At 47.7% G+C, this 60,948-nt stretch overlaps 2 protein-coding genes across 2 annotated transcripts; both read left to right on the top strand.

The window, feature by feature from the left end:
• The first annotated feature begins 722 nt into the window (after positions 1-722).
• RDH8 (retinol dehydrogenase 8) lies at positions 723-7,217 on the top strand. Its single transcript, XM_055343199.1, has 6 exons — positions 723-825; positions 3,737-3,898; positions 4,487-4,666; positions 5,803-5,896; positions 6,218-6,401; positions 6,508-7,217. Exons 1-6 carry the CDS (start codon positions 723-725, stop codon positions 6,721-6,723), a joined length of 939 nt encoding a protein of 312 aa, XP_055199174.1. The 3' UTR covers positions 6,724-7,217.
• A 9,100-nt stretch (positions 7,218-16,317) lies between these two features.
• LOC129522600 (complement C3-like) lies at positions 16,318-43,682 on the top strand. Its single transcript, XM_055344954.1, has 41 exons — positions 16,318-16,446; positions 16,603-16,810; positions 17,272-17,446; positions 17,632-17,702; positions 17,799-17,887; positions 17,970-18,052; positions 18,290-18,377; positions 19,127-19,229; positions 19,332-19,452; positions 19,695-19,810; positions 20,483-20,623; positions 20,705-20,914; positions 21,143-21,352; positions 21,855-22,016; positions 22,282-22,411; positions 23,344-23,424; positions 25,230-25,427; positions 25,586-25,697; positions 25,987-26,081; positions 26,186-26,325; positions 26,715-26,921; positions 27,631-27,682; positions 27,860-27,946; positions 28,125-28,328; positions 29,611-29,686; positions 29,909-30,077; positions 32,947-33,039; positions 33,201-33,354; positions 34,458-34,627; positions 34,796-34,954; positions 36,349-36,408; positions 37,712-37,802; positions 39,059-39,104; positions 40,160-40,247; positions 40,568-40,654; positions 40,870-40,975; positions 41,330-41,419; positions 41,773-41,859; positions 41,946-42,035; positions 42,144-42,279; positions 42,700-43,682. Exons 1-41 carry the CDS (start codon positions 16,376-16,378, stop codon positions 42,830-42,832), a joined length of 4,989 nt encoding a protein of 1,662 aa, XP_055200929.1. The 5' UTR covers positions 16,318-16,375; the 3' UTR covers positions 42,833-43,682.
• The last annotated feature ends 17,266 nt before the right edge of the window (positions 43,683-60,948 follow it).

The following is a 60,948-nucleotide window of genomic DNA, read 5'->3' as shown; positions in this document are numbered from 1 at the left end:
GGCGTATCCTGGGCCCTGAACTGCCCCACCATGGGGAAGAGAGAGAACCCGGCAGTGTCTCCCTCCCAGCCTCTAGCTTCATGGACAAAGAGTCTCTGTGTCTCTGGAGAGGAGGGGTGGGGCCCCATCTGGCCTGAGGGTGAAATGGGGGCTGTGGGGTGTGGAGAAGAGAGGGAATCTCCCCAAGCTGCCCCCCCTCCCTCCTCAGGGACCTCAGAGGCTAAGACTTCTCCTGCTAAAAGATTCTCATAAAGATAGTGCCCTGCCCTGCCTTGCTGAGAACTTCTTGTTGTCTGCTCCCATCTTCTGACATATCTATGCCCGTTCTCTTCTTTGAAAGGATCCTTCTAGGACCACACTCTCGGCCACTTTCTCTCATTCTCTCCCTCCCATCAGAGACTCTTTGCCCAGAATAGACAGGAAGAGAATGCCCCTGCTAATTCCCCCAGCCCTGAATGATTTACAATCACAATAAAAAAGATCCTAGTTGTGAGTGTAGCAGAGGGAAATTTTTAACAGATAAAGGAAAGAGGCTATTTTGAGGTTAAAGGATTCCCCCCAGCTGCCTGCCCAGGGTCAGTTCAGATTTGGTGTCTCCCGAGGTCCCTTCCCCTTGCAGGGGATCAGCTGGAGGGTGTCCAGGAGGGGGCGGGTAAGGCAAGGATGGGTGCCAGGGAGTCAGGTGCTGGCCAGCAGAGGTCACCCTCCGGGGAGGGATCAACATGGCTGACGCACCCCGGACTGTACTGATTTCAGGCTGCTCCTCGGGAATTGGCCTGGAGCTCGCGGTGCAGCTGGCTCATGACCCCAGGCAGCGCTACCGAGGTTAGAAGCCCAGGGTGGGGCCGGGAGGGGCAAGGGTGGGCATGGCTTCTGAGGACCTTCATCCCTCCTGGCACCATTTCCACTAGCTTATCCCCCTCAGCTGTATTTGTGGGTTTGAGGAGGCCACACGGAGGCCCCCTTCCCCCCTCTACTCATGAATCATCCCCTCATCCAACAAATATTTCCTAGTGCACCTACTGGGTGCTAGGCACTGTTCTAGGTGCTGGAAACACAGCTGTGAACAAAACAGACAGAAAGCTCTGCCCTCAGCAGTGGTGTAGCGAGGGAAGACAGACCATAAACAGGTTTTTAAAATTGTATATCTAGTGCTAAAAAGTGCTAAGAAACAAAATAAAGTAAGGGTGAGGTATGGTAGGAAGTAGGGGAAGTGTGTGTGTGATATTTTTAAAAGGACTGGTGGGGAGGGCTTCCCAAAGGTTGCACTTAGGCATTCCCTAGGACTATCCTCCCCCGCCCCTCCCCAGATTACTCCTCCAAGATAAGCCTCTTAAGTGACTCTGACCTTGGGGGCTTAAGGGGGAAGCCTCTAAATCTAAGGATTTAGCCTCCTGAAACTGGAGCAAATTGCCCTAGTCTGCACTCCACACATGGGAACCCCTGACCCAGAGCAGCTGGAGCTGAAGTAGGCAAAGGGCCGCTATTTAAGAGGAGGTTGCAGGGAGCAAGGGAATTGCCCCAGTTGGCAGAGCTGCTTCTCCCAACCCTCTGCCCTCTGGCTTAGAGACACATACAGCTTTAGATGTGACAGACTGAGTGCCAGTGTGCAGGGAAGCAGTCGTGCTGTGTGTGTCCCTGTGGACAGACAGACGAGTGCATAAAACTGCTGAAGGATGTTTATTGAGTGCTTACTACATGCCAGGTTCCGATCTAAGTGTTGTGCATCTTGTAAGTCATTTAATTCCCATATCACTCCTATGAGGTGGCCACTGACGTTAGCCCCATCTTAGAAATGAGGGAACTGAGGCAAAGAGTGCCAAAGATCCTTGCCCAACGTCACCTCACTGGAAAGTGGCAGAGTCTGGATTTGAACCCAGGCAACACAGTGCCTGGGGCCGCACTTGTCACTCTATGTGGATGCATGCGGTCCCATTCATCCGTGCAACACCCATGAATCACAAAGGCCCACAGACAATATGAAAATGTCCACCAGGGTTGTGCATGTACGATTGTGGGCACACGCGTGAAGGATACAAACATGTATACAGGGGTTTGAGCTCAGCCCTCCAACAAATCCAGGTTCAATTCTCAGTTCTAACACTTCCTAGGGCTGGGACAAGCAAGGAACTTCATCTCGGTGTGTTAATATCTATGACAGGGATAATCACTTTACTTATTCTGGCTACTATTGCTAAAGAACAAATCATTCCAAAATTTCTGGTGTAATAGAACAATGATAATCATCTATCTCTCATGGCTTATAAGTCATAAATTTGGAAAGGCACGGCTTGGCAGTTCTGGGTCAGGACTAAAGGCTACAGCTAGAGCAGTGGGGGCTAATTACAGGCCTGGACCGACATGTCTCCTCCTTCTAGTGATGTCAGGTCTTCTCCACGTGGTCCCTCTCTCTGGCTAGCTTGGGCTTCCTCCCATCATGACAGCCTCAGGATAACTGGGCTGCTACCAGGCAGCTGAGAATTTTAAGAATCAGCATTACAGGGGTGCTCTGGTGGCTCAGTCAGTTGAACATCCAACTCTTGATTTCAGGTCACATCATGGTCTCAGGGCTGTGAGATCGAGCCCCACATCGGGCTCCACACTCAGTGTGGAATCTGCTTGGGATTCTCTCTCTCTCTCTCTCTCTCTCTCTCTCTCTCTCTCTTTCTCTTTCTCTTTCTCTTTCTCTTTCTCTTTCTCTTTCACTCTCTTTCAAATAAATAAGTCTTGGGATCCCTGGGTGGCGCAGCGGTTTGGCGCCTGCCTTTGGCCCGGGGCGCGATCCTGGAGACCCGGGATCGAGTCCCATGTCGGGCTCCTGGTGCATGGAGCCTGCTTCTCCCTCTGCTGTGTCTCTGCCTCTCTCTCTCTCTCTGTGTGACTATCATTAAAATAAATAATAATTAAAAAAAATTTTAAAAAAAATAAATAAGTCTTTAAAAAAAATAGAGTGAATATTACAGCAAACAAGGCAGAAACTGCAATACCTTTTCTGACCTAATCCCAGATGCACACAATGTTACTTTGACCATATCCTATTGATTCCCAGCTAGACAGAAGATTCAAGGAGAGGGAAATGAGATTTTATGTCTTAAGGGGGAACAGCAAAGTTCTCAAAGAGCATCTGTGACGAAAGATGTTGTGGCCATCTTTGGAAAATAAGTCAGTTGCCTAATCATAGGGTTCTTGTGTGGATTAGAGACAGTGCTTATTAAAGTGGTTAGCATAAAAGTGGTTAGCATAAAAGTGTTTGGCACATTGTAGATATTCAATAAATTGACATTTCTGTGGATGATGTAAATGTGGCTGGTTGTATTTGCATGTACACACAATGCACATACATTGACTCTAAGTGTATATACATTTCTTTTCTCAAGGCAGTATGTTCTTTATTTATGTTATTGTCTTACTTACTAGACTATAAATTCTGTGAAGGCAGGGACTTTGCCTATCTTATTTCACGCAATAGTCTCAGCACCTCAGATACGGCATAGTGTACACTAAGTAGATGCTCAGTAAGTGTTGGCTGGAGGGATGGAGCAACAGGAGGATGGATGAAAGTACATGTAAGTGTATGTACACAATATGCATTTTTGTTTGTGTAGTGAACATAAGTATATAAATGTGTAGGTCTCCATCCCTCTGTGACTGCTCATGCAAGATCACGGAAATATGTAAATGAATGCACAGGGAAAAGGAACCCAGTGCTTGCTCCAACTCTGCTTTCTGTCCCCAGTGGTGGCCACCATGAGGGATCTGGGAAAGAAGGGGACCCTGGAGACAGCTGCTGGGGAAGCTCTGGGACAGACCCTTACTGTGGCCCAGCTGGACGTGTGCAGTGAAGAGTCAGTGGCGCAGTGTCTCAGCTGCATCCAGGGAGGGGAAGTGGATGTGCTGGGTGAGACTGAACAGTCCCTGGGATCACCCCCCCTTCCCTCACCTAAGCACAGATCCTGGTTACAGTGAATTTTCTCCAGTCTGAACACCAGCCTTCTGGCTTCACCAGCAACCTCTAGCCCTAGACAGAAGGGGTAGACAAGCTGGCCAAAAGCTCAGGGTACCAGTTTATTTAGGATACAAGAAATAGATTGAGTCCTGGGGGGTAGGGTGGATTTTACTGAATAGGACACCTAGCATTTGGGGAAGACCATATGTATGGGGAAAGTTACTTTGATGAGTCATTTAGGGAAGGGAGCATGATGAAGAAGCAACACATGATCCCCCAAAGGCCTTCTAAGGAGGGTTGGTGTGGCTTTTTTGATGCAAATTGGGGTCAGAGCTGAATTGCTCTTGCATTAAGGGAAGTCAGCTCCCAGCAGCCCTTCTCCCAACCCAGGGTTCAGGTCCCCATAACAAATACTAAACTATATGTGAAGATCATCAAGGCTCAGCATTTGTCCACTCAAGATAATTCAGAGAATGTCCCTAGAAGAGTGACACCAAAAGGGTTGGAGAACCTCAAAGTAACCTTTAGTCCTTTCCTTAGTGAATAATGCTGGAGTAGGCCTGGTGGGGCCCCTGGAGGGGCTCAGCCTAGCTGCCATGCAGAACGTCTTGGATACCAACTTTTTCGGGGCTGTCCGTCTGGTCAGAGCTGTCCTTCCTGGCATGAAGAGAAGGAGGAAGGGCCACATTGTGGTGATCAGCAGTGTCATGGGGCTGCAGGGTAAGCCCTGGGGATGTCTCCCTGGGAATCCTCTTAGTATCTGACGCTCCCCAGGCTGGAAGAATGGCAAATAGGTTTTCGCTCATATTCCAAAAGAGCCTGTGTTGAGAAGGATTCTGAAAATCTGTAGGAAACATCTCTGGATTAGATTGCCACGCTCCAAGAATAGGCACTAGTGATATGAATGCTGCCAATGGCCATCCACACCCAGCATCCACCCTACTTCCAGACACTTCTAAAAAATCTTTCCCAATAATCTCCCCCAAACCAAAGGAACCATCAGAACTCCCCCCCCTTTTTTTTAAGTAGGCTTCACAGGCATGGAGCCCAACATGGGGCTCGAACTCACAATCCTGAGATCAAGACTTGAGCTGAGATCAAGAGTAAGACGCTTAACCAACTAAGCCATCCAGGCACCTAGAACTCCTTTCCTGTGACATATTCTCACCAAATACTTCCAACCAAGCCCCGGAGACCTCTAGCTTTGGGGCTCTGGGGTTCTGCAGAATAAGAGAGCAGTGATTGTTTAGTGATGTCTGCTATTGGCCTACTATGGAGGTCACCTATTTGCCATCCATGCTCCTGGGTCTTTCCTCCTTGAACCCCTCTACATTCCCTCCCTCCTCCCCATGAAAATTCCCTGGGATCTGACCCCTGCTCAGCAGCCACCTGAAGAATCCACCTTATTTGTTACCCTGTCATGGGGAATCTGTGGCTACCACTCAGTCCCATCCCTCTGGCCCCTCTTCCAGCTGTACCTCCTGACCTCAGGAGCCACATTCACTCTCAGTCAGGACAAATAAGAATCACTAAATAAGACTTGCCCTCAGGGACCCTGGCAATCCCATGCTCAAGTGGCCAAGAGTTTTAAAGGATGGAGGGAAGTAGGGTTTTCCAGGGCTAAGGCAAATGGAGCATGTGGCACCCCAAAATCACCTCATCCTGAGCATATGGGCTCATCCTTCAGCATAGGCTTCCATCACACATACATATACTCATCATGTTGACCTTAGATATCCCTCATTCGGGTCTTCAAACCCTTTCTGCTCTGTCTTCTGAAGACCCCATATCCCTCTAGACCCACAAGCCCATCGCCCAGACCCCAAAGGGCCCCCAACCTCCTCCAATCCTCTCAGGTGTCGTGTTCAACGAAATCTATGCAGCCTCCAAGTTTGCCCTGGAGGGATTCTTCGAAAGTCTGGCTGTCCAGCTGCTGCAGTTCAACATCTTGTGAGGCGGGCATTTGGGTCTTCAAAGGGAAATGGGAGACAGTGATGGGAAAGATGAGGGAAGGGGAGGCAGTGAGGGGAAGTGGGCTGGGAAGGCAGGGATGGTGGGAAAACAAGGCAGTGGTGAGAAAGTGGAATCAAGAATGAGGGAAATGGAGTTATTAGAAGAGGGTGGAACAGTATGGGGGGGGCAGTGGAGGGGCTGAGGGAACCAGGAAGGATGAAGTAATGATGAGAAAAATGGGGGGACAGAAGGGGGAGAGGGACACTAGTGGGGACTGGGTTGGGGTACCAGACCCCCTACCCCTATCCGTGTCCCCAGCATCACCCTGGTGGAACCTGGCCCGGTGGCCACTGACTTTGAGGGGAAGCTCCTGGAACAGGTTTCCACAACCGAGTTCCCAGACACTGACCCTGACACCCTGCACTACTTCCGGGATATCTACCTCCCTGCCTCCAGGGAGCTTTTCCGCTCTGTGGGACAGAGCCCACAGGATGTGGCCCAGGTGAGTAGGGAACCCAGAGCCCCAAAATATGGCTCAAGTATGTGAGGGTGCCCCACCCTGGAAACCCCCCTCCCTGAATCCAAGAGCTCAGAGCTCCACCCCATAGGTCATTGTCAAGGTCATCGGCTCAGCCAGACCACCCCTGCGCCGACAGACCAACGCCCGCTACACTCCGCTGGCTGCACTCAAGGCTGTGGACCCTTCAGGCAGCCTGTACGTGCGCACCACCCACTGCCTGCTCTTCCGCTGGACACGCCTCCTCAACCTTGGCCTTCGATGCCTGGCCTGTGGCTGCCTCCGCTTCCGAATATGGCCCCGGTGAGCAGAGAGCCTCACCCAACCGTCCCCACCTCTGAACACCCAGGCCTTTTTAGTTTACACCCATCTCCAAGGCCAGGACAGATCCTTCTCTCCTTCCTTCCTTTCTTCCTCCCTTCCTCCCCTCTCTCGGCAGACTCTGCCTGCCCCACTCTGTGCCTAGGCATTGCTGAGATCCCAGAAATCCCTCAGCCTCCACACACACACCCCTCCCTGGTCAGGGCTGAGGAGTCCTGAGCAAGGAGCTGGTGTTGTGTCTGGGAAGGCAATGGAGGCTTCCTGGAGGAGGGAACATTGTTGCTGGACCTTGAAAGATAAGAAAGACTGCCTCATTCAACCTCTGGAATTTATTATCCTGGGCCTGGGAATACAAGGATGATCTAAAACCCCCTCCACATAGAACTGAGTTGACTAGGTCAACTTTTCTGGTCACATATTCCATCAGCAAAATGTTTGTGCACTCACCAGCAGTGCATGTATGTTTTTTCATAAAACATATATTTGTAACCATTAGCAATCACCACATTAAATATTTAATAAAGCTCAATTTCTTATGTCTAAATAAAAAAATTAAAAATCAATAAGGTTTACTTCACATACATTAGAATGGCTACTATAAATAAACCAAGCAAAAAAAAACAAAAAAAAAAACAAACAAACAAAAAAAAACAAGCAAACAAAAACTCCAGAAAATAACAAGTATTGACAAGGATATAGAGAAATTGGAGCCCATAGGTATTGCTGGTGAGAATGTAAAATGTATAGTATAGTAGTTCCTCAAAAAAATGAAACAGATTTATCATGCGATTCAGCAATTTCCTTTCAGGGTATTAACCAAAAGAATTGAAAGCAGGGTCTCAAAGAGATATCTGCACACCCATGTACATAGCAGCATTATTCACAATGGCCAAAAGGCGGAAGCAACCCCATCCACATGTCCAACAACAGAAGACATATCCACATGATGGAATATTATTCAGCCTTAAAAAGGAAGTCGATTCCAACATCTGCTACAACATGAATAAACCTTGAGGATATTTATGCTCAGTGAAATAAGGCAGATAGAAAAAGGGCAAATATTGTCTGATTCCACTTGGATGAAGTCCCTAAAGGAGTCAAATCCATAGAGACAGGAAGTAGATGGTGGGAGCCAGGAGGGGTGGGGAGTCAATATTTAGTGGGCACAGAGTTGGAATTTTGCAAGATAAAAGAGTTCTGTGGATGGATGGTGGTCATCCAACAATGTGAATGGACTTGATATTAATGAACTATGCAGTCAAAAATAGTGAAAATGGCAAATTTTGTGTTATGTATTTCTTATCCCAATTTTAAAAATTTAAAAAAGCAATAGGGGTCCTACTGATGCTCCCAAGAGAGTGCTCCCAAGTTTCTTGGCCCTCATGAAGAGTTTGGAAGCAAGTGGAGTCTAGGTGTAAATGTTGACTCTGCCTCTTGTTCACCAGGTGACCCTGGGCAGGTGACTTCCTGGTGTCATCATCTGGAAAACAGAGCTAACAATACAACATTGAAATGACAGGGAAAGCACCCTGCACTGTTTTCCATTTCACTTGGAGTTTTTGCTGTGGTTCATGTCTAGCCACCACCTTGGAATGCCAGGCTCCCAGCGAAGGTGTTTTAATTAACATTTGCTCTTGCAGCCTTACTAGATAAATAGAGGCCCTCAGAACCTGCCCAGTTCATAAACGGGGGAACCGAGCTGTCCAGAGCAGAGCGGAGGGGCAGGAATCAAGCCTAAGTCTGTCCACCTCAGTCTATGCTAGTCCTCATGAATCTCCAGTAACTTCTAGGAAAAGAGAAGCTGATTCCAGGGCCCATGAAAGAGATCTCTTTGAGTCAGTGAAGAGATAATGGGGCTACTTAATATTTTTAGTAAAATGAACCCCTCCTGTGCTCTCCCGGACATTAGATTCTTTTTTTTTTTTTTTTTCCGACATTAGATTCTTGAAGCAATGTTGAAATACCTGCAAAAGAATGTAGATCCTGACGATGGTTGCACAGCCTTATGACTATACCAAAACCACTGAATCGTGTGCTTTAAAAGGACAAATTTTATGGTATATGAATTATATCTCAACTTAAATTTTAAATACGTTTTTAAAAAGAATATACGAAGCACACGTTTGTAAGAGGTCTTTGGTTTGCCTCAGGAGGTTCACCCAAGGATTGTATCAGTCAGTTTCCTCCACATTTGGTTTTTTGGTTATGTTTGGGTTCTGCCAATAGGAAGCATCAGCGGGAGGTGAGAAGATGGATGGAGAAAAGCCAAAGTATTTGTCCCCTAAGTTCCCTCTATGGGGATCACTGCCAGCAGCATCTCTCCTTCTGAGGCCCCAGCTCAGTTTCTGAGAGTAACTCCCTCCCTTTGCCCCTTTCAGCTAAAATGGTGAGGAGATCCCACAATTGCCAGCAAGATGGCACTCCACTGTCCTCCACAGGGCTACACATCTTCTGTCTTCACCTTTGTAATCATCCCTGTCTTCACTGATCCCCAAAATACCCACTCTGAAGGAACTATCTCTTTCCACCCAGCACTCTGACTGAGGTAATGTATGAAAGAGCAGGGGAGCAAAGTGCATACCCACTAATCCACCATCAGACTTCACCATTAGAACATTATTGAGAGAGAGAGAAAAAAAAAAAGAACATTATTGAGATTTGCTGCCTGCCTTACCCCAAAGGCCTCCACTATCCTGAATTCTATGTCCAACATTCCCTTGTTTTTCAAGAAACTCCCTTAAATTATTTTAAAAGACAAATTTGGGGCACCTGGGTGTCTCAGTCAGTTAAGGGTCTACTTTTGGTTCAGGTCATGATGTCAGGATCTGGGATCAAGTCCCTTGGGGCATCATCAGGCTCCCTGCTCAGCAAGGGAATCTGCTTCTCCCTCTCCCTCTCCCCCCAGCTCATGCAAGCTCTCTCTCTCTCTCTCCCCTCTGTCAAATAAATAAATAAAATCTTTTTTTTTTTTTAATACAGAGAGCATACAATCAGGGGAAGCTGCAGAGGGAGGGGGAGAAGCAGGCTCCCTACTGAACAAGGAGCCCAACGTACGGTTTGATCCCAGGACACACATCCCAAAGACAGACCAACTGAGCCACCCAGGCACCACAAATAAATAAAATCTTAAGAAATAAAAATAAAAAAGACAAATTTATCTTCTTGCCAAGAAGGAAAAGCCATCATAGTCACCATATGTGAAGCCAAACTCAATAATTATTTACAGGTGAAGCATACAGTTTTCCAAACCCCATACTCATAGACTCTTGGAGTGAGAAAATACCAGAACTTCTCTGTCAGATTCCCTTGCAGCTAGGGAGTGGGCATGTGACCCCGATTTTACTCAGCAGATGCACAGGATTTAAATTTGAGAAACCACCACCCAAAGGAGGAGGGATCAGGAAAGGAAGGTATCAGAAGGGACAGGGGCATTGAGATTGCCCAGGGTGGCCATTGAAGGTCAGAGCTGCCAGCTGGTTTCAGGAGAAGGACTTAAACTGCGGTCTTAGCTGCTGCCTTTCACCCCTACTTTGTCCTTTTCCATCTTCAAAGCCTGGTAATTTCATTAGTCCTCAATATCCACCAGAAAAATTCCTTTGTGGCTTAAACCACCCTGAGTGAGTTTCTGTTGCATATAAGGAAGAATCACACCATTCCAGATGGCAACATAAAAACAAACGCAGTGGTGGAGGGGGGACCGTTATTATATTCCAGCTGGATGCTATCGCCGACCAACAGAAACTGGCCAATGTTCAGAAGGTGTTGAAGACACACCCTCTACCTTCCCCATCTTAGCAAAGATAAGTCTGTTCTAGTTGCTCATTCCAAAAATCTTGGAGTCGTCCCTACTTCCTCTCTCTCATACCTCATCGCTAATTAGATCCTTTTCACTTGACCTGCAAAATATATGCAGAACCAACCATTTTGCCACACCTTCTGGGCCCCCACCCTGGTCCAACTGCCATCGTTTCTCACCTGGAGTGTTGCACCAGCCCCCTCCCTCTTCCCCCCTCCCACATTTGCCTCCCCCTACAATCCATTCTCCATGTAACAGCCCAGAAGATCCTTTCAAAACAGCTTTTCAATAGATAAAATGCTCAGTGTTTTTAAAAATCAATATATATGCGTATATGTATGTATAAAAGGATCTTAAAAACAATTCTCCCAACCTCCTCTTTCCCTCAATTCCTGACCCCTCCTCCAACTCGAATTATCTAACCAGATTTTCTAATTTTTTTTAAAGATTTTATTTATTTATTCATGAGAGACACACACAGAGAGAGAGAGAGAACCAGAGACACAGGCAGAGGGAGAAGCAGGCTCCATGCAGGGAACCCGATGTGGGACTCGATCCTCGGTCTTGAGGATCACACCCTGGACTGAAGGCGGCGCTAAACCGCTGGGTCACCCAGGCTGCCCTCTTTCTAATTATACTAGAAAAAAAAAAAAAAAAAAAAAAACCAACCCTGATAATTGGATAAGCAAACTGTAGTATATACATATAAAGGAATATTATTCAACCTTAAAAATGAAGAAAATTCTGGCACATGCTGCAACATGGGTGAACCTTGAAGGCATTATGCCAAGTGATGTAAGCCAGACACAAAAGGACAAATACATTGTACAATTCCATTTATGTAAGGTACATCGAATATGCAAATCCATAGACAAAAAATAAAACAATGGTTTAAAGAGGCTGGGCAGGTGGAAATGGGAAGTTAGTGCTTAACAGGGACAGAGGTTCAGTTTGGGAAGATGGGACATTCTAGAGATGGTCGGTGGGGATGGTTGAACAGTGATGCAAATGTGCTTGGTACCATTTAACTGTACACTTGAAAATGGTTAAAATGGTAAGTTTCATGCTCAGATTCTACCACAATTTAAAAAATAAATATGAAAAAAAAATAAATAAAAAATAAAAAATAAATATGGAGTATTTTGATGGGAAAATAGAATACATATGTGTGTATACATATATATTTAACTTTTCCCAAAAAAGCAGCATACTATATACACCGAAATGTGAACTTTAGTTCTTTCCTTGAATAATATGTCTTGGAAGTGTTTTCATATCATCCCAAGCAGACATCCTCATTCTTTTGCACAGCTGCAATATATTCCGTTGTGTAGATGGACAATAATTTATGAAACTGGTCCTGTGCTGATGAATCTTTGGGCTCTCTCCAGTCTTTTCCTATTATATAAACGGCTGCAATGAATAACCTTGTGTGCGTCCATCATTTCACACATGTGCAAGCATTTCTGTCATGGGATTACTTGGCCAAAGAAACTATACATTTGTAATTTTTATGAATATTCTCAAATTCATCTCTATTGGAAAGGACTGATGTCCATATGTTAGCATGGTCACTTCCCCACAGCCTCACCACACTGCATAGTATTAGTCTTCGAAATTTTGGCCGTTCTAATGGGTAAAAATTAGTATCGCCGATTTCTCTTATCTCAACTTGCATTTCTCTTATTATGAGTGAGGCTGACTGTCTTTTCAGACGTCAAAGAACTGTTTGTATTTCATTTTGTGTGAACATTCTGAGCACACGTTTTGCTCAGGTTTTTCTATTGGGTTGTTTATATTTTTATTATTAATTCCTAGAAACTCTTTACATATTATGGAGATTAGGGAGACTGTAATATGAAGTACACTTTTCCCCTATTTTTTTCAACTTTTCCGTGGTGTAAGTTAGCCTTATTTTTAGGTCATGGAATTATTCATCCTTCTTATTGTTGTTACCTTTGGATTTCAAGTCAGAGTAACAACAGACCTACCTCTCCAGCATCTACAAGAGTATGTGGTACACGGTAGATATCCAAATATCTGACAAATGAAAGAATGAGTGGGTAAATCAATGTGTCAAAATGAGACTCTCTGCGGCCTAAGAAGGATTTCAAAACCCCTTTCTTACCACTCCCCAAATCACCATGCCCCACCTCCCTTCCAGGTATTTGCAAGGGCTGTTCTCTCCCCCTGAAACAAAACCATCTTGTCTCCCATTCCTAACCCTTTACCTGATTACCCTTACTTTCCTGAGACTTTCAGGTCTCAGCCTAAATACTGCTTCCTCCAAGATGCCTTCTTTGACTCCACAGGCTGAATGCTGAATGGGTTATGATAGGTTTCTCTGGACCGTCATAGCTGCTTGTTTCTGGATGGTTTTTCCTGATCAGGCTGTCGGTTATGTTGGGGCGCATATCACATGGCTCTCAGACCCAATAATCAACCCCAAATGTGATCCCTCCTCCTTAGCAAGTAACAAGCTTCCTCTGAAAATTCTCACTGCGAGCCAGACCTCCTTGGACGAGAGGAGAGGCATGTGATGGATGCCCTTAGGGATCAGGAAGCAAGGTCAGTTCCTGAAGCCTTTGGGGAACACAAGTGCATGATCAGAAGTCCTCAGGACCAAGAAATGACCAGAGGAGCCTGGGCTGAGGCAGGAAGCGACCAAGCAGGGCACATCTTGGGGGTTTCCCCCAGGCTAAGACGTTCCTGACACCTCTGACCTGAGCAAGAAACCTTTCTGAGCTTTGGGATTTCCTCACCTGGAAAACTGGAAGGGCTGCTGGCGAGTAAGTCCCTACTAAGTGTCAGAGCTCAAGTGTTTCATAAATGACAGCCATTCACTGAAATGCTGCTATGGGTATTATTCTCTGCCTCCTGGATCCTGCCCGGCCTTTCCCGGGAAGCTTTGGGCTGGAAGCCTGGAGAAGGAGGAAGCGAAAACAGGCCACACATCCCTGCAAAGCCGTCCCTCCCGCCCTGGCCTCCTTGCAGCAAACCCAGGGTCCCAGGGAGGGGAAGGCGGGCGGGATCTGAGCTGCGGTAGCAGCTGCTCTGGGCTCGCAGCCAACGACCCCTCCCTCCGCCACCCGCATTCCTGCGGGAGGGGGCCGAGCGCTCCTCAGCCCGGCTGGAGGCTCGCTGGCGCCCTCTCGCGGCCAAGTGCGAAAGGTTGAACTTGACCATTAACTGCTGTAGCGGCCCTAGGTGGGGCTCACAGCCCGTCTGCGACCCCCCTACCCTCCTCAGGCTCCCTCTCACACACAGGCTCACGCAACTTGCTGTGTGATCTAAGGCAAGGCACTGAACCGCCCTGTGCCTCGGTTTCCTAGCTGCACAGTTTCGAGCAGGACACTTCACCTTCTGGCGCCTGGGTTTTTCCATCTGCAAAGTGGGTCAGTGGGTCATTAGAATGAGCAGGTGAATGGGATGCCTGGGTGGCTCAGCAGCTGAGCATCTGTCTTTGATCCTGTGGTCCTGGGGTCGAGTCCCACATCGGGCTCCCTGAAGGAGTCTGCTTCTCCCTCTGCCTGTGTCTCTGCTTCTCTCTGTGTGTGTCTGTCATGAATAAATAAAATCTTAAAAAAAAAAAAAAAAGAATGAGCAGGTGAAGGCGGCTACAGTGAATACCCACTCCCCACTTCCATCCTGTTCACTGCTGTGTCTCCAGCATCTGCAACAAGGCCAGACATGCAGTGGGCGCCCACATTTATTTCATGTATTAGTTATTGAGCACATGTTTATTCTTCATTTAGGGGGCCTGAGGCTGGGGCAGAGAGGAGCGGACAGACCTACGAGATGTGAGCTCCTGTCACTCATTCACCCACTTTCACCTACACCCATTTGTTCATTGGATGATAAAGCTCTATCACACCATGTTTTCAAAGTGTTTCCCACCTCCTCTGTTTCTCATTGGTACCCAAGGGCAATTTTTCCCTTCCTGGGCCCACCCTCAAGACAAAACTGAAACTGAAGGGAGCCACAGGCCTGAGCATGTTTCAAAACAGAAGTACTGGCGTGGCAAGAGGGAGCCCAGACTGGACAGAAAGGTGGGAGGGATGTGGGTGGGATTGAGAATGAAATCCCTGCAACCTTTCACCTTTGGACAATGCCTTGCTGTGGACACCTAGGAGCCCCTGGGACAGAGAGGGGATGTGAACACCTGGTGTGGGGGCAAAGATGTGAAGGGGGAGCTGCCCGCCAGCTGAGAGAGAGCTGAACAGAGCCAGCAGAGATTCCCTGAGATCAGGGAACAGCAGTGGAATATGCCACCCCAAGTGGACACCAGTGTTCTAGAACCTTCCAAATTAGCTCTCATCTGCTCCCCTAGTCCAGGTCTTACTTTGATTCTGTGGGTTCTTTGCTTCACAAGAGACTGTTTACCATGGACTCAAGAGCATCACCTGCAGCCTCATGGCTCACCTGCCTGGCACAGGGCAAGTTGCTTTCACTCACCAGGCCTCAGTTTCCTTATCTGTACAATAGATGGGAATTCTTACTCTAGCATAAAGGTGAGACATTTATGGCTCTTCTGTCGGTGCACGTAGAGCATGTAGAACAACACCTGGAACACACTAGGTGCTCAGTAAATGAGGAATAAATGACCAGATCCCACCTTCCCCCTTTGTTTCTAAAATACTTGGCTTTCCAATTCTCTACAAAACTAGAGTCTGGGAAGTGAGCACACGTTGAACCTAATTAGTAAAATGCTGTGAAGCTGAAGGGGGAAATGCACTTTAAGCCCTTAGTAAGTCCTCATTAAATGTCCACTCCTCGGGGGCGGGGATTTTGTCTATTGTGGACACTGCTGTGTTCCCAGCATGCTAAGGAGGGCTGTGCTCATAGCAAATACTTAATGAATCTTTGTTGGATAAATGTATATTATCATTGTTTTCGGGGAGATCTGGGGTTCTCCAATAAGCAAGACTCTCCAAGCTGGCAGTACCAGCTTCACTGAAAAAAAAAAAAAGAGAGAGAGAGAAGAACCAGACAAACTTGTCTGCAACCCGTCTGCTTCTAAGAGACAGACACCACAAAGTGGTCCAACATCTTTAAAGGGCATATTAAACAGGCAGCGAAAATTATTTCAGAACAGAGAAAGCCTTCTTCCAGGAATGCCTCAAGCATGATGTGTTTTTGTCCCTGGTTTAATATGTATAATTTGCCTCTGGAAAGGGAGCCCAGAGAGCTTGGCATAATTTAAGAACAATGGACAATGGTCACAATTTACCAAGCATAATTATGCAGAAAGATCCGAAGCCCAGCAAGAGGATTTGACCTGTGCATTTTTGAGAAGGTTCCATTATGGCAGGTCCTGGGGCTGGATAGCTAAATGCCAACGCTGCTCATGCTTGGTGCCGGGGAATGAAGGTATAATGCCTGCACTGCCCCCCATTTGAGCAACTACCCCAGAAACTCACCAATTTCACAAGGGCAGGGGTGGGGACAATCCTGTTCCTGCCCTGACTGGTCAGTCCCAATCAAGCTCTGAGCCCAGTCTCCCAACCCACATGGCCTAGGGTCCTTGCATAGAGAGGAATGCTTCAGGATAAGACCCCATGGGTCATGGGAAGGACAACTGCCCCCACCGCCAACGCTGGCCTCCAAGGGGGAAGCTCGTATATTTCCCTAGCTCTGCTGTTCCCAGCCCCGCTTCAGCTCGTTGGCTGAGGAGGGAGGAGCAGCCCTCTCGTTCCCCATTGGACTTATGGGAATTCCTTCCCCATGTCTGTTTAGATATTAACTCGATCAGGACAGGCCAAGGCAAACAGACCAGAGCTGGGGTGTTCAAGAGGATAGGCACCTGCGGCCTGTGGCTGCACTTCACCCCACCCCCGCCGCCATGGACATGCCCTGGCCCGTGGGGTTGATTCTACTCCTCTTGAGGACCTCTCTTGCCCATGCCGAGCCACTGTGAGCCTGGGAACCTGAAGGCCCTCAGCCGCAGCCTGCATGTCTGTTGTCTGCATGATTCCATGCATGTGACTCTGTCTCTCTGCTCCTGCCCACTCCCCCCACCCCCCCACCCCCGCCGAGTCCTCCCATGCTCCTGTGTTTGTCTACTGGCAGGTACATCCTGGTGACCCCTCGAGCCCTGCGGGTCGGCACTCCTGAGAACATCCATGTACAGGCTCACTCGGACTCCCTGCAGCCCCTCACTGGGAACCTCCAGGTGAACCTCACCGTGTGGGACTTCCCCATGAAGGAAACAGTGGTGGCTATGAGACGCCTCACTCTCTCACCAGCAAACCACTTTATGAAAGAGACATCTGTGATGGTAGGTGACAGGCCCGGATGGGTGGCCACCAAGGGAGGTTCTGGGTCAGCAAGGATGGAGAGGGGCAGACTCTAGAAGGATTTCCCATGAGGGACACTGGGGGATAGATGCAGGGTTTGGATATGGTTATTGCTCCTCTTATGTCCTGTCCAGTTAGAAATCCAGAGGCCCCTGGGTCTGAGCTCCAAGAAGGGCAGTGAATAGCCGGAAGAGGTCTCTGTAAGAATTAATAAAAGGCGCCCTCTGCTGGTGGCTTGGGAAGCTGAGCTCGGACGGGATTGCATTCCCCCTTGGACTGGATGTCCTTGCGCAGGAGCAACCTGCAGAGCCAGACAAGACAACCTTGTTCCCAACGACAGATGGCCCCCATTCAATTGTTTCTCCTGAGATCTGGCTCAGGGCTTTGCTTCCAGGAATAGAGACTTCAGCAGAGCCTGAGGAGTGTGAGCATCTCTCCCCAGATTCCCGAGAGCCTGATATACCCCCAACAATCAGGGCAACAGTATGTCATCATCCGGGCAACGTGGGCATCCACCTCAAACCCTTCATTCATGGAGAAGATAGTGCTGGTGGCTCCCCATGCTGGCTACATCTTCATCCAGACAGACAAGACTATCTACACCCCTGAGCACTTGGGTAAAGCCCCCAAGCCCTTGGCCTAGGGCAGATGCTGACTCTCATTCCCTGTCTCCCCCACTGGGAGAGATATTCCATCCCCCAAGGTCTCCCTCTGTCCAATGACTCCTCACTGCCCAAGATCCCAATGACTATCTCCCTCTCCAGCTTCTGTCCAGAACTAAGAGCCTTTCTTCTCTCTCCAGTTCAATACCGAGTATTCACTGTGGACCACAAGATGGATCCTGTGGCCAGAATATTCACTCTGGACATCAAGGTGGCCTCTCTTTATGGGAAGATGGATCCCAGATACTGAGGTTATATCCTGTGCTGAAGGCCTGGGTCATGAACAACTCACCCCCTGTCCCCACAGAACCCGGAGGGGATCACTGTAATCAGCCAGAATCTGATAGCCAAGGAAGGTTTCTTCGCAAGCTCCTTTAAACTCCCAGAGATTGTCAGGTGCCTCGCTGGGAGCCCTATGGATGGAGGGATGGAGGCTCTCCTCCTCAGTCTCCATCTCTCCTGACTCTCTGTGCCTCAGTCTTGGGACCTGGAGCATCGAAGCCAGTTACCAAAGTGCGGCCAAGCAAAAGTTCAAGGCAGCCTTTGATGTCAGGGAGTACGGTGAGCAGGGTGTGATGGGCAGGGCAAGGTGGGACCCACAAGAAACAGGGTGGGAAGTGGAAAAGAGGTCTCATGGTGCACCTACTGTGTGTGAGGGCCCAAGCTGGGTTCTGGTGAACAGGACACGCGTTCCAATCCTTGGGGGTTGCCAGAGTCATTGAGGAAGGAGTGAGCAGGGAGGAGACAATGGGGGAACAGCAAAATACTGAGGGTGCCCACTGCCTTTATTCCACCCAGTGCTCCCATCATTTGAGGTCCAGCTGAAGCCAAATAAGACTTTCTTCTACCTTAACGATGAGGCTCTGGGTGTGGACATTGAGGCTTGGTGAGTCCCCTTGTCCCCAGCTTGGACATAGGACCAGGAATGCCAAGAAAGTGAATGAGTAGAGAAGCCGGCCACTTCTGTGGCACTTGAGGTATGGTAGAGGTAGAGGTATTCTTTGCCACCCATGAGATATTTTTGGCCACCTACATTGTTTTGTGAGGTTGTCCAGACTGGATGTCCTTGCGCAGGAGCAACCTGCAGACTATCCCTTCTGGTCTCTGGGGTTGTATAGGACACCTTGCCCATCTAATGGAGTCGTGCCATATCTCACGGCTTAGACCATCTCTGAAGGTCTGGAAGGTTGCACAGGTACATTTGCCATCTTATGAAATTGTCCAGACCACCTCCACAGCTGTATGAGGTTGTAGAGACCATATTGTCCAGTCAAGGTTGTAAGGGCCATGCCTGCCACTTCTCAACATTATTCAGACCATTCCTACAGCTCTATCATGCTATGCATCCTGTCTAGTCTGTCTCACGAGGTTTTATGGGCTACTTCTACCATCTTGTGAGGTTGCACAGGCCACATCTGCAACCCAACATGAGGCTTTACAGGACATGTTTGTCACCTTCCAGGGTTGTGTAGATGAGCAATGAAACCATTTAAGTTTCCAGGGGCCACCTCTCTCCCTCCCAAAGATTTACCACTATCCCTACAGCCTCATGAGGTCATATATGACATCTCTGCAGTCACATGAGGTTGTGTGGGTGCCTCAGAGACAGTGGGATGACCCTCCACCCACCCCCAGGTATATATTCAATAAGCCAGTGGATGGACATGCTCTGGCCATCTTCGGGGTGAAGCTGGATTCCCGTCGGATGCCCATCCAGAGCTCCCTGCAGAGAGTGGAGGTGATTGAGTCTTGACCTCTTCCCCCACCAGTAGCCCTTTCCATTAACTTTCCTGTCTCCCCAAGAAACCATCTCTTCTTCTCTCTTTGGCCCTGAGAGCAGATCTCTGAAGGCCTGGGCCACATCTCCCTCCAGAAGGATACACTGATATCCACATTCCAAGGCCCAGAAGAGGATTTCATTGGGGCCTCAATCTTTGTCAACATCACCGTGTTCTCTTCAGGTACCACTCTCACCCAAGCCCCTGGCAGAGGTCAAAACAGCATTCTTGCTCAACCTAGACATGTGACCATGGGCCACCTCCCAGCCTGTTCCCGTATCAGAGGAAGGTGAAAATGCCAGAAAGACTAAAAGGAGCTTAGATTGTGTTACTGTCTTCCCTGTCTTGGTGAAGCCAAGCAGCCTTTCCACTTCCCCAAGAAACTGAACCTCCTCCACAGACCTCACAGTCCCCCATCTCTCCAGGGGGTGAGATGGTCCAGGCTGAGACCTCCGGGGTGAAGATTGTCCGGAGCCCATACAACATAAAGTTCACCAGGACACCCCAGTATTTCAAGCCTGGGATACCCTTCCACTTTAAGGTCAGAGTCTGACTTCACTTCATCCAGGGATTCAGAGCTCCCTTCCCCTAACAGACCCCTCTCAGGAGACAAAAGCCCACACTGGACTCACCTGCCCCCGCCCCCGCAACAATACATCTGTTTGAGAACTGAACCATCATGCTTCTTGGACCAATCCCAAGTCTCTCTCAAGTCTCAACCCAGGTCCCCCAAAGCACTGTGATGGCTCCACAATTTCTTTGTAGGGGGCTTAGTGGTCACAGTCAGGTTAGAAGGTGGTGCTCGAGGGTTATCTTGAGGCTACATTTGTACAGCAAGCACGCTGTTTTTACATGCATTCATTTTGAGTGACCTTGGGGAGTCTGATGGACACTAGGAAAACTAGAGACATCCTTTGGTGCCAGTCCTACTAAAGATTTTCCCCAGCCCTCTACATCTCTCCATTCCAATTCCCTCCACCTCCACCCCACCAGCACACCAACATCCAGGGCCACCACATATGATTGCATACTCCAAAATTTGAGGGGGTGCCATGCATAAAGACTCTAATATGAATGGTGCCCCTACTGTTGTTCAGTGCACAACTTCTACAGCTATACAAGGCAGTCTTGTCCAAATCAGATTCCCAGTACTCACTTCTCATGCCAGGCCACCCCCAGGCCTGTCTTTAATCTCACCTCAATTCCACCTCAGGTCTTCGTCTCAAATCCTGATGGGTCCCCAGCCTCTAGAGTCCTTGTCCAATGTCAAAACAATAAAGAGTACACCTCAGACAATGGAGTGGCCACCTTGACCATCAACACAGTTGAAAATCAGGAGCAGCTCTCTATCCTGGTACCAACCTAATGGGGCAAGGATGATGGACCTGTGTGAGCCAGAAGAGCTGAGAGTTTACTTACCCATCACTTCTCTCAGGTAGAAACTGCTGAGCCTCTCCGGCCAGAAGAGCAGGCTACAGCCAGGATGACAGCTTGGCCTTACATGACTCAAGATGGGTCAGGGAACTTCTTGCACATTGAAGTGAAGATGTTGGGCACAGATATTGGCAGCAGCATCCAGTTGAGCCTTAACACAAAACATAAGAATCATGACACCAAGGACCGTATCACTCACTTCACCATCCTGGTGAGTGGCTAGGACTAAAACTGAAACTAAGGAATTATTTCCCTGGAATATCCCTGGCTAGCTGGTTTGGAGGCACTATGAACAGTGATGCAAAGGTGGGAACCATTTGGGGTGGCCTCAGACTAAGGAGCTGAAGCAAAGGAACCGTGAGTCTCCCTTGTGAGCTAAGACGGCCTCAGAAAAATGTTGACTCTACCCTTCTCATTCTTGTCCTCCCTTGTCTCCAAGGTCCTGAGTAAGGGCCGGATTGTGCATGCCAAATATCAATCAAAGCAACGTGGGAGTCACTACACATCAACCATCATTGATGTGACTGCAGAGATGCTGCCCTCCTTCCGCATCCTGGCCTTTTATTTACTGCCTCGGGGAACAGGTCAGGATCCTGAACTGGTGGCTGACTCCGTATGGATTGATGTGAATGACAGATGTATGGGGACGGTAAGCCAAATTCCTTGAAGTTTTACATTACCATCATAAAGCTCGGATGGGCCAAGAGGCTGTCCAAGTTGAAGAGCTCCAAGTCTGAAGGCAGGGGAGAGTAAGTGGAGATGTGCCCTTAAAAGCTCAACCTAGGGGCACCTGGGTGACTCAGTGGGTTAATTGCCTTCAGTTCAAGTCATGATCCCAGGGTCCTGGGATCAAGCCCCTGCATCAGGCTCTCTACTTATCAGGGAGCCTGCTTCTCCCTCTCTCTCTGTCCCTCCCCCTGGTTGTGCTCTCTCTTTCTCTCAAATAAATAAATAAAATCTTAAAAAAAAAAAAAAAAAAGCTCAACCTAAGGCATGGAGACTATGCAAGTATATGGAGTTGGGATTGGCCTGGTGAAGTTCTGGATGCTCCACCAGAGTAATAAGGAGCATAAACTTAAAAGTGGACTTGGGGAAGCCCCTTGGTAGCATACGAGCCCCTTTTTCTGACATCTCTCTTTTTCCTGGCTCAGCTGAAGGTTGGTTTGAAGAAAGAAGGACAATTCCAGACTTTGGAGCCAAACAGCCTGGTGGAAGTGAAAGTGACAGGTGATGAAGAGGCCACAGTGGGGTTGGTGGCTGTGGACAAGGCTGTCTATGTCTTGAACAGCAAAGACAAGCTCACACAGAAGAAGGTGAGAACACATGGGCTTTGGGCCAAGAGGTTACCTAGAGGTTCTAACTGAGGCCTCAACTTCTTCAGCTGTAAAATGGGCAACACTGATGGATACAAGAATTCAAGGATCTAGAACACAGCTAGAGATTGGAAGGTGGTAAGAGCTCAATAAAAGGGAGGTGGTGTGAGAATTATTATTTGAGCCAGCAATTACAGTGCACCATTGCTCCTTTCCTAAAAAGGTCATACAGCTTCCAAATCCAGGCTCCTATCTTAATCCACAGGTCTGGGATGTGGTGGAGGAACATGACATTGGTTGTACAGCAGGCAGTGGGAAAGACAAACTTGCTGTATTCAAGGATGCTGGATTGGACCTGAAGATGAGCACAGGGATGCACACCCTGGCAAGCTCAGGTACAGGAAGGGAGGGGGTGGCGGCGGAGGGGGGGCAGTGCTGTCTAATGGATAAGAACATGAAGTTTGGTGTCAGACAGACTAAAATCTAGACTCTTCCCCTTACCATGAGCCAGTTACATTTCCTCTTCGAGGCTCAATTTCTCTGTCCATAAAATGGGGATAATAATAGAAGTGATTCACTACATCTTAGTTAAGATATAGATTTGGCCATGAGTAACAGAGATACAAACTAACAATAGCCTAAACAAGGTAGAAATTTATTTCTCACTCAGTAACAGTTCTGAGGTCATTCTGGGATTCAAGCTCCTTCTAGCTTGTTGCTCTGCTATTTTCCAAGATGGCACCTCATCAGGACCTCATGCAAGGCAAAAGTATGAAGGGAAGTGGGAAACAGAGACACTTTCTCAAATCTCACTTGCTGGAACTCAGTCGTGTAGCCCTAGTTGCAAGGGAGACTGGGAAATGTGGTTTTCATTCTGAGCAATACACAAAAGAGACAGGTTTCATTGTCACAGATAATGGGAGGGGGTGGATACTAGGGACAACTTGGAGTGTCTCCTTTCAACTATCAATAACAGTTTCTGTTGACTACAAGCTGGACACTCTACTAAGTACTTTTATATGCAGGATCTCATTGAGAAAACTATAATTATACCAATTTACCTAGGTGGAGAAATTAATGCTCAGAGAAGTTAAATGACTTATTGAAAAAATAAAATAAATAAAATAAAATAAAATAAAATAAAATATAAAAGACTTGCTGAAGATTGCACAGCTTTTAAGTGGTGAATCTTGAATATGAAGAGGCTATGGGATTAAATGAAATGATGCTTAGAAAGCACTGGGCATTCTGTAAGTACCCAATAAATATCAAGGATGTTGATAATGGTCTTGACGGTGGCCCCTTCATTCTTCTCTCTGACCCTCAGACTGGCAGTGCCCTCAGAGCCCCCCTGATAGCCACCGCCGCCGCCGCTCCCTGAAGAAGCTGGAGGCCAAAATAAATGCAGGTCAGAGATAAACCTGGACATGCCCCTCCTGGCTCCCTAACCTACAGTATACATTAGAGCTTAAAGGAGAATATTGAAACCACTCTAGGTACTTCAAGCAGAGAGGGAGGGATTTAATGATGGGAGTTTGGTACTTTCAAAATCATTAGATGGTCTGTGGGCTGCTTGCTGGAACTCAAGATCACCTCACTGCAGTACTTGCAATGCATGAAATCTCAAGAAACTACTGCCAATATCTCTTGCAATGCTGGTGGATAAATAATGAAACGCAGCAACGTGTGCAGTACAAAAACACACGTAGACTGGGGTTCACCGGTCAGCTACCACTGCCACAGAGAAAATGGTCTCCACTTCTTCCACCCTCCAAATCTTACACAACAGTGTCTCGGTGCAGGAATCTAATCATATCCAAAAGCCTAGCAGCAGGAGAATCTGGGAAATGTAGCTTTTAGATGTCTAGGCTCTGTGAGAAAAAAGAGAGTGTAGACAAAAGGAGAGATGGGTGCTGGGTGCCAGTGGATAATTGCTAGCGAACCTGACATCCCCAAGGTCAAAGTGCGGGCCAGAATAAGAAGCTCTGAGTCTGGAGTTCGAGGAAGATGTGAGGCAGCACTGAGTAATGTTAGAAACATGGATTCTATGAATATCAGATTTTTCAGTCTTTTTGAGCAGTGGTTATGACTTTATGGATCTAAATAAAGAGAAAGTAAGTGAAGCCTAATAAAAATTGGGATAAAACTTTAACTCTAATTTTGGTATTTAAAAAAATTACCCTAACATCGTGGGAAAAGTTTACAATATAAACTATTGTTTCATTTAGGGTAATAATAAGTTATATTATTTAACTATGATCATGTTATATGGTAAGCAATGATTTTTGAATTGCTATGTATTTTTAAAGATTATTTGTTTGTTTGTTTATTTATTTATTTATTTATTTATTTATTTTGAAGAGAGAGAGAGAGTGTGAGAGGAGGGAGGTGCAGAGAGGAAGGGAGAGGGTGAGGGAGAGAATCTCAAGCAGACTCCATGCTGAGTGCAGAGCCCGACAGAGGGCTTGATCTCATGACCCTGAGATCCTAACCTGAGCTGAAACCAGGAGTCAGATATTTGATCGAATGAGCCACCAAGTGCCTGAGAATTGCTATATTTTTATCTTTAAGTGCATTCCTTCAGTTTGCTAACTTAGAAGCATTCAATTTGACACCATGCTTTACTAGTTTTATGTTTTGATTTTTTAAAAACACATGATGAAAATCAGAAATTGAAATAATAGGGTGCTTGGGTGGTTCCGTCAATTAAGGTCTGCTTTCAGCTCAGGTCATGATCCCAGGGCCCTGGAGTTGAGACCCAGGTCGGGCTCCCTGCTCAATGGGAAGTCTGTTTCTCTTCTCCCTCTGCCCCTCTCCCTGCTTGTGCTCTCTCTCCCAAATAAATAAAATCTTTTTTAAAAAAAAGAAGCGGAAATGGTATCTCTAATATGTAAACATGGTATTACGAATCCCTGTCAAGAAGGAAGGGGAGGAGGAGAATGAAACCCCAGCAGCATGGATTCCAGTCCCAGCTCTGCCACTTGGGAGCTGTGAGATCATGGGCCAGTGAATTGATCTCTCTGTTGTGTAGCTTCCTCATCAGACCCCACCACATTGGTTCAATGTGAGGCTTCAGGGAGAAGGTACAAAGACCAGCATCTGCCGGAGTTATGGATAATAGAGACTCGGTGTACGGGGCATTGAAGGAGATGGGCCCCAGCTTCTTCCGATCCCACTTAACCCCTCCTCTGTCCCTTTAACTCTGGCCCACAGTGAACAAGTTCAAGACAGAGCTGGAGCGAAAATGCTGTGATGCTGGGCTCCGGGAGAGCCCAGTGGGGCTGTCGTGTGAGGAGAGGACCCGGCATGTCCGCTATGGGCCAACCTGTGTTGCTGCTTTCCTGAGCTGTTGCCATCTGTCTGAGGCCCTGACTAGGGAAGCCCGGGAGGAACAGCTACTTTTGGGGACATGTGAGGAAGCCATGGCAGGAGGGAGGGGGTTGGGGCTCGCCTGAGGGGCATGAAGTGCCATGGGACAAGTCAAGGGGAGATAAGGGCCATAAGAGGTTGGGGTGGCAAGACCATGGGAGAGATGCCAGGAGACACTGCCTCACACCCACTTCCTCCAGCGGATGAAGAGGAGGACTTAGGTGACATCTTCTTCGATGACCAGCCTGTCCGGACCTTATTCCCTGAGAGTTGGCTCTGGAAGAAGTTTACACTGCCGAAAAGTAACTCAGGGTAGGACCGCAGTTCCCATGACAGCATCTAGTCCCTGGCCCTTTCAGGCATCAGTGGATGTCAGTCATAGCCAGTGGCCCCCACTGGTGACAGCTCTCAGTATAGTCCCATGATAAGAACCACTCTGGATGGGGATACAAATCCCAGTGGTTCCCCCACAAGGACAACCCTCTAGTGATGATGTCTCTGATAGGGTGACCCACTGACCCCTGAACAGTGACTCCCAGTGCAGAGGCTATGCACAGTCCAGGCAGCACAAACTCACTAATGCCCACCCCTACCCCACCAGTTCCAGAGGCATCTCCTACTACAGCACTCTTGTGAATGTGCCAGATTCCATCACCACGTGGCAGTTAGTGGCTGTCAGCCTCAAAGCCGGAAAAGGTGACCCCACAAGCCCAGAGCTAAGGAAATGGGAGAATGGTGGTCCTGCCCAGCCCCAGGACAGCAGGCCTCTGCTTAATGCTAACACATTCCCCTGGCTCTAGGTCTCTGCGTCTCAGACCCCTTTGAGCTGACGGTTATGAAATCATTCTTTGTGGATCTCAAGTTGCCTTCCTCCGTGGTCAGGAATGAGCAGATCCAGATCCAAGCCGTGCTGTACAATTTCAGGAGACAGCAGGTCAAGGTGAAGCCTGATCCTGCCCCTCCTCTCAAACCATCCACCAGTGTGTTTTATAAAGGGTTTGGAGTGTGTCCATTATTCAAAGGGGCCAGTGAGGTGGTTGCCCTTTTGAAAAAGCTTCTGGGGTATATTCTCATTTAAAACACCCAATAATCCCAGCAGATGGCTATTATTGCTTTTGATGTAGATGCGGGGAAATTGAGGCACAAAGAGATTAAGGGACTTTCCTGAGGTCATGCAGCACATATGTGGTAGGCAAGGTCTTCACTCTCAACCACTATGCTGTGCTGTCACCTACTTGGGATTTTTAGAGTGGGGGCAGGGAGGGAATTGTGACCAGGATCCTGGGCCACCCCCTGAATCAGGGCCCCCTAACTGTCCACCCTGTCCAGGTCCGTGTGGAATTCCCCCACAAGGAGCTGCTGTGCAGTGCTTCGAAGAAAGAAGCCCCATCCCGCCAGAGAGTGGTCGTGCCCCCCAACTCCTCCAAGATGGTGCCCTTTCTGCTTCTCCCACTTGAGACAGGCAAAGTGGACGTGGAGGTCAGGGTTGTGAGCATTGGGGTTGAGGACCACATAAGGAAGACACTTCTGGTCAAGGTAATGGGTGCCCCCACCTCTTGTTACTGGTGCAGACTGCGGGGCTTCCCCAGGGCTCCCAGGCTGTGATCACAGGATGGAGAGGTATGCCCAGGATCAACAAACAGGCTTCTCAGAGGGGAATGAGGTACAAGAGAATGGATTTGAAAGTTCAGTCACAGAGCCCTCATTGTGGGACTTTGTTGTCAGATTTGGGTTCAAGCCTTGTCTCTGCTGTGTGACCTTGGACAACTTAACTATTCTGAGCCCTCATTTCCTCATTTTGCCAAGTGTGATAATCATCACACTCAGAGCTGTGAATAGCAATCAGAAAGCTGTGAAAATTATTTATATCACACATCGGACTGTGTGCGACCCATCAACAATATTTTATTTACTTATTTACTTAATCATTTACTTAACAAACACATGTTCAGCACTTAACAATATAAACTCTTTAAGAATAGTAACTCATTGAGCCCTAAGAACAACCATATGAAGTAGGAATCTTCTACGGATGAGAAAACTGAGTCACAAAGAGGTTAAGTAATTTGCCCAAGGTCACACAGCTAGAATGTAGAAGGGTTGGGATTTGAACCCAGATAATTGGGCATCCAGTCTGTGCTCTTTATAGCTAACTAATCCCTCCTCCTACTGTCATTGTGATCGTCGTTATTACTATTCTTGCTGTTATTGCTGTTTTAACTTGCTTCATCATTGCATCTCACAGGCAGGAGGGCAGATAGAGCAAATATCCCACAGCATCCTCCTGAACCCTCAAGGTTTGTGGGGTCTGCAGGGAGCATGTGGGATTCTAGGGCCACATCAGGATGGAGGGAGGAGCTGAAATGAGGGGGTTTGGTCAGGTGGGCAGTCTGAGCTCCTCCTGGCTCTGCACACCCTGACCTCCCCAGCCCCAGAATCTGCTTGTCATAGAAGGTTGTGTCTGCTCAATCCAGGTCAAACCCAGATGCAAGTAGTGCCAAGACAGAACTTTTTGAACATGGTGCCCAATACAGAAGCAGAAGTGTTTATCAGTGTCCAAGGTGCTTAGGACAGAGATGACTCCTGGGGGGAGGGATTGGAAGACTGGGGAGCTGGCTCCTCCCAAGCCTGCCTGGGCACAGGGGCAGGAGGGGTGGATGGGTTGGGGTGCTCATGTGGTATGATCGGGGAGCCATGGTGGCTTAGGCCATTCCTCAGATGACTCTGCTCACCTGATAGGTGACATCCTTGGCGAGACAATCCTGGGTGCCCTGACATCTAAAGAAACATGGAAGCTGCTGAGGGTCCCAACTGGTTGCCCTGAGCAGACGCTGAGCTCCTTGGCACCTGTGATCATCCTGACCCACTATTTGGACACCACTGGCCACTGGGGCAAGGTTGGGGTAGAGCTCAGGGAGCAGGTGATAAAGAACATTGTCAGCGGTGAGAAGGGTTCCTTCTGGGACCTCAACGAAAGTGTCTGGGACTCTCTGGAAGGGTGGCTAGGGCACCCCAAGGGTTGAGGGTGGCCCCCATGGGACTCTCCTCAACAATAACATTCATACTCTGACTCATTTCCCGGGTTACAACCTGGTACCAAGTCCCCCAGGTACTCCTTCATCTGGACCCCTCTCCCAGACTACAGTCTGACAACAGACACCCTGGTTTACTCCTAAAGCAGCAGCCTCCAGGTTCTGTTATATCCAGACCCTGTCCTAGGTTACACCCAGTCAGTGCCAAGCCTTGGGTTATACCCTTAGAGAACAGCCAAGCAGAAAACTCCAGAATAACCCCCAGTGGTGGCCTCCCTAATACCCCTTTCCAGGTTATATCCACACCTCCCAGGTAACTACCAGAAATGCACACTCCTGGTTACACCTAGACAGGGATTCTCAAGTTAATCTGGGCACTGACCCCTCTTCCCAGTTACACTCAGACACCAAATCTCCATTCAGGTGCTCTTAACAATACCCTCAGGTATCATCCAGACACTATGACCCCCAAAGTTACCCCCAAACCTCAAGCTCCCAAGCAACCTTCATATAATACCTAAGTAGCAATGCTCAGAATACACTTGAGAGGTACCCTTCCAAGATTATACCCAGGAGTAGCCTCTCCTAAACTACACAGACACGGGACGCCTGGGTGGGTTAGTGATTGAGCATCTGCCTTTGGCTTAGGGCATGATCCCAGGGCCCTGGGATCAAGTCCCCCATTGGGCTCCCCTGCTTCTCCCTCTGCCTGTGTCTCTGCCTCTCTCTGTGTCTCTCATAACTAAATAAATAAAATCTTAAAAAAAAAAACTACACACACACACAAATTTGCACAGACACAGGGACATCCCTAATTTATAGCCAAGAAACAACCCCCAAGGAAGCTCCTAGGTCGTGGCCCCCAGAGTACCCCCTTTCCTGGGTTCCACTTCCCACAATCCCCCTGAGCAGCAATCCCTAGTCATACCCTTCCCCAGAGGACCCCAATGGGGCGATTTCCCAGGTGACTCCCAGATGACACTGCACACAGCTCCCACGGTCACACCTGAGCCCTACAGGCACCTCCTGATCCACCTAGACAAGTCCCCTTCTATGGTTGCATCTAGATGTGATGCACCCCCAAGTCACACCCACATCTTGCCCCCTAGATTATGCCTGATAACTGACTCTCCTTCACAGCCACACCCAAATGCCAAATCTCCCTGAAAGTTCTCCCCCACCCATTTCTCCAGGTTACACCCAGATGCTGACCCATCGGAGTGAACACGGCACCTACCACACCAGCAAGGGAAATCCGGGAAGTACCTGGTAAGAGCAAGGATTGGCAGCCCTGCCACCACCGCCCTGAGTGAAGCCTGAGGGCCAGCCTGGGAGTGGATGAACCCAAGAGCACCCATGCAGTGAGGGCTTGGGGCAGGCAGCCTTTGGCCCAGAAAGATTGCTACCCCTGGAGCAGGAGTAGACTGCCCCTAGAGTAGATGCCCCTGTCCTAGAATCCCCTGGCTGCTATCACCCTGTGTCCCCCGACAGGCTCACAAGCTATGTGTTCCGGGTCTTCGCCCTGGCCTACCCTATCATGACAACCAGCGTGCTTGACGTGCACTCTCTCTGTACCACTGCCAACTGGATCATCACTCAGAGGCAGGCAGAGGATGGGCACTTCTTGGAGGAAGGCGCCGTGATCATGGCATGGATGCAGGTGCCCACCCCTACCCCCCCCACCCCCTCCTGCCTGGCCTGTTCAAATAAAACCCAGGCTCTGTGCCCCGATAGGTGAATCTCAGGCCCCTGACCTGTTTACAGGTAAAAAGAGAACAGGAAAAAGCCAGGGCCTGGCACCACATGCCCCTGCTCTGGACCACCCTGCACTCTGTTACTATGTCACAGGAGCTGGGCACATCTGGGACCCCAGCTCTCTCTCACCCCCACTTCCAGCAGGCTCCAATCCTGGCTCTCTTTCCTCTGGGCTGAGTCTTCTGAACCCCCTCCCAGCCATCCCTACCAAAGATTCCTTCTCATCAGCCTCCAGGAATAGCTTTCAAACAGTCTGGGATGTCTCTCCCCTGTTCAAACACCTTCTATGGCTCACCGCTGACTATGACAGTGTCTCTCTATTATATGCCTCTCTTCTGTATCTCTCTCCAAGTTTTATCTCTCACTACTCCCGTCACAGATCCCTCCAACTCACTGTGTCTTTACTTAAGCTGCACTCTCTGTATGGAATAGCCATGCTCCATCCCTTTTTCTTTTCCCTGGCTGGCCAAATTATGCTTTATCTTTACATTTAGCTCAAACCCACCTCCTCCAGGGGTCTCCCCTGAATACCAGCCCTGTGCCTGTCTCTATTACTGCACCTATGACAGTAGGGATGTCATTCACTTATTCAACAGACATTAATCCAGCAAAATCTGTGTACCAGGCCTTGTGCTAGACAGAGGGGAGACAGAGCAGTAAACAAGACATTTACAGTCCCTGCCTTGTGGTACTCACAAGCTGGGGTGTGGGAGGAAGATGGAAGTGCACCAAATAATTATAACTAGTGATTGTTTAGGTCGCAGTTGCGCTAAGTTCCATGGGAAAGAAATACCAGGAGGTAGTATTTAATGGGCTATGCCTGGTCAAGGAACCTACAAAAGGAAGTGGGGGTAAAGCAGCAACCTGAAGGAGGAATAGAGTTGGTGGAGGAAGAATAGGAAAGATAGCTCCAGGCAAAGGGAGCAGCACATGCAAAGGCCCTGAGGCTCTGGCACATTTGAGGAAAAGGGAAAGACCAGAGCCCAAAGATGGGAAAGGAGGTAGTCTGTCCTGAGACCTGAGAGGGAGGAAAGATACCAGGGCCTGAAGCCTGTAGGGCCTTGGGGACCCCTACGCTGAGTCCTTCTGGTGGGGGGGTGGGTGGAGGAGGGAGCGGGTCTGGTTCATCATAGTTGGCAAATGTTTGCTGAATAAAACTCTGGGTGAATGCATGAACCCAGAAAAGACAGATTGCAACCCCAGATGAAGGGAGGAGTTAGGGAGTTGGGAGGCCTGTGTGAGCAGGCACCAGATGCCGCACAGAAAAGTGGTACAGAGAGGGGCTACAAACAGGTTTCACTGGCTCACAGATTGGGGTTTCTATCAACAAACATTTATCAGGCACCTACAATGTTCCAGGAACTGCTCTAAGCACTGAGGACCTGGGGCAAACAAAATAGATAAAACTCTTTGCTCTCATGGGGTGGACGCTCTAGTGAAGGACAGACAGGCAATGAGCATGAGAGAGACATAAATGATGTGGCATGCATGTTAGAAGGGATATGGGGAAAGACTTAGGAGAAGGGCAATCAAGGTGATGGGGTATAATTTTGGAAGATGGTATTTGTACAGACCTGAGGAGGTGAGGGAGTAAGTCACATGGATAATTAGGGAAAGAGTGTTCCCAGAAGAGGGAACAACATGTGCAAAGGCCCTGAGACTGGAAGTGCCCAGTATATTTGAGGAACAGTGAGGAGGTTGGGGCAGAGTGAGCAACCCTGGAGGAGAGATGGAGGAGGAGATCTGACAGAGGGAATTGGACAGATTGTGCAGGGCCTTTGGGGCTGCCAGGAGGACTTGAGCTTTTCCTCTGAGTCAGATGGGAGCTATAGAGGGTTCTGAACTGAGGAGGGACACAACCTGATTTCAAGAGTTCACAGGCTTAAAAAAAAAAAAAAAAAAAAAAAGAGTTCACAGGCTTTATTGGCCACCGTGGGAAGAAGAGACTGTGGGGTGGGAATTAATTCCTTGGGGCTCTTATAAAAAGTGCCACCAACTGGCTGGCTCAAAACAACAGAAATATATTTATTTTGTCATAGTTCTGAGGCTAGAAGTCTCAGATCAAGGCATCAGCAGGGCCATGCTCCTTAAGAAGGCTCTGGGGAGGAATCCTTCCTTGTCTCTTCTAGCCTGATGACCTCTGTCAGTCTTTAGCATTCCTTGACTTCTAGCTGCACCACTCCAACCCCTGTCCCCATTTACCCTCCTTCTTTCTATGGGTCTTCAAATGGCCTTTTACAGACACTAGTTACTGGATAGTGTCCACTCTAGTCAATGTAACCTTCTATTAATTTAACTAATTACATATGCAAAGACCCCATTTCCAAGTGAAATCCTATTCTGAGGTTCTGGATGGACATGAATTTTTGAGGGGAGGGCACTAGTCAACCCAGTAATGAGGCTGAAGGTGGAACTAGAAGACTAAAGAGGAGCTTGAACCCTAAGTCAGTCATTTACTAGCAGGGGGGAGACCACCCTCTCTGACCATCACTTTCCTCATCAGGAAAATGGGACTGCTGTAAGAATGCTTTGAGATAGTGGAGAGTTTAACACATCACCCTCCATGGCTGTTGGCTTTGGTTGGTAATGCACACCCCACATAAGCACATCTTAACATGGTTCCTCCTCTTCCTCTCTCTCTTTCCCCACACTGCTTTCAGCAACCTCCAGCCCAGAGCTGAGCACCTGGAAGCTTTTCAAGGTCACACAGGAGAGGTTGGGGAAAGTCTCTCCAAGACACTAGGGAGATCATGGGTGTGATCTTGTATCCACAGGGTGGCTACCGAGGCTCTGAAGCACACATATCCCTCACAGCTCTTGTCCTGATCGCCCTGAATGAGGGGAAGGACTTGTGTCGGGGTATACAGGTAAGATCCAAAGAGGAGGGAGACTCTGCAAGCCCTCTAGATTCTCTGCCCACAGGAAGTCCCCCCATCCTCATGTCCCTCTCAGTGCATTCCTCCCTTCTAACTCTTAGACACCTTTCTTCTAATAGCCTTCCTCTGGTTCCCTCTCTCTGACTTTCTAGAGTTTGACTGCCAGCATGGAGCGAGCCCGTAGCTTCCTGGAGGAATGCCTTCCAAAAATTCAGACAACCTTTGCTGTAGCTATAGTCTCCTATGCTCTGGCCCTCACCAATAGCCCCCGAGCCAATGACCGCCTAGACAGCTTTGCTAGCCACGGTGAGTGTGAGTGTAGGCCACTTCTTAACCAGCTTATGTGTTAACCACAGCCATGGGGGCAGTGGGAGGGGGATCGTGTGATTTCAAATTTAGCAATGTGTGATTCATCACTTAGTGTTTATTGAGCATCTATGGTGTGCCAGCTCTTTAGCTCAGACTCTAAGAAACCAGGGTAAGCAAGAATGATATGGTCCTTGCTCTCAAAGGTCCCATCATCCCTGGAGGAAGCAATTAGAAGACAAACAGATCGGGATCCCTGGGTGGCGCAGCGGTTTGGCGCCTGCCTTTGGCCCAGGGCGCGATCCTGGAGACCCGGGATCGAATCCCACGTCGGGCTCCCGGTGCATGGAGCCTGCTTCTCCCTCTGCCTGTGTCTCTGCCTCTCTCTCTCTCTCTCTGTGTGTGACTATCATAAATAAATAAAAAAAAAATTAAAAAGAAAAAGAAAATATTTAAAAAAAAAAAAAAAAAAAGAAGACAAACAGATCAACTACAAATTGAGACAAACAATAAGATGATAATATACGAGATGGGTGGGAGAGATGATGAAGGAAGAGGAATATAGATTGGAGAACTGGAGAGTCCTCTGTGAAAAGGGGATTCTTAAACTGGAATAAAAGATGAGAAGGCCCACCTGTGTGAAAGGCCAAGGACATTCCAAGCTAAAAGAATGGCATGTGAAAATACCCTGAATTTAAAAGGTGCTTGATATGGTCAAGGATGGAAAGAAGGTCATAAAATGTGGTTAACTGACAGGAGTCTGCCTCCCATGGCCTGCCCTATCTCATCCCCAAAGATCCTATACCATCCACTTCATTACTCAAGTCAAGAGGAATGGAGTTAGGAAAACTCACTTGCAGGGGGACCAGTGGGACATGGAGGAGCTTCTCTAAACCTTAATTTCCTTGTCCCTAAGTAGTTAAGAGTCCTCCTAGAGTATTCTGAAAATAAAATGTCCATATGCCTCCTCAAGGAGTTTCACATAAAGGAAGTGCTCAACAAAATAGTGGACGAGAAAATTCAGGCCAGATGACACAAGGAGAGGACAGGTTTTGGTAGATGGGCCCAGTTTTGGGAGACAAAGTGGCCAATCCATCTCCTAGATAAAACCCACTGGCCAGTGGACAACCTGGAGGACTCCCTGTACACCATTGAGGCCACAGCTTATGCGCTGATGCAGAAGGTGGAGTTGGGTCGACACAATGAGACGCACGCCATTGCCAAGTGGCTACTGGAGAAGCGGGAGCTAGGCGGAGGTTTCAAGTCCACCCAGGTGACCCCGGCCTCGGAAAGAGGGGGTGGGGGGCGCTAGCCGAGGTGCTGACAAAGCCGGCTCGCTGGAAAGAGCTGCCCGTGGTGCTGATTTGCCATGCTGCGGGGGGGGGGGGGGTCCTGGGGCGCTGTCGGTGGTGCTGATACGCGGCTCCATCCCAACCCCTAGACCACCGTGGTGGCCCTTGAGGCCCTCACCCGCTTCCGGGAAGCTGTCCCTTTTAATAGTGTCCAGGATCTCCGCATCCAGATAAGCGTCCCCAAGAAAGCCTTGAACTTGGAGTGGTACATCGATCAGAACAACGCCTACCAGCTGCGGTCAGCAAAGGTAGGGCACTGAGGGGCAGAGAGGAAGGCCATACAGAGGTGGCACTGGGGATGAGGTCGAGAGTCATGTCCTTGCCAATCTCCCTGTCCAAGATTATCTTACAACCAATGTCTATACTGTTGATGAGTTGATTCATTTATTCCACCATTTCTTGAGCATCGATAGTGGGCCATTCTCTTGAGCAATGGGGATACATTATGAAAGATCTGTGCCCTCTGCTCTCATGAAACTTACAGCGTAGAAATAAACTAAGACAAAAAGTATTTTAAGATTTCTGGAAATAGGGGATCCCTGGGTGGCTCAGCAGTTTAGCGCCTGCATTCAGCCCAGGGTGTGATCCTGGAGTCCCGAGATCAAGTCCCAGATCAGGCTCCTGCATGGAGCCTGCTTCTCCCTCTGCCTGTGTCTCTGCCATTCTCTCTCTGTGTCTCTCATGAATAAATAAATAAAATCTTTTAAAAATAGATTTCTGGAAATAGGGAAAAGTAATGTGTGTAAAGGGGAAAAGATCCTGGGTGTGAGGAAGAAGATAATCTCCATGATCTTATTCCATGGAGGAAGTGATATTTACCTTCAATACTTTGACCCGTCTTTATTGAACAATCACTCTATGCCAGACATTGTTCTAGGTGCTGGGAATTCAGTTATGAACAAGACAGAAAAAAAATCCATGTCCCTGTAGAATTTTATACTCTAATGGTTGAGACAGACAGTGAAGTAAGTAGAATACATAATATGTTACATGATGGCAAGTGCTACAGCTAAAAATTAAGCAGGGTGGGAGGATGGGCACATCATCGAGTTGCAATTTTAGATAGGAAGGTCAGGGAAGTTCTCAACAAGATGGTAACATTTGAGCAAAGATCTTAAGGAAAGGAAGGAGCAAGCCTTGTGGATATCTAAGTAGAAGAAACAGCCAGTGCAAAGGCCCTGAGGCAGAAGTATCACAAGAATAACAATGGGTTTAAACAGGGGTGATGTGAATGGATGTGAATTTGTAAAATTTCTCTCCAGCTGATAAAGGAAGAATGTATGATGGAAACAAGAGTAGATGTAGAGATGCCAGGGAGAAGAATCTTGTGGTGGCTCCGTGCACAAGGATCTCTGTAAACACTGTAAAGTAGACAGATTGAACAGATGTACATTAGTACACAGCCTGAATTGGCAGTTGTAGTTGATCTGTGACAGTGTAGACATCACAAATGCTCTATCAAAAAGAAAAAGTAAAACAAACCATCTATGTGGGGAGTGGGGGGAGCAGTGAGTTACTAGACCCCGAGTTAGGGAAATTACTGAGGCCTCAGTGCCCATGTGTGCTTTCCTTCCCAACTCCGTTGTATTCGAGCCATGTTTTGCTGCCTCTGTGCTCAAATCCTCTTCTTGCTTCCTTTCAGTTCTCTGCCCAGGATGATATAGAGATCAAAGCCAGTGGCAGTGGGAGAGGCACAATCTCGGTAGGTCTGTTGTCCCACCATGAGATCCTTAGCTAGAGGCGCCCAGGTGGCTCAGGGGTTGAGCATCTGCCTTTGACTCAGGGTGTAATCCCGGGTCCGGGGATCAAGTCCTACATTGGGCTTCCTGTGAGGAGCCTGCTTCTCCCTCTGCCTGTGTCTCCATCTCTTTCTCTCTCTGTCTCTCATGAATAAATAAATAAAATATTTTTTTAAATGAGATTCTTAGCTGGAGCCCACCACCACCACCACCCTTGTTATTGGAAATAGAGGCAGTCTATTACAAGATTGAAATCAGCAATAATTTTAGCTACCATTTAGGGCACTACCATGTGCTAGGAATCAAGTTACAGACACCTCAAAACCTGCCCCTAGGGATCCCTGGGTGGCGCAGCGGTTTGGCGCCTGCCTTTGGCCCAGGGCGCGATCCTGGAGACCCGGGATCGAATCCCATGTCGGGCTCCCGGTGCATGGAGCCTGCTTCTCCCTCTGCCTGTGTCTCTGCCTCTCTCTCTCTCATTCTATGTGACTATTATAAATAAATAAAAAAAAATTAAAAAAAAAAACCTGCCCCTAGAAAGTTGGAAAAAATATGGACTCCATTTAACAGGTGGGGAAATAGAGACTCAGAAGGGTCTTCACTTGTTATAAATCAAGAGGGAGGAGAGGTAGAGGCGAAAGGTCTTTGGGCCTGTCTACCCCTCCTATGCTGGGTCCCTGAATGGGTATCTCTTTCTTTCCCCTCAAAGGAAGATTCTCCCTCCACCGTGTCTTTCAGTGCCTGGAGGATAACTCTGCCCTTTCTTCCAATATCTGGGGGCCCTGTTATATCTTCTGGCTCCATGCCCTGTGGCCCAGGAGGACAGACCTCTTGTTCACTAAACTTGAGGCAGACCGTTTTCCTATTTCTGGCAATGGAGTCACAGTTGAAGCTCTGCCTTTGTGGTGTGACTTTGGGAATGTCATCCTCCTCCATGAGCCTCAATTAAATTTAAATTAAGTAAAATTAAAAATTCAGTTCCTTGGTTGCACTAGCCACATTTCAAGTGCTCAACAGTTATATGAGGCTAATGGCTACCATATATGTACAGCACAGGTAGAGAGTATTTCCGTTACCTCAGAAAATCCTATTACACAGAAGTGGTCTAGACTCTAAAGTGTGTTCTGGTCACTGCACCCAGAAATTCAGGGCGCACAGACTTTGCTGTGAATTAGCAACAGGGGCAGAACCTGGGCAGGCAAGGACTGGCGTGAGGAGGAAAGGAGTGGGTAGTAATGGTCTCTGACACCTTCCCTGCCCTGGCAGATCCTGACCATGTACCACAGGTCCTCAGAGTCCTGGGAGGGCACCTGCAACCTGTACCACCTGAATGTGACTCTCCATAGTACCTTGGAAGGTGAGCCTAGACCCAGGGATTCCTAGACCTTCTATTCTATTATTTTATTTTAGCTTTCATTTAGTAAGCACATTTATTGCCTTATTCAACTCTTCAACAAATATTTATTGAGCATTTACTATGTGTCATGCCCTGTTTCTGGATCCTGGGAACACAGGTATGAACAAGAAAAATATCCCTTCTTTTCCTGAATCCTCCTGGAAACAAACAATAATATGACAATAAATAAATTATACCCCTACAGCCATTTATTTATAACAATCTGCATTATAAAAAATAAATATATAGCACACTTACATGATAAGTACCACATAAAATAAAGCAGGAAAAGGTGACACATACTTGGAGGAGGCCCAGGGGAAGCTGTCTGAGGAGATGGCATTTGAGCTCAGACATGAAAGAAGTGAGAGAATGAGCCATGAAGGATCTGAGGGAATAGCATTCCAGGCAGATAGAACAGCAGGTGCAAAGGCCTGGAGGCAAAAATGAGCTCACTTGGTTTGAAGAAGCCATTGTGTCCACAGAGGAGCAAGGGGCAGGATTTTCGGAAAAAGAGTTGGAGAGGTAATGGGAGCAGATGGTGTAGGGACTTGTGGGCCATAGTGGGAACTTTGGTTTTTGCTCAGAGTGAAGTGGAAGCTATAGAGGGTTCTGAGCAGAGGAGGGATATGACCTAGCACAGGTTTGCACAGGCTGTCTCTAGCACAGACTGCAGAGGACAAGGACAGAAGCTGAAAGACTAGGGAGGAGGAGACTGCACTGGTCTTGCAGGAGATGATGGGGGCTTAACTGGGGTAGGAGGCTGTGGAGATGGTCAGAAATGGGATCCTAGAGTTCCTAGACTGAGGTACCAAGGAGGAAGAGACAGGACCCGCCATTGGGAGCTCACTGTAGGGATGAGGGGAATAAGACTCACCAGTCCTAGGACTTTTAGGGACTAAAAGTGACCAAGTTTTGGGTTGGGTTGCATTTCGTCATCGTCGTCGTCGTCGTCTACATTGTCGTAGCAGTAGTAGTAATGGTAGTAACAGTAACATAGTTCTGAAGCACGGATAAGACACTGTGTTAAGTGCTTTACTTGCATTAACTCATTTAATCCTACACCTCCCCTTGGTTGAGAATATTATGCTCCCTACTTACAGATTTGGTAACTAAAGCACGGAGAGTTTAAGCAACTTGCACAAGGCAAGAGCCAAGATTTGAACCCAGGACACACTGTGTTACCTAGACTCTAAACTCCTGGCTTCTCTCTGCAGATAATAAAAAGGAGGAAGAGACCTTCCAGCTCCGGATGGAGACAAGGTCAGGGCACTAGGATCTTGGACTGGGCAGGAGGAAGGCCTCACTTCCTAGTATCCAGACTCCTTACCAACTTTCCTTGTGTACCGAATGGAGGGTGGGAACCAACCAAGCTTGCTTCTCCATGCTTGCCCCCTCATCCTACCACCCATTCTGCCCTCCCCTGCCTGTCCCTGCTGCCTCCCTCCCACCCTGCCTTCTCACGCTTGGCTACCATCCTGCGCCCCCCAATCCTGTCCTTCAACCTGCCACGTCCTGGGATGGCAGGCTCCAACACGGTGAACACGCTTCATGTCCCAGATGACCAAAACTGGTTCCAAGCCCACAGTTCTCTCCATCTTCGTCTTCTCCAGACATTCCAGCCCTCACCCCAAGTCTGTTCTGTCTCCCAGATGCCCTCACCTGGGTCTGCCCCAGATAAAAACACTTATTGAGCATCTGCTGAATGCCAGGCTCTGTTCTAGGAACTGAAGGTACAGCTGTGAGCAAGTCAGAGCCCCTCTCTGCCTGGTAGAGCTCACAGCCTACCAGGGGAGACAGACAATAACCAAATAATCATCCAGAATCAATGTAAAATGATACATGTGACTAAATACAGCAAAGGAGAAATCCAAGGAGCCACAGGAGGGCAAATTAGAGAATGATCTGGTGCATGGGCTGGAGAAGGCTTCCCAGAGGGAGTGATGGATCAGTGGAAATTGCAAAGATGCAAGGATGTTTCAGGGCAGAAAGAGGAGTGAGGACTCCAGGCTGAGGACAGCATTTGCCAGGGTCCGGTGGCAGGAGAGGGATGCTTAGAAGCAATCACGTGAAAGCTGGCTGGGAGGAGGTGAAGCAGAAGAGTGAGACAAGGCGTCTGGTAAAGGTTGTTGAGCAAGGAAGCCACCCATCAGATTCCCATTTGCTACATCTGTCAGCTGCTGGGGGCAGAGGGGTAATGGGGAGACCGGGAGGAGGCCATGGACTGCACCCATGCAGACATGAGATGATGGCAGTAGGAGCTTTGGGGAGAGGCAGGAGGAGAGTAAGAAGAGACACCAGAGCTGTGAAATCCCCAGGTTCCAGGGAAATCGAGAGGCCACAATGAGCATCATAGAGGTCTCCCTGCTCACCGGCTTCTACCCCAACCAGAATGACCTCAAACAGGTAAGGTCCCACCTGTCTCCTCTTGAGCAGGCGGGGGATGCCCTAGCAACATCCCACACTCTCCGTGTGGGCACAGCGGTCAAGGCCCCCAGGTTAATGCCCCATGGTCAGTAGCCACAGCCAACTTTTGATTGTCTCCCTGAATGACCTTAGACAAATCCTTGCCCTGATTGTGCCTCAGTTTCCCCGATACTGGGGTTGATGGGACAAAGACTGGGAGCTTGAGAGTGACTTCACACTGACCAGAGCTCCTAGAACTGGGAACCTGGTGGGGTGGAGGGCGGTCTCTGCCAACCTGCAAGCCTCACCCTTTGCCCCAGCTTACGAGCGACGTGGAGATGTATGCTTTCCAGTATGAGACCAAGACGAGTTCCAGTGACAGCACCGTTGTCCTCTACCTGGAGAAGGTGAGGAAGGCTGGGTGTCCTCTTCCAGAGGCCTGTGAGCAGCCTGGTGGGCAAAGAATCCAGGGTCAGCACCTTGGGCAGTGTTGCCAGAGAGCCATGGGGTCTGAGGTCAGCTCCTCAGGCCACAAGGCCATATTGTCAGTGTCATGGCCAAGGCCCTGCGGTCAGTGCCCTATGGTCAGTGGCCCTGGTCAGCTCAGGATTCCCTTCCCCAGCTCTCGCACAAGGAAGACACAGTGCTGGGCTTCCGGGTCCACAGGATGCTGCAGGCAGAGTTCCTGCAGGCCGCCCAGGTCACCATATACGACTACTACGAGCCTTGTAAGCGTGGGTAGGGGTTGGGGGGGCGGTGGTGGGGTATCCCCTGAAGGGACTGGGAAAGACTGGCCAGGTGGGAAGGATGGAGGGGCGGGGTCAGGAAGGGGGAGGGGCCTGGACATGGGGCGGGGTCCCGAAAGGGGTGTGGTTGAGGGCGTGGCCTTCCCAGCAGGTCAAAGTTGTGGGGAGTCTGGAAGGGGATGGGACGCAGAATTAACCCGGCAGGGCCGGGTAGGGTGAGGGGCTTGCGGGGGGGGGGGTGAGGGGTTGGGGGGCCTTCGGGGGCGGAGCCACGGGGTCACCCACCCGGCAGGAACGCTGGCCCAAGCCAACCCCAGGCATTCGTCTGTCTCTCAGCCCGGAGGTGCAGCTCTTTCTACAACCTGCCCACAGAGCAGTCTTACCTGCAGAAGATCTGTCACAAAGATGTCTGCAGATGTGCGGAGGGTGAGGTCGTGGGGACGCTGAGGCCGGGGCTGCCAGGCTGGGGATCCAGGAGCCCATCATCACCTCCTGGCTGTCTTATGGGCTGAGTTTAGGCAAAGAGAGTGAGACAGGAAGATAGAGACAAAGAGGACAGAGACCCAGACACAGAGACTGACACATAGAGTCAGGCACAGCCAGAAAAGGGCCCAGATGGGGAAAAGAGACATAGAGAAGAAGGGAGTACCCTACAGACCAGAAAGGCCTGACCCAGAGATCTAGAGGTGGCTGGCCAGGGGCCAAATGGGGGTAGGATGGGAGGAGGCCCCCTCCCTCAGCACAGCCAGAGCAGCTGCCTTGCCCTCCCAATGCTCCAGAACAGTGTCCATCTCCAAGGAAGGATGGCAGCCAACTGAGGCAGGAGGAGCTCCAGGCAGCAGCCTGTGAGACAGGCATGGACTTTGGTGAGTGTGGGAAATGGCAGGAGGCAGGAGGAGGTCCACCTGTAGGCCAGATCCAACAGGACACCCTCCCGTCCCTGCTTTCCCAGTGTACAAGGTCAGGCTGGAGTCTGTGAAGGCCTCCACCTCCAACCCCTACATCTACTACAACATGAAACTCCAAGCCATCATCAAGGGTGGTATGTTCAAGGGGACAGAAGAGGCGGTGTGAGGTTCTACCCCAGGAACCCCATTGTGCAAAAGGGCCAGGCCTGTGTACGCTCACACATGGGTCTCCTCTCCTCCAGGTACAGACGCTGCTGTGCCCCTCACCATGAAGAAATTCATCTCTCATGCCACCTGCCATGACTCGCTGGGGCTGCAAGAACAGGAGTCATATCTCATTATGGGCCACACATCGGACCTTTGGAGACTCAAATCTGAGTGCGTGGGGGACTCCTGCTGTCCCAGGACTCAGGCGGGGGCCCCCTTCCCGACCCCAGCCCAGTCCCTGGTGTCAACATTTCCTATTAGCACCTGTCACCTATCAACAGGAGTCTCAGGTTTCAGGGCAGCCCTAATGGGAGGTATAGACACTGTACAGCCCCAACTCCAGGGAACACCATTCACATATAGATGTTGTAGACGTAGATAAAGATTCAGTTTTCCAATAAAGGACACTAAAGAATCAGAGGAAGGGGAGCCTTTTCTAATCACCAGCCACGTGGGCTACAGGCTGGGGGACCCAAGATGGCTGGTGGAGTGGACATGTGGCTGTGGCTCTGGGAGACTGCCAATCAGGGCAGAGGAGGGCAGGGAGGGCACCAGGCTCTCCTCACCCTCTTTGCCGTCTCTCACCCACAGGTACATCTACGTCCTGGGCAAGAAGACGTTGCTCATGCAGTGGCCGTCAGATGGGGATGTGGGCAAGAAGGAATTGTTGGACCAGATGAAGGAATTTTCAGAATATATGAGAATTCACGGCTGTGAGTCCTGAGACTCTGAGGTCTCCACTGCCCTCTGGAGTTTGTTTCCAAGCTGGTGCAGGCCACTGGGCTTAATTGCAAATAAAGACATTGGAGTGGATCCCTGGGTGGCTCAGCGGTTTGGCGCCTGCCTTTGTCCCAGGGCGCGATCCTGGAGTCCTGGGTGCGAGTCCCACGTCGGGCTCCCGGCATGGAGCCTGCTTCTCCCTCTGCCTGTGTCTCTGCCTCTCTCTCTCTGTCTATCATAAATAAATAAATAAATGCATAAATAAATACATAAATAAATAATAAATATTTCAAAAAAAAAAAAGACATTGGAACATCATACCCAAAGTCCATACATTTGTCCCTGTCCCAACATTCATCAAGGGCCCTGCACAACCTGCCCTAACATCGCAGTGACTGACCTGCCTCCTCCCTCTCCCTCCTATTCCATTTCAATTACACTGGCCTCCTCTGTGTCTTCCCAACACCCAAGTAGATTCCTACCTCAGGGCCTTTGCACACTCACTGTTTCCTCTACCAAGTACACCCTGCCCCCAGGTATCTGCATGGAAGGAACCCTTCCCTTATTTGGATTTTTTTCTTTTATATGGCTGAATAACATTCCAGAGTTTAAATGTTTAAATGTTACTTCCTCAAAGATACTTGCCTTAATAACGTATCTAAAATAGACCCTCCCCCTTCCATCACTCTCTCCCTTTACCCTGCTTTATTCTTTCAATAACACTTATGAATATGAGCACCTGGGTGGCTCAGTGGTTGAGCGTCTGCCTTCAGCTCAGGTCATGATCCCGGGGTCCTGGGATCAAGTCCTGAATTGGGTTCCCCGCAGAGAGCCTGCTTCTCCCTCTGCCTCTGTGTGTGTGTGTCTCTCATGAATAAATAAATAAAATCTTTTTAGAAAATAATGCTTATGAATATATTATATATTTATTGGTTTTATCATTAAATGGGCATTTCTCCTGCCTGACAATATCAGCTCCTCAAAACCAGGGGTCGTGAGTGTCTTGTTCACTGCAGTATTCTCAGCCTGCGGCAGGGGCTGGTACACACTAGGTGCTCAGGAAATGGTTGTTGAAGGAGTGAGTGAGTTATGAATGAATTTGGTGCCCACTGTGCACCTGGTCCTGATGGAAGATCTGTTGGGGAGCACCAAGGGAAAGTGAATGGGTTTCATCCATGTGGCCCAGGATGGGAGTGGGAGACCTGCCCAGCCAAGGCAGCAACTCCTGTGGCTCTGGGAACCCCCAACTGCCATCCAGGATGGCATGATCTTGGAGTGCTAATGAGGACTGAGTAAAAGAAGTAAAAAAGGAGAAAGAGAAATATGGGGCAAGGAGGCTGCTGGGTGGGCTGACTTTATAAAAGGTTTTGAATACCAGACTAAAGGACTTGGTCATTATCAAGGGCAGCTGTGGGATCCCTGGGTGGCGCAGCGGTTTGGCGCTTGCCTTTGGCCCAGGGCACGATCCTGGAGACCCGGGATCAAATCCCACGTCAGGCTCCCGGTGCATGGAACCTGCTTCTCCCTCTGCCTGTGTCTCTGCCTCTCTCTCTCTCTCACTGTGTGACTATCATAAATAAATAAAAATTAAAAAAAATCAAAAAAAAAAGGGCAGCTGTGAGCCATGGGAGATGGTTGAGCAGGAGAGGAACCAACCAGCCCTGAGATAGAAGGCCCAGTTGTTTGATGGGTGAGAACTGAGTTGATGACAGGAAACATGGGGAAGAGGCTGGAGCTGTGGGGCCATGGGGTAGCATGGTGGCAACTTCCTGAGTTCAAAATGTGCCTTCACCATTTCCTGGCTATGTGACCTTAGCTGGTTACTCACCTCTCTGTGTTTTGGTTTCCTCATTTTTTTTTAAAGATTTTATTTATTTATTCATGAGAGACACACACAGAGAGAGAGAGAGAGAGAGGTGGAGACGTGGGACTGATCCTGGGTCTCCAGGATCACGCCCTGGGCTGAAGGCGGCACTAAATGGCTGAGCCACTGGGGCTGCCTGGTTTCCTCATTTTTTAAAAAATTTTTTTAAAGATTTTATTTATTTATTCATGATAGACATAGTGAGAGAGAGAGAGAGAGAGGCAGAGACACAGGCAGAGGGAGAAGCAGGCTCCATGCAGGGAGCCCGATGCGGGACTCGATCCCGGGTCTCCAGGAACAGGCCCTGGGCTGAAGGCTGGCGCTGAACCGCTGAGCCACCCAGGGATCCCTTCCTCATTTTTTTTTTTTAAGATTTTTTATTTAGGGATCCCCGGGTGGCGCAGCGGTTTGGCGCCTGCCTTTGGCCCAGGGCGCGATCCTGGAGACCCGGGATCGAATCCCATGTCGGGCTCCCGGTGCATGGAGCCTGCTTCTCCCTCTGCCTGTGTCTCTGCCTCTCTCTGTCTGTGTGTGACTATCATAAAATAAATAATAATTAAAAAAATTAAAAAAAAAGATTTTTTATTTACTTGAGAGAGAGAGAGAGAGAGCAAGCACAAGCAGGGGGAGAGGCAGAGGGAGAGAGTAGCAGGCTCCCTGCTCAGCCTGCTGTGGGACTCACTTCTGAGACTCTAGGATCATGACCTGAACCAAAGGCAGATGCTTAACCGACTGAGCCATCCAGGCACCCCTAGTTTCCTCATCTTTAAGGTTATTTCCCTCAGAGAGTTGTTGTGAGTGCCAACCTACAGTAAATATTCAATAAATTCTCACTGGCCTTTTGGTGACAAAGACAAGAGTCCATGGGAGACAGTGAAGCTGCTGGAATCCACAGATCAGAGAAAAAATCGGGTCAAGCAACCCCTGCTCAAAGCCCTCCCAAGCAACTAGTGCTCTGACACCACAGCCCTCAAGGCCCTGCACTGTGGCCCCGTCAACCCTTGGCCCCATTGCCCCCCACTCTCCACCTCACTCACTCATTCCAGCCATGCTGGCCTCCTCCATGGTTCCAGAAACTCCTAGCTCTTTTTTTTTTTTTGAGGGGAGGGGCTTCTGGGCTATGACATAAGCTGTTCCCTCTGCCCAGAACACTTTTCCCATGACTGCTTTCTCTTCGTCCTTCCAGTCTCTACTCAGAGAGGCCTTCTCCAGCCACCTTGGCTAGATGAAATTGGACCTTCATCTCTCCCTGCAACCTAGCTGTGTCCTCCAGAGTGCATGCTACAGTGCCTGATGATATACTGGGTTCTTAACCTACAGCTTTGCTGTCTGTTTCCCCTCCTGGGCTGGGAGCTCCAGGAGAGCAGAGAGGAATCTGACTTAGTCAGATACAATTGCATCAGCTCACGCAGGGTCTGGCACACAGTAGGTGTGCATTTCGCTGAATTAATGACTGAATAAATGAGAGAGAAGAAAGGGAGATGGGAAAGAGAGGGGATGATGGAAGACGGAAAGAAGCCAGCAAGCAAGGGGGAAGATGGGCTGACAGCTTGTTTCTGCACAGCCCTTAAGCTAAGAATGTTTTTTTTACATTTTCAAAGAGCTAAAGAAAAAGAATAAAAATAAGAAGAAAAAGAAGAAGAAGAAGAAGAAGAAGGATGTGTAACAGACACTGAACGTGACCTGAAAAGCCTGAAATATTTATTATCTTGTCCTTTATAGGGGGAAAAAATGCCTACCCCTGAACTAGTGCCTTAGTTATCTATTGCTATGAAACAAATTACCCCAAAACTTAGAGGCTTAAAGCAGGAATTATTATCATTTACAGTTTTGGTGGGGTTGGGAATCCACAGGGAGCCACTGAGCTGCACAGTTTGGGCTCAGGGGTCTCTCACAAGATTAGAATTAAAACGTCAGCTGGGAGGGATGCTCCCACATTGGGCTCCCCACAGGGAACCTGCTTTTCCCTCTGCCTATGTCTCTGCCTCTCTGTGTGTATCTCATGAATAAATAAATAAATAAAATCTTTAGGGCAGCCCCGGTGGCTCAGCGGTTTAGTGCCTGCCTTTGGCCCAGGATGTGATCCTGGGGATGCAGGATCAAGTCCCACATCGGGCTCCCTGCGTGGAAACTGCTTCTCCCTCTGCCTGTGTTTCTGCCTCCCTCTTTCAATCTCTCTCTCTCTCTCTCTCTCTCTCTCTCTCTCTCTTTGTGTGTCTCTAATAAATAAATAAAATATTTTAAAAATAATAAAATAAAATATTTAAAAAGTAAAAACAAAACATCAGCTGGAAGGGCCCCTGGGTGGCTCAGTGGTTGAGTGTCTGCCTTTGGCTCAGGTCATGAGCCCGGGATCCTGGGATCGAGTCCTGCATTGGGCTCCCCACAGGGAGCATGCTGCCCCCTCTGCCTATGTCTCTGCCTCTCTGTGTCTCTTATTAATAAATAAATAAAAACTTTAAAAAAAAAAATAGGGCAGCCTGGGTGGCTCAGCGGTTTAGCGCCACCTTCAACCCAGGGTGTGATCCTGAAACCAGGGATGGAGTCCCACGTTGGGCTCCCTGCATGGAGTCTGCTTCTCCCTCTGTCTATGTCTCTGCCTCTGTGTGTGTGTGTGTGTGTGTGTTTCTCATGAATAAATAAATAAAATCCTAAAAAATAAAAATAAATAAAATATCAGCCGGGGCTGCTGTCATCTGAAGGCTCATTTGAGGTTGGAGGAGCCACCTCCAAGGTAGCTCCTTCACATGGCTGGCAAGCTGGCGGTGGTTGTTAGTGGGAGGATTCAAGTCTTGCCATGTGGACCTCACAGTGTTGCTTCAGGGTCCTCATGATATGGCAGCTGGCTTTCGCCAGAGTGAGTGATCAAAGTGAAAGAGCAAGGAGGAAGCCACAGTGCCTTTTAAGGAGCTAGACTCAGAAATCACACACCATCATTTCCACAACAGTCTATTGGTCACATGAGCTAGTGCAATTCAGTGCAGACAAGGACCACACAGGGCATGACTGTTGGGAGGCAGAGGTCCCTGCAGGCCATCTTGAAAGCTACCAACTACAGTTAGTCCCAGAGTTTGGGACCCAAGCAATCTAGCTCCAGAGTCTATGCACTCACAATCATGTACAGATGTCTGTCAGTGGCAAAGCGTGGGGACATTTGTAAAACAGATTTCATTTTTTGGATAATTTATAAATTTACAGGGGCACCTGGGTGGCTCAGCGGTTGAGTGTCTGCCTTTGGCTCAGGTTGTGATCCCCAGGTCCTAAGATAGAGTCTTGCATTGGCCTCCCCGCTGGGAGCTTGCTTCTCCCTCTGCCTGTGTCTCTGCCTCTCTCTGTGTGTGTGTTTCTCATGAGTAAATAAATAAAATCTTAAAATAAACAAATTTACAGGAAAAAACTGAGAAGACAATACAGAGAGAGTTTCCCATATACCTCTGCAGTTTCCCTATGATTAACATCTTTCATTACCATGATACATTTGCTATAAGCGACAAACCAATACTGATACATTTTTGTTCCCTAAAATCCACAGTCTAGAGTTCCTTAGTTTTCACCCAATGTCTTTTTTTCTGTTCCAAGATCTCATTCAGGACACCATATTACATTTAGTCTGCGACAATTTCCCAGACTTCCCCTTGTTTTTTCATGTCTCTAGTGGTTTTGAGGAATACTGCTCAGGGATATTGCAGGATGACTCTTGATTGAGATTTACTTGATGTTCTTTCATGATCAGACTTGTGGGTTTATGGCATTAGAGGAGGAATATTGCAGAAGTAAGAGGGTATTTCCATATCATATTAAGGGTATATAAATCAACATAATTTATGACTATTGATGTTGACCTTGACCAACTGGCTGTGGTAGTGTTTGTAAGGTTTCTTTTTTTATATATATTTTATTTATTTATTTATTTATTTATTTATTTATTTATTTGAGAGAAAGAGCACACAAGCAGGAAGTGCCACAGGCCAAGGGAGAAGCAGGCTCCCCAATAAGCAGGGAGCCTGACGCAAGGCTCAATCCCAGGACCTTGGGATCATGACCAGAGCTGAAGGCAGACGCTTAACTGACTGAGCCACCCAGGCGCCCCCATTTGTGAGGTTTCTCCTCTGTAAAGTTACTATCTCTGCTCTCTTTTCCACAGTGTACTCTTTGGAAAGAAGTCTCTCAAAAAAAAAAAAAAAAGAAAGAAAAGAAAAAAGAAGTCTCTCTACATGGCCAATACCAAGGAGGAGTTATGCTTCCCTTCTTTCAGGGCTGAATATCTACATTAATTATTTGGAATTCTTCTGCCCAGGACACTAATCTCTTCCCACATTTATTAATCTATTCAATCATTAATTGGATTATAGCCCAATAGTACTTGATTTTGTTGTTTCCATCATTCTTTTTTTTAATATTTTATTTATTTATTCAGGAGACACAGAGAGAGAGGCAGAGACACAAGCAGAGGGAGAAGCAGGATCCATGCAGGGAGCCTGACGTGGGACTTGATCCCAGAACTCCGGGATCACCCCCTGAGCCAAAGGCAGACACTCAACCACAGAGCCACCCAGGCGTCCCACTCCAGTCATTCTCTTTTGGCCATTGGGAGCTCTTTCAGTTGGCACCTTGTAGGTAAATTTAAACTTTCATGTGTGCTACTAAATTAGATCCTAATAATGTTGGCCGCTTATTTTCACTGCACCATAGATTGAAGTTTTCATTTTTTATTGAGGTGAAATTCACACACAATTAATCACATTAATGTGTACAATTCAGTGCACTTAATATATTTAAAATATTATGCAATCACCACCTCTCTCGAGTTTTGAAATTTTTTCATCACTCCAGAAAAACAGTCTGTCGCCATTAAGTAATCACTCCCCACTTCCCTCTACCTCCCAACCCCTGGTAATGACTAATCTTCTTTCTGTCTCTATGGATTTGCCTATTCCGGATATATCATAAAAACGAATCAGGCAATGGGGAGCCTGGGTGGCTCAGTTGGTTGCGCATCCAACCCTTGATTTCAACTCAGGTCATGATCTCAGCATCATGAGATCAAGCCCCAGACGGGCTCTGCACTTAGCCTGGCATCTGCTTGGGATTGACTCTCATCTTCTCCCTCTGCCCTCTGTCCCTCCCCCCACTCGTGTGCATGCTCTCTCTCTCTCTCTCTCCCTCCTGCCCCCCCTCAAATAACTAAATAAGTAAAATCTTTTTTAAAAGGGGTGCCTGGAGACACCCGAGTGGCTCAGCAGTTGAGCATCTGCCTTTGGCTCGGGCCATGATTCCAGAGTCCCGGGATCGAGTCCCACATCAGGCTTCCTGCATGGAGCCCGCTTTTCCCTCGGCCTATGTCTCTGCCTCTCTCGCTCTCTCTGTGACTCTCATGAATAAATAAATTAAATATGTTTTAAGATATTTATTTATTTATTTATTTATTTATTTATTTATTTATTCATGAGTGACACACAGAGAGAGAAAAGCAGAGACACAGACCGAGGGAGAAGCAGGCTCCCCACAGGGAGTGTGTCTTGGGACTGATTCCGGGACCCCAGGATCACGCCCTAAGCCAATGTCAGGTGCTAAACCGCTGAGCCACCCAGAGATCCCCAATAAATAAAATCTTTTAAAAAAAGAAGTGCTTGGGTGGCTCAGTTGGTTAAGCATCTGTCTTCTGCTCAGGTCATGATCCCAGGATCCTGGGATCAAGCCCCTCATCAGGCTCCCTGCCCTTCCGGGAGCCTGCTTCTCTCTCTTCCTCTGTCTGTCACTCTCCCTGCTTGTGCTCTCTCTCTGTCAGATAAATAAATAAAATATTTTTTTTAAAGAATCATGCAATATGTGATTTTGTCTTTCTAGCTTCTTTCACTTGGCATGGTTTCAAGATTCATCCAAGTTGTAGCATATTCTTTGTTCTTTGTTTCTTTTATGGCTGAATAATATTCCATTGTATGGATGCACCATATTTTGTTTATCTGTTCATCTGTCCATAAACATTTGGGTCATTTCCACCTTTTGACTATTGTAAATAATGCTGATAAGAATGTGGGTGTGCAAATACCTGTTTGAGTCTCCCCTGAACATATCTTGGGATAAATCCCACTTGGCCATGGCATACAATCTGTCTAACATGCTGTCAGATTCAGTTTGCTAGTCCTCCTGTTCTCTTGGTTACCTACCAACTCCTGGTAGAGGTTTGTCCCAAAGGGCATTAACAGCTGTGCATGCTTGAGAGCCAAAAGAAGACCCTGAAGAAGAGAATGGGAAAATGCCTGTGTCTTCTTGAGGTAGGTAGATTTGCATTACATGGAACTGTCCACAGCAGGTGCAGCTGAAATCCAGGTGGGCCCAGGAGATGGAAAGCAGGGCACTAAGAGGTTACACATACGGTATAGCATAGATATGTTATGCATATCTACCTGTGTGCATTTATAAATATTTAATTCCCCTCTCTGAGGCTGTATAATGTTCCAACCCAACTTTTCCGTACATTTAAAAAAATATTTTATTTATTGGGGATCCCTGGTTAGCTCAGCGGTTTAGCGCCTGCCTTGGGCCCAGGGTGTGGTCTTGAAGTCCCGGGATTGAGTCCCATGTCAGGCTCCCTGCGTGGAGCCTGCTTCTCTCTGTCTGTGTCTCTGCCTCTCTCTCTGTGTGTCTCTCATGAGACACAGAGAGAGAGGCAGAGACACAAGCAGAGAGAGAAGCAGACTCCCTTTGGGAAGTGTGATGCAGAACTCGATCCCAGGACACCAGGATCATGCCCTGAGCCACAAGCAGATACTCAACCACTGAGCCACCCAGGTGCCTTTTCTGTATATTTGTTTCACTCTTAAATCATGTCAGTCACACATGAACAATATAGAAAATTTTAAAATTAGTAAAGGTTGTTAGCTTAATCACGGAAACCAACCAACTCTGGCTAATTTAACCAGAAAAGTTTATTTAAGAATACTTAGGGGGTGCCTGGGTGGCTCAGTCAGTTACGCATCTTCCGTTGGCTCAGGTTGTGACCCTGGGGTTCTGGGATTGAGCCCCATATCTGGCTCCCTACTCAGTGGGGAGACTACTTCTCCCTGTAGCTCCCCCTGCTTGTGCACTTCCGTGCTCTCTCTCTCTCTCTCTCTGTCAAATAAATGATTTTTTTTAATCTTTAAAAAAAGAGAGAGAAAAAAATAAAATAAAATAAAAAAAGAGAGAGGGATGCCTGGGTGGCTGAATGATTCAACGCCTGCCTTTGGCCAGGGTGTAATCCTGGAGTCTCGGGGTCAAGTCCCACATCGAGCTCCCTGCATGGAACCTGCTTCTCCCTCCGCCTGTGTCTCTGCCATTCTCTCTCTCTCTCTCTCTCTCTCTCTCTCTGTCTCTCATGAATAAATAAGTAAAATCATAAATAAATAAATAAATAAATAAATAAATAAATAAATAAATAAATATAAATACTTAGGATGGGGCACCTGGCTGGCTCAGACGGTAGAGAGTGCAACTGTTGATCCTGGGGATTGTGAGTTCAAGCCCCACATTGGGTGTAGAGATTACTTTAAAAAAATCTTTAAGGGACCCCTGGGTGACTCAATCAGTTGCGCCTCCGCCTCTTAATTTAGGCTCAGGTCGTGATCTAGGGGACACAATCTCAGAGGCCTGAGATCCAGCCAGGTGTGGGGCTCTGTACTGAGCCTGAAGCTTACTTAAGAGTCTCTCTCTCTCTCTCCCCTCCCCTCCCCCCACCCATGCTCGCTCTCTCTCGTTCTCACTCTCTCTCTAAAAGCAATAATAAAATTAAAAAACTCTTTTAAAAAAGGGATGGGGGAACAGTTAGGATCAATAGCAAGCAAATTAGGCTGAGGACCCAGGTGAAGTCCAAGGTAGCGCCAAGGAGAGGGGAGCCTGCTGCGGGCCCTGCCTGAGATCCACTGGGACAGGGACCAAGGATGGGTACCCAGAGCCCTCTCGTTGCAGACTTCACTGCCTAACTCCATCAACTACTTGAGGAAGGACTTTGACGTCCTCATGGACTGGCTCCTGACCCTCAGGAGTTTATAGAGTGACAGCAGGGAAAGAACAGGTACTACTGCTCCCACCCGGGAATCTGCCAGGTGCTGGCCGTCGCTAAGTGCCAACCAAGAGCCGTCTTGGGTGCCTATGAAGCAGAGATGCACTGGAGAAGAAACCATCAAGTTGATGGAGAAATCATCAACATTATCCAGGAAAGGCAGGAAGCCTGTCAGCAGAGGAAAAGCAGGAGCTACAGGCAGAGCCATCCAAGGAGCTGGAGCAGTTCACCCAGTGGCCAAGGCCCCCCAGGACCATGATCACCACCTTGGGCCCCCGCTTTTCTCCGGGAACCCCCTGGCAGAACAGGAGCCCCACCTCCTGACACAGGGAAAACCTGCGAATAAGGCCGCGGATGCCCAAGGCGGCTCCTCCAGCCCCCTCACATGACTGTTACCATTACTGAAATAGAGTAATCAAACATGAACCAAAAATGAGAACAAAACAGAACAGAACAAACAAAAAATACTTGGGAGCAATAGATAAAATATCCATACAATGGAATATTACTGAGCAGTAAAAAAACGAACCAACAAACAAAAAAACAACCTGCAGCCATATATACAGGCCACAGAAGGGATGAACCTCAAAAATGTGAGGAGTGAGATAAGCCAGACACAAGCCATCATATGCTGGATGATGCCATTTATATGAAATGTCCAGAAAGGCAAATCTATAGAGGCCACTGGTGGTGTGAGACTGGGGTGAGAATGGAAACTGACCGGATAGGCCCAAGGACTCTTCCTGGAGCAATAAAAATATTCTAAAACTGGGATGCCTGGGTGGCTAGGCGGTAGGGCATGTGCCCGTCGTGATCCCGAGTCCAGGGATCGAGTCCCACAGTGGGCTCCCCACGGGGAGCCTGCTTCTCCCTCTGTCTGTATCTATGCCCCCTCTCTGTGTCTCTCGTGAATAAATAAATAAAATCTTTAAGAAAAGAATGGGTTTCACAACTCAGGAAAATCATTAAAAATCATTGAGGGGGTGCCTGGGGGCTCAGTCACTTAAGCTTCTGCCTCCGGGGGATCCCTGAGTGGCACAGCGGTTTGGCGCCTGCCTTTGGCCCAGGGCGCGATCCTGGAGACCCGGGATCGAATCCCACGCCGGGCTCCCGGTGCATGGAGCCTGCTTCTCCCTCTGCCTGTGTCTCTGCCTCTCTCTCTCTCTCTCTCTCTCTCTCTCTGTGACTATCATAAATAAATAAAGAAAAAAAATATTAAAAAAAAAAAAAGCTTCTGCCTCCGGTTCAGGTCATGATCTCAGGGTCCTGGGATTGAGCCCCACATTGGGTTCCCTGCTCAGCGGGCAGCCTGATTCTCCCTCTGCCTGCTGCTCCCCCTGCTTGTACTCTTCTCTGTGTGTCAAATAAATATATTTTTTAAAAAACCATTGAAATGTACACTTGAAGAGGATGATATTATGATATGTAAAACCTACTTCAATAAAGCTGATTAAATATATATATATATTAGGGTACTGGGACGCCTGGGTGGCTCAGCGGTTGAGCATCTGCCTTTGGCTCAGGGCATGATTCTGGGGTCCTGGGATCAAGTCCCACATCGGGCTCCCCGCACAGAGCCTGCTTCTCCCTCTGCCTATATCTCTGCCTCTCTCTCTCTCTCTGTGTCTCTCATAAATAAATAAATAAATAAATAAATAAATAAATAAATAAATAAATAAAATGTTTAAAAATATATATTAGGGTCCTTACTGAATTTCCAGGAGACTGAAAATAAGGCTCCAGATCCCAAAGACAGAGAACCAGTTCTGGAGAAGATACGACTGCCATGGCTGTTGGATTGAACCACGACTAATAGTGGACACTGATCTTTTACCAGACCCACCACCCCAGCAGCCTCAGAAAACTGAATCTTGAGGCACATGGGTGGCTCAGTTGGTTAATCATCTGCCTTCAGCTCAGGTCATCATCCCAGGGTCCTGGGATCAAGCTCTGCATTTGGCTCCCTGCTCAGCAAGGGGGTCTGCTTCTCCTTCTCCTTCTGCTACTCTCCCTGCCTGTGCTCATTTGCTCTCTCTCTCTATCTGTGATAAATAAATAAATAAATAAATAAATAAATAAATAAATAAATAAAATCTTTAAAAGAAAAAACAAAGAAAACTGAATCTTGCTATAGCTGTTCATCACTGGTTGACTTACCTGTGGCCTCTCCTTCCCATCACAGCCTTTGATGCTTAGTTAGGAGCTGGTTGGCAGAGGCAGGAGGAGGTGTGGTATAGTGCTGTGTATGCCCCAAATCTGTATCTTTGCTTTCTGACCACTCTGCTAAATGACATTTCCCAGACTCCTGTGCAGATGAGTAGAGCCACGTGATGGGAGATCTGTCTAATGGAGTGAGCAGAAGAGATGTGGCTCTCCTGGCTCAGGCAGTTAAGGATGGGTGTGCCTTCTCCACAGGCACCACGGTCAGAAAATCCAGTGAGTTCCATAAATAAACGGCATTTTTTTAAAGGATGGAGGGCTATTATATATTAAAAGACACTTGAGAGAACTACCTACCAAATGACATGTGTAGAGCTGGTTTGGATTCCAGTTTGAATGAATTAAACAAAAATAAGGCATTTTTTTTAAGGATTGTATTTATTCATGAGAGACACAGAGAGAGATGCAGAGACATAGGCAGAGGGAGAAGCAGGCTCCCAGCGGGGAGGCCAATGCAAGACTCTATCCTAGGACCTGGGGATCATGACCTGAGCCAAAGGCAGAGGCTCAACCGCTGAGCCACCCAGGCATCCCAAAATAAGGCATGTTTGAAACAAAACACTTTTAGAAACAACTGACTATTAATTCGGAATGAGATATTAAGGAAGAACTGTTATTTTCCTGTGTGTAATAATGATATTGTGAATATGCTTTTTTTAAAGTCCTTATCTGTTAGAGAAACATGAAATACTGATAGGTGAAATTATATGATGTTTTGGATTTTCTTTAAAATATTCCAGCCCAGGGCAGCCCGGGTGGCTCAGAGGTTTAGCGCTGCCTTCAGCCCAGGGCCTGATCCTGGAGACCTGGGATCAAGTCCCATGTCGGGCATCCTGAATGGAGCCTGCTTCTCCCTCTTCCTAAGTCTCTGCCTTTCTCCTGTGTCTCTCATGAATAAATAAATAAATTCTTAAAAAATAAAATAAAATATTCCAGCCCCAGAGCTGCCTAGGTGACTCCATTGGTTAAGCAACTGCCTTGGGTTCATGTCATGATCCCAGGGTCCTGGGATCTAGCTTCCGTTTGGGCTCCCTGCTCAGCAAGGAGCTTGCTTCTCCCTCTCCCCTTTGCTCATGCTCTCTCTCTCTCTCTCAAATAAATAAATAAAATCTTAAAAAAAAAAATTCCAGCCCAGAGGTTTCGGTTCTCATCAAGATAGAATAAGCACATTCCATCCTGTCTCTCCCAGGAATGCTTGGAGCAGCTATCTGATGACTCTGAAAAGTAAATGGATTAAGACAACGTAAAGACAAGCCACAAATATTTGCAAAGCACAAATCCAGTAAAAGTCTTATCTTCAAAATGTACAAAAAAATCAAAAAATTCTTAAAATCCAATGATAAGAATACAACCAGATTTAAAATGGGCAAAAGATGGGCAGCCCCGGTGGCTCAGCGGTTTAGTGCTGCCTGCAGCCCAGGGTGTGATCCTGGGGACCCCAGATCGAGTCCCACATCAGGCTTCCTGCATGGGGCCTGCTTCTCCCTCTGCCTGTGTCTCTGCTTCTCTCTCTCCTCTCTGTGTGTTCTCATGAATAAATAAATGAAATCTTTATAAAAAATAAATAAAATAAAATAAAATGGGCAAAAGACTTGATAAGTCACCGCATAAGATATACAAATGGCCAACAATCATATGAAAATATGCCCAACATCCTATGTCATTAGGGAATTGCAAATTAAAACAACGAGATACAACCACACACCTATTTGAATGGTTAAAATCCGAACCATTGACAATATCAGGGTACCTGGCTGGCTCATTGTTGAGCATGAGACTCTTGATCTTGGGATTATAAATTCAAGCCAAACAGTGGGTGCAGAGATTACTTTAAAAAAAAAAATCTTTTTTTTTTTTAAAGAGTGTGCTGAGGGCAGCCCCTGTGGCTTAGGGGTTTAGTGCTGCCTTCAGCCCGGGGTGTGATCCTGGAGACCCGGTGTCGAGGCCCACGTCAGGCTCCCTGCATGGAGCCTGCTTCTCCCTCTGCCTGTGTCTCTGCCTCTCTCTCTGTCTCCATGTCTCTCATGAATAAATAAATAAAATCTTAAAAAAAAAAAGTGTGCTGAGATATTCTTTACATACATACATGCATACATAAAATCTTTTTAAAAAAACCCACAGATTGGGGCACCTGGGTGGCTCAGTGGTTGAGTGTCTGCCTTTAGCTCAGGTGGTGACCCTGGGCTCCCTGGAGGGAGCCTGATTCTCATTCTGCCTGTGTCTCTGTGTCTCTCATGAATAAATGGATAAAATCTTAAAAAAAAAAAAAGAGAGAGAGAGAGAGAGACAATATCAAGTTCTGATAAGGATGTGGCAAAACAGAAACTCATTCATTGGGAATTCGAGATGATATAATCACTTTGGAAGACAGTTTAGCAGTTTCCTCCAGAACTAAACACAGTTTTACCATACAATCTAGCAATTGTGCTCGTAAGTATTTACCCAAGTAAGTTGAAAACTCATTTCCACCTGCACACAAATGTTGATAGCAGTTTTATACCTTTTTTAAAAGTTTTTTTTTTTTAAGATCTTATTTATTTATTCATGAGAGACACAGAGACATAGGCAGAGGGAGAAGCAGCCTCTTCTCAGGGAGCCTAATGCGGGACTCGATCCCAGAATCCCGGGATCACACCCTGAGCCAAAAGCAGACGCTCGACCACTGAGGCATTCAGGAATCCCTAAAAGGTTTATTTTAGAGAGAGAGTTCATGCGATCTAGGGAGCAGGAGGACAAAGAGGGAGAGGGGATGAGCAGAGGGAGAGAAGCAAACTCCATGCTGAGCTGAAGCAGAAGGAAGAGCTCCATCTCACCACCTTGAGATCAACACCTGAGCTGAGATCAAAATTTGGCTGCTTTACCAACTTAGCCACCCAGGCACCCCTATTCCTAATTTCTAAAAACTTGAAGCAATCAAGGTTTCTTTCAACAGGTGTATAGAAAAACAAACTGTGAGACATCCATACAATGGACTATTGTACAACAGGAAAAAGAAATGACCTAACAAGCTCCAAAAGGACATGGAGGAAACAAATATATGTTGACAAGTGGAAGAAACCATATAAAATGGTTATGTATTGTATAACTCTAACTAGGTGACCTTATGGAAAGGACTAAACTATAGAGACAGTGAAAATATCAGTGGTTGCCAGCAGTTGGTGAGGGTAGAGGAAGAGAAATGCCTATATGGGGCACAGAGGATTTTTAGGATAGTGAAAATATTCTGCAAGACTCTATAGGGGTGGATACATGACATTATGCATTTGGCAAAACCCACAGAACTGTACAACACAAATAATGAACCCTAATGTTAACTATAGCCTTTACTTAATAATAATGTATCCATGGGGCACCTGGGTGCCTCAGTCAGTTAAATGTCTGTCTTGGGCTCATGTCATGATCCTGGGGTCTCAAGCCCCACAGCAAGCTCCCCGTTCAGAGGGAGTCTGCTTCCCTCTCCCCTCCCTGCTGCTTCCCTGCTTGTGTTCTCTCTGTCAAATAAATAAAGGAAATCTTTAATAATAATAATAATAATAATAATGCATCTATATTGGTTCATCCATTATAACCAACATACCATAAAAATGAAAGATGTTGATAATAGGAGAAAATAGAGTAGGGGCAGGGTATATGGGAAGTTTCTACAGAGTTTCCTAATTTTTCTGTAAAACTATAGAAGCTCTAAAAAAATTATTTTTTTAAATTAAGTTTTTAAAAAAAGATTTTATTAATTCATGAGAGACACAGAGAGAGGCAGAGGCAGGCAGAGGCAGGCAGAGGGAGACACAGGCTCCCCATAGGGAGCCCGATGTGGGACTCAATCCCAGGACCTGAGCTGAAGGCAGACGCTCAACCACTGAACCACCCAGGTGCCCCTAAATTAAGATTTTTAAATTCAGGGACACCTGGGTGGCTCAGTGGTTGAGCACCTGCATTTGGCCCAGGGCATGATCTTGGAGTCCCTGGATCAAGTCCCACACCAGGCTCCCTGCATGGAGCCTGCTTCTCGATCTGCCTATGTCTCTATCTCTGTCTCTGTCTCTCTCTGTGTGTGTGTCTCTCATGAATAAATGAATAAAATCTTTAAAAAAAGATTTTTAAATTCAGATTTATTTATTTGAGGGGGTGGTAAGGGGCAGACGGCAAAGATGAGAGGGCATCTCAAGTCAACTTCCACTTAGCATGGAGCCCAACACAGGGTTCAGTCTTGTAACCCTGATATCATGACCTGAGCCAAAACCAAGAGTCTGATGCTTAACCAACTGAGCCACCCAGGCACCCCATTTTTTTTTAAGTAGTCAAGCAGTCTGGTTGAGTAAGGAAATCATAACTCAAATTGTCACCAAAACAGCAGTGACTTTATCATTGCTTTTCCTCTGGTATTTCCCACTTAAAAGCAGCCCAGAACTCAGAGCTACTCACTAGGTGAAGACAAAAATACCTTTTAAAAACAAAAACAAAAAACTGGTCTGAAGAGCAGGAAGGGAGGATCTATGGGTCAGAGAGAGTGGGTGGCACATACACAGGATAGATCAAAATCAAACAGGCCTGTAACATCTTGGAAAACTGAACTGATATTGGATCCACATTCTGGAGAAAGTGGGTTGCAACTTGAAACCTGGACCTGAGTTGACTGCCTGCCTGCCTTCCTGCCAAGGCAAAAAAATCAACATTCTCCATAGGATTTAAATAAGACCCAGCATGTCATAATTTAACATTATGTTATATAGAATATTCAAATTCTTGAGACTACAATCCAAGACTACTCGATGTATGAAGAAGTAGGACATTCCCAAATACTCACAAAGGAAAAGAAAGTCATCATATGCCAATCCTAATATAATGTGGGCCTTAGGATTTTCAAATACTTTAAAGCAGATCTTATAACTATGCCCAAGAAGTAAGAGCACACACTCTTGAAGTAATGGAAACAGAGAAAACCTCAATAGAGAAATAGAGCTGTTTAGAAAAAAGAACCATACATGGGGCACCTGGATTGATTCAGTTGGTTAAGCATCTGCCTTGGCTCAGGATGGGATTCCAGGGTCCTGGGATCAAGCCCCCAAATCTGGCTCCCTCCTCAGAGGGGAGTCAACTTCTCCTGCTCCCTCTGCCTCTTGCCCCAGCTCATGCTCATTCTCACACACACTCTCTCTCTCTCTCAAATAAATAAATCAACTCTAAAAAAAAAAGAACCACATGGAAATTTCAGAACTGAAAAATACAATGACCAACATTAATAATTCACTGGATGGGCTAAGTAGCAGAATGGAGATCAAAAGGCAAACAGGTAATGAACTTGAGGATAGAGAAAGAGAAAATATCCCATCTCAACAACACAGCTGTGGGATAATATGAAAAGGTCCAATACTCCTGTCATCAGAGTCACAGGAAAAGAGGAGAAAAAGGAGTACCTCGTACCTGGGTGGCTCAGTGGTTGAGTGTCTGCCTTTGGCTCAGGTTGTGACCCTGGGGTCCTGGGATCGAGTCCCACATCGGGCTCCCCAACGGGATGCTGCTTCTCCCTCTGCCTATGTTTCTACCTTTCTCTCTGTGTCTCTCATGAATAAATAAATAAAATATTTTTATTAAAAAAAAGGAGGAAAAGAACTGTAGTACAGAAAAAAATTTTAAGATTTTATTTATTCATTTGAGGGAGAGAAAGAGACAGAGAGAGCACAAACAGGGGGAGAAGCAGACTCTCCACTGAACAGGGAACTGGACGTGAGGCTCAATCTCCAACCCCGGATCATGACTTGAGCCACTTAACTGTCTGAGCCACCCAGGCGCTCTCAGAAAAAAAATGTTTGAGGAAAGAATGGCTAAAAACTCCCCTCAAGTGGCAAACGATGCAAGCCTACAGCTTCTTGAAGGCAGAGATTTTGTCTGTTTTCCTCACTCCCAGTGCAACGCCTGGCACTGAGCATCTGTTGGATAGATAAGACCCCGGGACTTGTGGGAGCATCTCCAATAGATCTGGAGTGGGCACTGGAAA

Source organism: Nyctereutes procyonoides, unplaced genomic scaffold, assembly GCF_905146905.1.
Source record: "Nyctereutes procyonoides isolate TBG_1078 unplaced genomic scaffold, NYPRO_anot_genome, whole genome shotgun sequence".
NCBI lineage: Eukaryota > Metazoa > Chordata > Mammalia > Carnivora > Canidae > Nyctereutes > Nyctereutes procyonoides.
The sequence above is the reverse complement of the archived record's forward strand: the minus strand, read 5'-3'. Positions and strand labels throughout refer to the sequence as shown.

Excerpts from the sequence above, each read along its gene's own strand:
- RDH8 (XM_055343199.1), top strand. The coding sequence starts at position 723 with ATGGCTGACGCACCCCGGACTGTACTGATTTCAGGCTGCTCCTCGGGA. Across the intron at positions 3,899-4,486 it reads AGGGGAAGTGGATGTGCTGG|TGAATAATGCTGGAGTAGGC; the intron begins GTGAGACTGAAC and ends TCCTTTCCTTAG. Across the intron at positions 4,667-5,802 it reads CAGTGTCATGGGGCTGCAGG|GTGTCGTGTTCAACGAAATC; the intron begins GTAAGCCCTGGG and ends CAATCCTCTCAG.
- LOC129522600 (XM_055344954.1), top strand. The coding sequence starts at position 16,376 with ATGGACATGCCCTGGCCCGTGGGGTTGATTCTACTCCTCTTGAGGACC. Across the intron at positions 18,053-18,289 it reads CTTTGATGTCAGGGAGTACG|TGCTCCCATCATTTGAGGTC; the intron begins GTGAGCAGGGTG and ends TATTCCACCCAG. Across the intron at positions 34,628-34,795 it reads GAGGTTTCAAGTCCACCCAG|ACCACCGTGGTGGCCCTTGA; the intron begins GTGACCCCGGCC and ends CCCAACCCCTAG.